The sequence below is a fragment of the Anabrus simplex genome, chromosome 1 (genome assembly GCF_040414725.1).
Source record: "Anabrus simplex isolate iqAnaSimp1 chromosome 1, ASM4041472v1, whole genome shotgun sequence".
Lineage (NCBI taxonomy): Eukaryota > Metazoa > Arthropoda > Insecta > Orthoptera > Tettigoniidae > Anabrus > Anabrus simplex.
Genome location: NC_090265.1, coordinates 788,442,443 through 788,514,531, shown reverse-complemented (window position 1 = coordinate 788,514,531; position 72,089 = coordinate 788,442,443). Strand labels below are relative to the sequence as shown.

Sequence of the window (72,089 nt, the reverse complement as noted above, 5' to 3'; positions counted from 1 at the left end):
GAATTATTATTTGTAACTTACAAATTTTGGCAATTTTTTGCCACTTTTTACTCTAATAAAATACTTAATATCTGACCTACAACAATAATAATTCTTTCAGCATGTGCACAACAACATTAGAAAGTAACCCTGAAAGTTTGAATCCTCTGTATCTCATACAACCTGAGAAAATGTTCCTTATGTGTTAAAAAACAATTACTTTCAGGAAATGGACTTTAAAGTCACAGCTTTAGCGCAAGCCTACTCCAAAGCTTGGATTATCTTTATCCTCTTCCATTTCATCTTCTAGGCTTCTCTTCTGACTTGTCTGGCCTTCTGGTGCAAGTTTTTAACAGCCACTTCACCATACCTCAGTCTTTCCAAGTCGAGTTGCAGCATGACGTCACGGGTATGAGTGCCAATGCCCAACCCCAGTCTTTGCAGCACTTCACATTTTGTGATTATTTCCCTGGTTAAATGATGCCACATCATCATATACACCAAAATGAAGTATCCTTATTAACACAAACACAGCTTTTTGCAAACGGCTCCATATAATGCTATTTACACATTCATTAGTATATTATGTGCGACCATGGAAGCATTTTTTCAAAAGGTTAATGTATGACAGATCCCTGAAAATAGATTGTATTTCGTCCATAATATCATATGGTAGACTGTGAGGATGACTAAGTTTCTCCTGTATCTATTCCTCTGTTGAACTTACATCAGCTGTCTTCTCCCCGTGGACAGAGTCCATGCTGGAGCTTGTCATCAGTTGATGACATATCACAGAACATTACTAGGAGAAGGACTGGTTATTAAACGGTCATCAACAAAGTTCTCTCCAACTCTGGCCTTCTTCTTTAAATGAACATGCTTTTGGAACACTCTAGTATTAACACGAGGCATACTGGATCATCAAAATACAGTAAGAACACCGAAGTAAACAGAAACACATGTCATGTAATCACATCAACCATAAACAAAGCAAACAAATGACAGTCAAAACCAAATCCATGACAATGCTGCCAACAGTGAAATTCCACAGCAACATATTTTCCTCGCCTACTTAAATATACCACTCTGTTGGCATATATATCAAAAATACTGCTTTCATCAGTCTAAATGTCAAATTACCTGCCTTGCGGGAGCCTGGAGCCTATGCATCATATTATAAAATAATTAATTAAAAATACTTCCAGCAGGAGGATTATCAAAATTTATACACCATTGGAAAGGGGAATGGTCACAGATACAAAATTCAAAATAATAAAATAAAAAGTTATTTTTCATTTTTTTCGTTCCGTGTCCCCTTAACCTCCTAGGACTTGACATAGTACTAGGGAGACGGCGTAAGGCGTTAAGGGGTACAAGATGGCGACTATACACAGGCTCTTATGAAGAAAGCTAGCTTACAGGCTACTGCACAAGATTGTGGCTGCTCTTATGAGACGGCTTAAGACCGCTTGCGCAAGATGGCGGTTATACACAGGCTTATATGGAGAAAGCTAGCTTAGAGGCTACTGCGCAAGATGGTGGCTATACATAGGAATTAAGTTGACAGCCTAAGGCTGATTGCGCAAGATGGCGGCCGCGTACCACTTCTAGTGCTAGGGACCCCGAAGCAAGATCGTCGCTGTACATTGGTTATATGATACTAACATTAAGGAGATGGACTAGGAGCTAATGGCGATACATTGTTTTTATAGGCCTAACTGTACAGTGCTGCCTCAGGGGCTCGCAACTTGTAACTTATGACCCATTAATTTGATCATCTTAACATTCGAGAAATGAGACAAGGGCTACTATGCAAGATGACTGCTATACTGTATTCGTATAGGCCTTAACTAGAGGGCTCCCTCAGGGGCTCACAACTTGTATCTTATGACCTATTAGTTTTACCAGCCTAACTTTCGAGGGACTAAGGTAAGGGTTACTATGCAAGATAACTGCTATACTCTATTCGTAGAGACGTTAACTAGAGGGTCACCTCAGGGGCTCACAACTTTTAACTTATAACCTATTAGTTTGATCAGCCTGAAATTCGATAAATGAGGCAAGAGTTATTATGCAAGATAACTGCTATACTCTATTCGTATAGACCAAATGGCGACTGCCCTTATGGAGAAAGCTGGCTGAGAAGCCCTACTGCACAAGATGGCGGCTATACATAGGCTGTTATGGCTTCCTCTTCCTTCTATGTGAAACCATAGCTTTATGTATCTATTTAATAAGTTTAAACATGCATTAAGCTGCGCAAGATGGCGGTTATACACAGGCTCTTATGAAGAAACCTAGCTTAGAGGCTACAGCACAAGATGGCGGCTATACATAAGCTGTTATGCCTTGATAAAGGAGGAAGAGAGGTCATATCTTTATATCTATCGAACAAGTTTACACATGCATTGCGAAGGCTACAGTGAGCACATGCTATTAACCTGCAGCGATGACGTTATCATAGTTATACACGTTTAGCCTCGTTCGTTTTCTCGAACCTTAATAGATAGAATGAGTAGGTGTAAGGAGGCAAAGAATGCAGTAAGTACAACATTTTGAATGCAATAAAATATTTATTTACAATGTACTACAACAGTTTTCGTTTTGCTGCTGACAAGGTTGCTATACTTCTTAACAGCTTTCTGCGAAGAGGTAGCATGCTTCCGAAATTGTAATACTCCTGAAACATTGATTTATCATGACAAGTTCCAGTTAGCACACACTAGAATTGATTGTAGAACAAGACGAAACATGTTGGCTATCAGTGTGTCCTGAACAGAAAAACTAAAAAACGTGGAACATTATAAGATTAACCTCTCTGTTGATACAGTCGCACTCTTATGCAATTAGCGCGCACACATATAATTGCAAATGTTGTATATCTCCATCCGACATACTTCTTCTTAATCACTGCAGATAAAATGATTTTACTACTTTGCATTTGTCTTAAGGATATAAATTTTGCGGGATTCGAATACATGCAACAGAAAAAATCTAATTTCTAACTGATTTAGTTACAATAGAAAAAACATAGATTCAAACCCTGTTCTCTTATCGCAAACACGGAAGGTGAAATTAAACAGAACGCTGGTGCTATAAGAAATACACTGCTGGCGTTTAAGCCCCCCTAGCAGTTGAACAAGTTATTGTATAAACATGTAACATGAAATATCGGTTCGGAAACACATTGTTTCAATCTGTTGGCATGGGTTACAAGTATTTAGCTTATGCGGAAAGTAAAATTAAACAGAACGCCTAGTGCTATAAGAAATACGTTGGTTATATTTAAGCCCCCAGCAGTCGAACAAATTATCAGATAAACATGTAACTTGAAATTTCAGTTCGGAAACATATTATTTCAATCTGTTGGCATGGGTTACAAGCATGTAGCTTGTGCAGGAGAGGGCTACTATGCAAGATGATTGTAAAATTCTGAACCGAAAAAAATCATGCTACACACGTGATAGGGAATGGAACCCGGAGGTCATGTCTTATCAGAAGGGCAAAAGGATGAAAGGACAAGATGATTGTAAAATTCTGAACCGAAAAGAGTCATGCTACACACGTGATATGGAATGGAACCCGGGGGTCACGTCTTATTTTTTTTTTTTTTTTTGCTAGGGGCTTTACGTCGCACCGACACAGATAGGTCTTATGGCGACGATGGGATAGGAAAGGCCTAGGAGTTGGAAGGAAGCGGCCGTGGCCTTAATTAAGGTACAGCCCCAGCATTTGCCTGGTGTGAAAATGGGAAACCACGGAAAACCATTTTCAGGGCTGCCGATAGTGGGATTCGAACCTACTATCTCCCGGATGCAAGCTCACAGCCGCGCGCCTCTACACGCACGGCCAACTCGCCCGGTCACGTCTTATTAGAAGGGCAAAAGGATGAAAGGACTCTTCCTCCTAGGGCTAATGAGCTCCTTCTCCTCTACCTTATCTTCAGGTAACTCCTTCCGGGAGGAAGAAGTCGCGGTAAGGTAGAGGAGAAGGAGCCTTTTAGCACTTTAGCCGTAGGAGGACGAGTCCTTTCATCCTTTTGCCCTTCTGATAAGACGTGACCCCTGGGTTCCATTCCCTATCACGTGTGTAGCATGATTTTTTTTCGGTTCAGAATTTTACAATCATCATGCATAGTAGCCCTCTTCTGCACAGCTCACTGACCTCTATACCTGGATGGCTGGTAGCTTGAGTAGCAGTAAGCCGAATAGAAGATGACTGGCGTAGTAAGATAACAGCGAGCGCATGGTGCAATAGACCACGAGGAGCGCGCTTGCTTTGTTTATGCTTAGTTCAGTGACGCCAGGCCTCTTGATTGTAGTTCCACGAGTGTTCTGTGCTGTATTATTGCAAAGTAAATTGTAGTGTATTTTACGAATTTAGGTTCGTTGCCTTGTAGTATACTTGTGGATTACAAGATTCAATTTAAATATGTATGTGTTTATCTGAAATATGAATGAAGAAACATTCTACGGGTTATTAATATACCGCAGTGTTCAGCTTATGGATGTACAAACAGAACCGATCAGCAGAAGGAGAAATAATTTCATCGGGGAGTTTTATACTATACATAAGAATCTTCCTAGGGCAGTGTTTTGACTTTTAGTTTATTGCATCTTTTTTCGCATATTCCGGGAGCAAAATGGCAATTAATTTTTGTAGGTTTCCTTTCTCGAGACCCGAACTTCTAAGATCATGGATTAGGAGTATCAGGCGGGAGAATTGGGAGCCTTCTAAAACAGCTGTTCTCTGCTCGGATCACTTAGAGGAAGACTGTTTTGATAGAAATGGACAACTGTACACCTTAGAAGTGATGTACAGCCAACTGTTTTCAATTTTACTGAACATTAACTGCAAGTAAAGATTTACTTATATTTTTTTTTATTTCTCATAATTAAACTGACGGTTTCGATGAAATAATTGACGTGACCGTATAAAAATCTTAGAAAATGAAGTCTGGAGGAATTTTAGACCTTATTTACATCAGTAATAATTATGGGTTTCAGACACTGGAGTGGTGGGAGAAGGGAAAGTGTGGTGGGTGTTTGGGGCTATCCCATTATACTATTCGTGGTATTTGGGACTCTTAACTGGTGTTACATATTTCTGATGATGGCTGTCAATATCGCTTTGCTAGCTGAATTTAATTAAAGAGGTCTGTAATAGTAAATTAAGCTGCAGGTAATGTGGTATATTGACAAGTTTTGAATATTTGCTGGTTTTATAAATGTGTACATTCGCTTCAATGATATTTTAATTTAATAATGTGCGCGTTATTTCATGGAAACAGGAATTCATTATCAAGCACCGATTACGATATGTCGAATCTAGGCCTGTATAGTGAGCTGCGTTTATAGGTACATCATTTTAAGAATGCATAATTTCGTGGCATACATGTATACAATTTACAGCAATGTTTCCAGAAACTGGTTTTCACTCGTATTGTGTTACCGATCGCTAATTGCATGTATTCAGCACCTAAGTTAATATTTGTCGGCCGTTATTATACACTCATGTTTATTGCTATCCCGGAGATTTACTGACCTCGGAATGACGTGTCAGTGATCCTAATGTCCTTATGCTTTGAGTGAACAGGTCTCTATATTTTTAATTATTCCAGTGCGCCATTAATTGCGACTTAAAATTGACCATATTATCATTGCTTCCCCATAAGGAGAGCTCTAGGTTGGGTACGCCAACATGGCGAACCGCGCGCTCAACTTAGCGTACTTTCTCCTGCAGCGGAGACCTGCCACCAGCGATCCATGTATAGAGATCAGTGGCACAGCTACATGCTTGTAACTCATGCCAACAGATTGAAATAATATGTCTCCGAACTGAAATTTCAAGTTACATGTTTATCTGATAATTTGTTCGACTGCTGGGGGCTTAAATATAACCAATGTATTTCTTATAGCACTAGGCGTTCTGTTTAATTTTACTTTCCGCATAAGCTACATGCTTGTAACCCATGCCAACAGATTGAAACAATGTGTTTCCGAACCGATATTTAATGTTACATGTTTATGCGATAACTTGTTCAACTGCTAGGGGGGCTTAAATGTCAGCAGTGTACTTCTTATAGCACTAGCGTTCTGTGCAATTTCACTTTCCGTGTTTGCGATAAGAGAACAAGGTTTGAATCTATGTTTTTTCTATTGTATCCAAATCAGAGTTCGAAATCTATACAGATTTTTTCTCTTTTATGTGTTCGAATCCCGCAGAATTTATCTCCTGAAGACAAATGTATCCCCCCCCTGCAAAGTAGTAAAATCATTTTATCTGCAGTGATTGTGTGCGCGCTAATTGCATAAGAGTGCGATTGTATCAACAGAGAGATTAATCTTATGTTTTGCGTTTTAAGTTTTTCTGTTCTGAACACTGATAGCCAACATGTTTCGTCTTGTTCTACAATCAATTCTAGTGTGTGCTAACTGGAACTTGTCATGATAAATCAATGTTTCAGGAGGTATTACAATTTCGGAAGCATGCTACCTCTTCGCAGAAAGCTGTTAAGAAGCATAGCAACCTTGTCAGCAGCAAAACGAAAACTGTTGTAGTACATTGTAAATAAATATTTTATTGCATTCAAAATGTTGTACTTACTGCATTCTTTGTCTCCTTACACCTACTCATTCTATCTATTAAGGCTCGAGAAAACGAACGAGGCTAAACGTGTATAACTATGATAACGTCATCGCTGCAAGTTAATAGCACGTGCTCACTGTAGCCTTCGCAATGCATGTGTAAACTTGTTCGATAGATATAAAGATATGACCTCTCTTCCTCCTTTATCAAGGCATAACAGCTTATGTATAGCCGCCATCTTGTGCTGTAGCCTCTAAGCTAGGTTTCTTCATAAGAGCCTGTGTATAACCGCCATCTTGCGCAGTTTAATACATGTTTAAACTTGTTTAATAGATACATAAAGCTTCGGTTTGACATAGAAGGAAGAGGAAGTCATAACAGCCTATGTATAGCCGCCTTCTTGTGCAGTAGGGCTCATCAGCCAGCTTTCTCCATAAGGGCAGTCGCCATTTGGTCTATACGAATAAGTATAGCAGTTATCTTGCATAATTACTCTTGCCTCGTTTATCGAATTTCAGGCTGATCAAACTAATAGGTTATAAGTTAAAAGTTGTGAGCCCCTGAGGCGACCCTCTTGTTAACTTCTATACGAATAGAGTACAGCAGTTATCTTGCATAGTAACCCTTACCTTAGTCCCTCGAAAGTTAGGCTGGTAAAACTAATAGGTCATAAGATACAAGTGAGCCCCTGAGGCAGCACTCTAGTTAAGGCCTATATGAATACAGTATAGCAGTCATATTGCATAGTAGCCATTGTTCCATTTCTCAAATGTTAAGCTGATCAAACTAATAGGTCATAAGTTACAAGTTATGAGCCCCTGAGGCAGCTCTGTAGCGTTAGACCTATAAAAACAATGCATTGCCATTAGTTCCTAGTCCATCTCCTTATAGTCTCATAACCATTGTATAGCGACGATCTTGATTCGGGGTCCTTAGCACTAGGAAGTTGTACGCGGACGCCCTCTTGCGCAATCAGCCTTAGGCTGTCACCTTAATTCCTATGTCACCCCATGCCAGGTTTATCTACAAGAGCCTATGTATAGCCGCGATCTTGCTCTGACCTACGTTCTAGGCGTTAGCCTCATAAGAGCCTGTGTATAGCCGCCATCTTGCGCAGTAGCCTCTAAGCTAGTTTCTCCATATAAGGCTGTGTATAGCCGCCATCTTGCGCAAGCGCCCTTAAGCCGTCTCATAAGAGCACCCCGTAATCTTGTGCAGTAGCCTCTAAGCTAGCTTTCTTCATAAGAGCCTGTGTATAGCCGCCATCTTGTACCCCTTAACGCCTTACACCATCTTCCTAGTACCATGTCAAGTTCTAGGAGGTTAATGCGGGGTCAGCGCAACGTTAGGTCTGCAGGGGTATCGAACGTGAAGTGTAGGTAGGGATTTTATTCTATATTCGGGGAATTCTGATAATACGCGAAATCCTGCTGAGCAAGTCCTGGGAGGTTAATGCGTGGTCAGCGCAACGTTAGGCCTGCAGGGGTATCGAACGTAAAGAGCTAAATTTCAGCACCACATTAGGTATTCAATATGAATATAAGTTCCTGCATATATGCACCCAAGTCGCAAACTTGTACGAAACTTTGTATTCCTTGTGTCAGCAAATACTTCCAACTGGCCTGTACAGTCTTCGCATGCTAGGTAAAAATACAATAAGCTCGCTATTTCATGTCTCCACACTTTTCCTGTTACAACTTGCTAAAAAGTGCCCCTAACGAGACCCGATCTAATCTCTGTGTACGTCCTAAATTTAGCCCCACAGTAGTTCAGTCTCAATCTCTCAGCACCGAAGTCCCTGGATCATGTCTAGTTAGGTTAAGCCTCAAACTTGAACGCCCTTTAGCGACAAATGCGTTGGTTAACCTAGCACTCTTAACTATAATCACGTTAGTAGTTAGCTTTCTAATGTTTGCAGCCATCTTGCGCGAGCGCCTATAGCCGTCATCATTCTCTATAAGAAGCCGAGTATAGCCGCCATCTTGCGCAAGCGTCCCTAGGGTGTCTCATAAGAGCCTATATAAAGCAGCCCTCTTGCGGGCACCATCTTGCGCAAGCGCCCTTAAGGCGTCTCATAAGGAGCTGCGTATAGCCGCCATCTTGTGCAATTAGCGTCGGGGAGGTTAAGCTCGCTCTCTTACGCGTCAAAAGTTAGGTTGAGCCCATCCAAGATGGCGGATGTGATGTTAAGCATGCTCTCTTAGCCAGCGCAGTCAATGAGGTGGAAGCCTCTCCCGAGAGCCAGTGGAGGTGGAGGCCGCAGATCCATCCACTTATACTATCTCGAGAGCGTGTTCCCTGCATTGTGTGGCGAGCAGGGTGTCGCAGGCCTACGGGTAGCCGGAGCTGAATGTTGTTTTCGCCGAGTATGCGAATAGCAAACCACGCTCCTTCTCCATTTCGTTAATACGTGTTAACAAGCGAATGGAGCGTTCATTTCTACCCAGGTCTATTTTGCCGCAGTATAACATAATTATAAAGGATACCCATTTTGGCTTTGTATGGAATGGTGAGTACACGATTGAATAGGGTAAGTACAGAAACTGACGGCTACAGTACGTACACGTACCTGGATACTAGAGGCGTGCATTATTCGAATTCGAGACAAGCTGCGCCCTGCTGCATATGCAACCACCATTACGCATGAATGGAATGTATAATCTAAAACGCTTCAGTTTGCTCCAATTCTTTCGACAGGTTGGTGTACATCGTTATCAGACCCCACATTCAATAACATATGACCACTGCTTGTGTTTGCCGATATTTTGGTGACGAAGGAAATAATTCCTTACAATGTTATGGGGTATTTGCGGCTTAACTATGTCCGAAACGTAAGTCGTGGAAGTCTGTTATTTTGAAGAGATGTCACATAGCACAGCCCGCTGTGTTGCTTATTCAAAAGAAGTAAAATACGTCGACAGAAATACTTCTGGGATGATCCGACACTTAAAAACACATAATATAAATGAAGAGGAACAGTCACGGAACACTTCCGGCCCGGTCTGAATCACAAGAAGCTACCCTGCCAACGACGATTGTGAGGCATCCAGGTAGGTTTACATCCTAATAAGTTATTAACAAATTATACGGGTTATTCAGCTAAGAAGGCCACCTGACATAACTCGTTAACAGTTTAAGATACTGGCATTCTGTCTTCACTTTCGTTAATGGTATTAAGGAGCTCATAGTACAATATGCAGTGCTTTCCTAGACTTTTGACAAAACTTATCGTCACTGACGTTTTCATATGAGAACTGATGAAATGTCGTATGGCTTTTAGTGCCGGGATATCCCAAGACGGGTTCGGCTCGCCAGGTGCAGGTCTTTCTATTTGACTCCCGTAGGCGACCTGCGCGTCGTGATGAGGATGAAGACAACACATACACCCAGCCCCCGTGCCATTGGAATTAACCAATTAAGATTAAAATCCCCGACCCGGTTGAGAATCGAACCCGGGACCCTCTGAACCGAAGGCCAGTACGCTGACCGTTCAGCCAACGAGTCGGACATGAGAACTGATGATGATGACTATCAAGGTTACACACGTCGCACAGCTCGCAGCACACGAGAATCGGTCTCGAGAGCGTTGCCCATCACCCCTGCTGGAAGAATTTGAGCAAAGTCTGGTATTTTAGATTACACGTTCCACTCATGTGTAATGGGGGTTGCATATGTAGCAAAGCACGTCTTCCCCGTCTCAGGCTCGCATAATGCACGCCTCTAGTATCCAAGTAGGTGTACATCCTAACTACAGTTATTCACAAATTATGCATGGCTATTCAGCTAAGATGTCCATCACAAATGAGTCGTGAACAGTTTAAGATACTGACATTGTCTTCACTTTCATTAATGGTATTAAGGGGTTCATAGTTGAACATGCAGTTCTTTTACAAACTTTTGACAAAATGTATTGGCTCACATTTTCATATGAGAACGTTATTTCACGCAATAACTGCCAATGATATACTATCAAGTTTACAGTCGTAGTTACTGGTACATCGCACAGCCTGCTCTACAGGAGGATCGGTCTCGAAATTCTCACGAGAGCGTTGCCCATCACTAATCCCACCATCTCCTTCCCAACCCCAACCTTCTACGTCCGCGGCATGTGACATGCCCCCTCGTGTTCCATTGCCCCAGTCGGAGCATCCCGTCCAGCACCACAAAGACTTTTTACAAAGCCAAATCGAACAAACATTGATGCTTCTTTTACAAATATTGGGGGATCAACCACATGACCGTATATCGCATATCATTCATTTATATGATCAGCATCACACAATGGAACGCTAGGAGTGTCCTTCATAAAAAGTATGAATTGCAATTGATTATCAAAGAGACCTCCCCGCACTTTCTCGCAATACAAGAAACCTGGCTTTCGCCCCACATCAATTTTCATATCTCAGGATATCACAATGAACGATAGGATGGTCAAGGTTGTGGACGTGTAGCGATCTTCATCCATCATACCCTTCCTCATCGAATACTGCCAATCTCTCTTATCCTTTCCAATACTTTCGCTCTGGGAATAGGGCACAAGAACTTGCACCTTGTTAATATATATTGTCCCCCAGACATTTTTATTTCTGAATCACAATGGTCTCATTTTTATACCCAATTCGATCGCATATCGCATGTTATTTTCCGCGATGACCTCAACGGCCATCATACGATGTGGGGAAGTATTATAGATACTCCTATGGGCACTCATCTCCGAACAGCTTCTCAACAAGATGATTTTAAATGATGGTTTCCCCACACAACTATCTCCTCCTGGATCCCCTCCCACCGCAGTTGATCTCACGCTATGTTGTAGCTTTCAGGTTCCCATTATCACATGGAACACTTCATCCGATACCTTTACTAGCGACCATTTTCCCATTTTCATCACATGGTATAGGCAACCCTCTTTCTCACACTTCTGCACCAGCACGCGTGAGCAATATCCGAACACTCCATAACTTTGATCCCCAGATATACAACACCTATCTTTTTACCCACCTCAGACAATTAAATGATTATCAATTAACATATTCAATATTAATTACAATTCTGAAAGATTACATTCAAACTTCTCATCCCTACAAATCGGTTACACTATTATCTGACTTGCCCCTCTCAATGTATTCATTGGTGGGAGAGTGTGTGTCATCAGCTGATACAGACGCGTCGCATGCTATTTTGAACATATCGCAACGATTTAACACCTTCCAATTATTTCAAACTAAAATGCCATACTGCGTATTCAAAACAAATTTTCAACTCTAAACGCAGGAAAAAAGCTTGGAGAGAGGGGACGGCGGCGGTAGATTTTTTTCCCCCGAGATCTTACTAACTTACATGTCATTGAAAAAGCAATGAGCAACATACAATTCCACCAGATGTAACAATTTAAAGACTGGCATATGAAGAGTGTATGATTCTTAGCTGCTAAAGTAACAGGTGAACTGCAATATACATCTGAGTGGAGGTTGAAGGATCATTTCTTTTGTTGAGTACCTACTGTACTTGCTCCCTTAGCAGCTTGTAGTTCCTGTTTGGTAAACGTATACTGGTGACATATTTTTTCTTTTGATATCATGTGCATCCTCTGCACTAACAGAGCACTTAACAGTTCGGAGTTCATATTAGCAAGGAATTCAGTCTTGTTCTTCCTCATCACGCGCATCTGAAAAAATTGCTGCTACACACACTACAAAACACGCGAATGATATTTTGAGGAACGCAGTAAACAGGGATATTCATTCGGGTATTCCTTCCTAAATTTTTGAATTACTTTTGGTTTGTTACTAGCGTCACTAGTCACGGTACCGTAATTACATGTATTTTCCTGCATATGAAATCGCTTCATTATTTCAAACCTTTCGCATTTCGTAACACACGATTAGCAAATATCCTAGAAGAGCAATATATGTAAATTTGGCAAGCAAAATCGCAATAAATACTTCTTCAACAGTAACGCACACAATATTCACAATGAAACGGAGTTTATCACCACTTTGCCACCAAAACAAAGACAAAAGAACTCGCATACTTGCATGGAAGCAAATACAGATGGAAGTCTGATCATGTGACGAACAAAGATGACACCTCCGCAAGATATACCACTTGTCTACTTCACAGGTGCCTATTTTTTCGGTACTGGAAGCACACACTGCGTTCGGCGCGTGAAAACTCTAAATATTTTTAGAGAAGGGACACGAAAGGGGCTTAAATAATGACTGAGAAATCCGAAAAGAATATTCTGAGAATTCAAGCTGTAATGGCATTCCATGCATATCCTTTTGAACACTTCATACACTTACATGTTAAAATCAACAAAAAATCGTAATTTGCGGTGTGTGATTGGTAAAGGCGTAATTATGATGGGTGATTCGTAATTATTACGATTGAATCGTAATAGTTGGCATCTCTGAATTGATGTTTAATTCTGTACATTCGTTGTCTCCATTTTTTTATTAACGCATACCCTATTTGGCATCTCCGAAAATCGTTAAAAGTGGGGACATAAAATCAATATTACCATTTGTTAGGTACATTGGCAAGTAAAACAACTGTTATGATTGAACTGTTTTTATATTGTTTTAAATACCTATATTGGCCTGAGTTACGAGATATTAAATGATCACTTTGTTAATGATCTCGTCTGCTATATTAATAGCAACAACCGTGAATATTTCTCAACTAAAGTAAACTGGTTTCCTCATCCCGAGGGGGTGCAGTTCTTTTTAGACGCCCCTAGCGGAGGGGAGTTAAACACTACCGGTCAAAAGTTTTTGATCACCTATCACAACTACGGATTTGTGGTTAAAACAGAGATGTAGTTTTAAATAATCTATCATAGCCCTGTTCTGATAATAAAACAAGCATAAACATGTAAAGACGGAACGACTCTGTTGTGTATTTGAGCGGTTCTCCGCATGGAGGGTCGCTGATGAGCAACCACAACAACACTGATGTGACTTTACCCAAGACGTGTCCACTCGAATAGGCCTCATTCCTTCAGCTGTCTGTGTAGCAAGCAGTTCACATTAGTTTTCAGTACACTGTGTGCAGCTAGCAGTGTGTTTGTGTATCTGATCAGGTGCATACCATATTACCTCCAAATGGGACGGAAGCAGGAGATTGGAACTGAAAAACGTGCTGTAATTGTAGCTCTGCATCACAAAGGGTATTCTAGTAGGACAATAGCAACAAAAGTTGCGTAGCCCAATCTACAGGGGTGTATACATTGCAGCGGTTCAAGCAAACTGGTGCCATTGCAAGTGTTTCGCGATCTGGAAGACCTCGTGTAACATCATACAGGGAAGGTCAGTTCATATGTGTACAGAGTAAACGCCAGAGGACTCATACGGCACCTGAAATTCGCGAGGAAGTCAATAATATGCGAGCTGCTGCAATCTATGTCTCAACAGTGCAACACCGTCTTCGTGAACGAGGTTTAAAGGGGTGCATAGCGGCCAAAAAAGCCTTTATTACGGACACAAAATAAGGTGAAAAGAATGCAATGGGCACAGAAACATAAAAACTGGAGCGTGCAGCAATGGTCCAAGGTGTTATTCATGGATGAATTGAAGTTTGAAGTATTTGGGAACCATCGTCGAATGTTTGTTTGTCGACTTTGTGGAGAACGTATGAAGAGTCAGTGTGTGACACCTACTGTGAAGCATGGTGGAGGGTCGGTTATGGTGTGGGGATATTTTGCAGTTGATAAAGTCGGTGATCTAGTGCGAATTAATGGAACGTTAAAGAAGGAAGGACATCACAGGATAGTGATCAACAATGCAGTTCCCTCTGGCAAGAGGCTTATTGGTCGTGGGTTTGTTCTGCAGCAGGACAATGACCCCAAACATTCTTCTAAATTGTGTAGAGGGTATGTCAATAGAAAAGAGAAATGTGGGGAACTGAAAAATATGATTTGGCTAAGTCAGTCACCAGATTTAAATCCCATTGAACTGTTATGGGATGAACTTGACGGGGAGGTCCGAAAACTGAGGTCAACTAATGTTGAAGAGCTATGGAATAATTTACAGAGCTGTTGGACTGCAATATCTACACAAACACTACAAAATCTTATTTCCAGAATGCCAAGAGTTTGTGCAGCTGTTTGGAGGGCAAAGGGCTAAAATATAAACCATATTGTATTCTACTTAATGATAGAGAGAGAAAATATATATTTTGTTGGTCTATTTAGTTTTTACGATGTGTTTGTACATTGAAATAAAGTATCTAGTTTTGTGCATAGGTGATTGAAAACTTTTGACCGGTAGTGTATGTACAATTTTTACCGCATATCAACCTTCCTGCCATTCGGTAATCTCTGGCAGTACGGTACTGGGAATCGAACTCAAGACTCCCGAGAACGGCAGCGAATTGTGCTAACCATTACGCTGGCAGACATTCTTGACTACAAAACACAGACTTATAGCATGACTGATGCATACTTGCAATGCGCGGGTCGGAAACAAAACTACTGCCTATTTGTGCGACGTCATCAGAGCTGCAGTAGGGCTACGCTACGGAGGTGGACATTTCTTAACTACGAAACACAGATGTACTGCATGACTTCAACACGTTTTCATTGTGTGGGTCGTACAGATGAAACTATTCACAATCTGTGTGATTGTACCTGCTTTCAAGCGGAATTGTTGTTGTTCTCTGACAAATTATGTTGGGGTCCTTGTATGCGAGATTTATTTTTTAAAATTTTCTTTGTCTCAAAAAGCCAGAGCAGGAGTCTAATATACGAGTAAATACTGTAATTTAACAGAATGTGGTACTGGAAAGAATATTTACATCTGGACACAGATTCATCATTACAATCATGTTTACTCTCACCTATGAATTAATCCAAACAAAAATAAGTTCTGAATATTAACTAATTGCCCAAACTTAAAAAAAATTCAAAAACAGTTTATCTTTTGTATTCTGGTCTAATGATGAACAACTACACCAGCTGAGGTTAGAACTGACAGATCAGTTCCTTGTTTGTGAGGAGGAATGTGATGTTTCATTGAATAACTTTGATGTTCCTCATCACAGTTTCTTTTAGCAACCACTTTTTTCCATGACTCTTTCCATTGCTAGCTATACCGTTTACCTCCATTTTGAATGAAGAGAGTAACTAAATGTATTGTTATGCCTGAAATTCTAGTTTTCATATACATCATATTTTAATAAGCTTACATATTTATTTTGTGTAATTATGTTTAAAATTGTATTTTAATATACAACTTGTACGTCATTAATGTATTTGTGCAGTTTAAACATAAACATTACAGTTCCATATGGTTGTGGGATAATTCCCTCTGGTACAAAAACTTCCAGTGAGGAAGAATGCAATAGTTTCTGTAAATGAATGTAGATGACACAGTTTACAGACATCTTGCCAAGATTTCTACAATAATGCCTAGTTTACACAATGCCAGTTGATAAGACAATTGTTTGCGACAGTTGTCCTCTAATTATTGCGGGAAAATTGCTGGCCAGTCCAGTTGAACAAGAACCTGTTCAAACAAGGAAGCTACTCCCTCATCAGTAGATGATGAGGAATGGCTGAGTTGCAGCATCTGTAGTGTCCCACGAGGAATTAGTGCTGCTTGATGAGCATTTTTGTCTTCGTGCTGGTCCCACAAGCATCATTGTTCCCTACACAGCTCAACGAATTTTATGATAGTATTCATCACTCTACTTTGAAACCATAACTACGCGAACAGCTTAGAAATAATTTGAAGTATTTAAATTATCAAGATCACGCAGGCAGCTGCACCTCTCGGTTGACACAAGCGAACTGGCACAAAATATACAGCTAGCCTGTCACTGCCAACTTTCCTGACAATACCGAGCTCCGGGTGGTTGGGGTCGCAGCTGGACCCAGTTCGTTGTCGTCAGTCTACTCTTGGAGCGGGCAATTGCCTAAACAACTGGACTGAAATGTTGACACGCAGCCAATAATTAAGCCAGCCAACTGTCTTCTGAGAATGTCTTAACCAGCATCGTGTGAACTAGGCATAAGAGAGATGGCAGCCATGGCAGCAGCTGTCTAAAAACCACACAACCTTGTTTTTTCAATATGTGTGGAATAGCTCATTCGGGCACTGAATCTCTCAAATGTTGATGCATTATGCGACACCAAAGACGAAACATGCACATATGTCATGGGAACACTCCCTTGTTCCCACTTCACAAAAAATCTGAACAGCTCCATCCGCGAATAAAGTTATGGCGACAGGCTTTTGGGACCACAAGGTTATGTTTTTGGTTGATTTCCTCATCAGGGGAGTGAGCGTGAATGCTGCCAGTCACTGTGAGACATATTGGAGCATTTGCAGGTAGCAATTTGCACAAATCGATCTGGACATTTCTCAACAGGCATCGTGAAGACTGCACAATGCCTGCCAGACGCAACCAACAGCACGCATGATTTGCTGTTACAATGTTTTTGGTGGGAGGTAAGTGGACCATCCCCCTTTACAGTTGCAACCTAGCACCTAGTGATTTCCATCTCTTCAAGACCATTGAAGAAACAGCTGGGTGGTAAGTGATTCAACGATGATACAATCATTCAGCATGCTGTCACAACAGGGCTCCAGGGAACGAATGCACATTTCTTCCATGCTTGCATCAATGGCTCAGTGTACTGCTGGAACAAGTGTTTGGACAACACTGGTATGTTGAACAATACCTTACAACTTTGTATCCTTATATCTTTATATCTGCTTGTAAAATAAAGTTGCTCAGTACAAGCTCTTGTCAATTTATGTTTTGATGCTACCATGTATTTGTAGTGTAACTAGTGTTAAGTTCAGCAATCTATTTTGTTCTGACAGTATAAGCGTTTCATGACTGTGGTCAACTATATTTCATATGATAATGTATTATTAAATACAGGAAAAACTTAAATCAGTGAATAATTGTACAAACCTGCTCCAAACTGTCTAGGGACAAATGTATTTTAACACTACAATACGTATTTCACATTTTGGCAAAATTTTCTTCATATTGTGGCTGTTTTTAATCATAACCCATGTAAGAATCGCGTTTAATACTCTGGGCAGTAAAAGCATACATCACAACATTATTTGTTAATTTCTATGCTGTCACTCGTCTGTTTCCAGCAGAAATGATATTAGAATTTAAGAGCTGTTCTAATTACATACAGTGCTGAACAATCCTGTTAATACCACAAGCCTAACATTTCTTAGCAAAACAATGCATTTATTCAGTACATTTCTAAGGACAAAATGTTTCATTTACACGCATATTCTCTCATAGTCAATCTCATAACTCAACATGCACCATCACATACTCTAACAAGAGATCACACTCCCACACAACATTTAAGATATTAAGAGCAGATACCACATTAATTTCAAAACTGGCAAATGTGTATGTCCTATAATCACAACAGAATTGGCACAGAAAAAGATAACTCATGATGTATAAAGAATTGAGAGTTAAGTTATTGCTGAAATTATTATGACATAGCCAGCTCTAAAATGCATCTAGGCACAAAAGAATACAAGAATGTTTACACAGAAATATTTTAATTCTGATGGTTTTATTTTCACCTCCCTTTAAACTGCGTAGCTGAAGAATATTAACAAGTAATCATAAAATGCTTTTGTAATTATCGCAACAGCAAATAGGTGTTATAAACAACAGTCTACTCACAATCTGCACATGTGTAAGACACCTCAGATTTTACAGTGGTGACAGTCTTCTCAGGATCAGAAGTCGATGGAAGAATCTCACATGTGAAAAAACAATTAAAAAGTATGCAGGCAGTGACTGCCTTACAACTCCTTTAATTTCTAGCATGTTGTAGAACAGCTCAAAATAGTATTTCAAGTATCAATACTTTATGAAAGATGCATGTTAATACCGGTATCTCAAAATGAATCTCATGCACTTCATTCTTCATAAAAATATAACAAAACTCAACCATCTACATATTCCTTTAAACAAGAAAATAAATTAATATGAGTTCAGCAGACTGCATGGTAAATCCCAGTCTTTGGTGTCCATTCGTGGTAATATAATAAAGGCCAGTGAATTAAGTTTGGTTTCCCAGTTCAAGATGTCTGCTCCTGTCCATTGCTTTCTTGGGATTTCATTACATCTGGTAGGTCTGGAGGAGAGGAGAACGGGGTCAACTCTAGGATTTCAAAATCCCCATTTTCTTGCCTGAAAACAACACAATAAGTCATCAGTATTACACGACACTAGACTGAATCACAGAAACCACATTAGGTACTATTATTACTACTGTTAAGCACATGGTACATAATCACAATTAAAAGAACCAAATACAGCACAGAAAGAAGAACTAAATCAGAAATTTAATCAACTACTACAAAAGTCTGGAAGTGTCCTCTACAGGCTGTAGCAGTACATTCCTGCACAATGCGCTACACTGTTTGCCGGCACCACGATCACATTATCTTGTTCCATCTGACCAAAGAGTCTGCAGAGTTAGTCTTGCCCATATCCCATGGGAAAGATCAAAACCAGGAACCATGAAATGCTGGAGCAATGAACGGTCTCCATATGATCCAGTCCGTTATTAATGATGTGGAAAACCATATCCAAGTATACACAGAAACAGGTGAAGTTGTCTTTTGCACTAAGAATTACGTATTTATTTGTTAACTGGTTTCAGCTGTCAGAGCAAAGGAGTGTAAATAACTGTTGTCCTAGTTATAGATTTCAATTGTATGACAGATGAAACTTAAACTGTTCATTTGAAATTATAGTAAAGATCAATTAAACATTAAAAATAACCACAGGTCAGCTTTAAAGAAATAAATTCATCAGTACAGAACATTCTGAAATATTTTCATTTAAACACTTATCTTTCTTATTGTTAATTAAACCTGCTGTCTGATGTATCAAAACTATAGCTGTGACCAGTTTCAATTAGATGATTTGAAAATGACAACCTACCTTTTCTATCTTGCCAGTCTTTCTTAAGCTCTTTTATTCTGATGCAGAATATTCTTCCTGTTTGGCAATATATTCTGATCCACAATTACATTTCATTTTATAAAGCCCACTTTTCTTTCAGGCTGAATTTTATCCTTAACAGATCAAAAAACTGTACTTAGACTATTCTTTGTTTTGAATGTAACCTTGAAATCCTTTTTCCTCAAAATTCTTCCAATCTTTTCTGACAGTTTCCCCATAAGTGAACGTTGCCCGTTGCTTATTACCATTACTAGATTTTCTTTAGTTAGATTGGATATCTACTTTTTTTTCACATTAACTGGATGTGTGCGAGAATGGCCAAAGTAATATAATTTATTTTCTCATCTTGTGAGTGTTAAATTTTATTGGGGTAACGTTAACTTGACACGGTGTTAAAACTTGTTCGCTAGCTGAGCACAGTGTCTTGTGTTTTATGTGTGTTACTCGTCTCGGTGAGGGGAGCCAAAGCACGTGACCTAGAATGGGAACTTTCAAGGCCAATTCAGTGCACTCATCTCGGAACATTCTGAACGCAGGGTCTTGAACCAATTAACTTTTACGACTAATTTACAGCAACCAATAGGACATATCTTTTGTGTTTCACTTCTAACCAAGTAAAGTGCATATAAGCTGACTATGACAGGTCTCGTTCTCCACATTCCCTTGAAGATTAGCAATGCAGCAAGTTAACCATAGCTCCACAGAGAAATGATACATGGTTGTGGACATATTGTAATTTTCTCTGTTAGTTTTCAGCTTGCAGGAGACTCACCAAACCTTCCAAGGAGCCGAGTGAAACTCTACTGTGTTTGTGAAACTACTCTATGCATCTATTCAAGAGGACCACTTCAATGAAGAGGATTCCAACCTCTGAAACCATCTCCAATATGGTCTTCTAGAGTGAGTTTCTCTCATTGGTTAGCCGGCAGGTGTGCCTAGCTTATCTGTCTCCCATTGACTCACCGCTTCACATTTCAAAGCGCAGCGACAGCGCGGAATGCCCGCACTTAAGTGTTGATCTGTCGCTCCAACTGTTCTTGAGTTGTGAAGTGTTACTTCGGAGTATAATTCTCATAATACTTCCACATGTATAAACGGTATAGGAGAAGGTATTTATGTACGATAACTATGTGAAAACGGGGTCTTGCGGGGAAATCGTCAGGCAATTTCCAGATGTATGCCCTCCACAGAGACTGCATAAACTCTTAAACAAATTGAGAGGAACTGGTTTTTTACTCGATAAAAAGTGAAGTGTTAAAAAACGTGTACTTAATGAGGAAAAGGTTGATGAAATCGCAGAAAGATTAGAACATACACCTACAGTACAAAATCCCTAAGATGACTTGGAAAAGAAGCCAGGGTTTCTCAACATGATGGGGTACAAAAATGTGTGGATGCAGAGGAGAACATTACCAGCATTTGCTGTCATAAGGTACAAGCTTATTTTCTTAATTCTCAATTACTAATTTTCTTAATTTTAATTGTTATCTCATGTCATGCATCGATATATTGAGCGAAGTGCTGTCTTCGTTGCTATGCTGCAGAGCGGAGTGTGTTGAGTCAATGGGAGGCAGATAAGCTGGGCGCGTCTGCCGGCCAATCAATGAGAGAAACTTAATCTAGAATGGAAGCGCGGCCCTGACTCTAGGAATGGGACACCCGGAAATGTAAAAACAACACAACGTAATCGAACCCAATCAGCAGCAAAAAATGAGTACAATTTTGTAATGTAATTTCTTTCAAATCTTTATTAGAATATAATATGATCTTCCCTGTTGTAGAGTAAAATCCTATTAGTTAGAATTCTTTAGTCACATTCTTTCTGTTTCAACACTGTTGGTTATGGTAGATTTTGAAGATAAGTGTGAAAGCAATCTTGTAGCAGATTGTGTGAGAGTTGTCGTCTTCAAACCTCAATGATTTGATGATGCTTAGTGTTTTAAGGGGCCTAACATCGAAGGTCATCAGCCCCCTCAATGATTTAAAGGATGCCGTTGTACCCTAAAGATCGGAATATAATAGTAATCATAGTCCTATGCATTAACTTGTGCACTTAAAGCAGATTTATTTGATGTGATTATCATAATGTTAAAGGAAGCTAGATAGACTTTTCTAGAATGACTATTCTGTTGTTGTTTGGGTCATCAGTCCATAGACGGTTCATATGTATTTTCTTCTTAACTCTTACAGTCTTCAAAGAAAGGAGCTTTGGTATGTTTTACCTGGTGAAATGTTACTTTTAGAAATAAAAGGAACCTATGCAAAATGCTTATATGGAGTTTTTTTCAACACTTAACTATTTGCCAGAGAACCGCACATTATTTTTATATTTTACACGGTCAAGGATCATTTTGAGCTTGTGGCCAAGGGTGCTCATGCTCCCAATGCATGGACCATTGTTGTAAAAAGCTTCAAATTATTCCGAAAATGAACTTCTCAGTAAGCTATTAATAACATATAGTCGTTGCACCTAAAAAAACCACTGTGCGATATACAGTGAAACCTCCTTAGTGCGTTCCTCATTAACAAGTTTTCCCACTTAGCACGTCATAAATTTGAAGTCCCGATTCTCACCATATTAAATCTATATAAAAATACCTCGCTTATTGTGTCACAAATTTTCGCTATTACCGCTTAGTACGATCACATTTTTCCTAGCCCTGAAAATGTTATTTGCCTTCCCTTGTGAAACAAACTTTATTTCCAACTCGGGCAAGATTAATCGCCACAATTGCGTGATTATGGAAAAGGTCTTAAATTTTGGAAATTCACAGGATAATTTGCACACTCGGGGAGCCTCAGGAATATTCAGTATTGCTTGCCTGTTGGCAGCAAGATTGCTGAATAACACAGTGAGTCCATTTGTCTTGTATTTAGCATTCCATTCAGAAGTTACCCCTGAAAATGTAACCTGTCATTCCTTGTGAAAGAAGCGTGATTTACAACTCGGGTAAGAGCCGTCACCACAGTTGCATGATTACAGAAAAAGTGAGCCTATATGTGCTTGTATTTTCCATTCCAATCAGAAGTTAGAAATTTATTTTGTGTTGAGTGGTACAGTGAAGTTTTGTCGCATGATACGGTAGCCTTTATCTGGATTAGAAAGATATAATCATTATCATTTCCCCTTACCCAGCTCCTGCCAGGTTGGGGTATTTATGGCACATCTCCATCTTTCTTTTTCCTTCCACCATCTTGTCCCAGTCTAAATTTAGTCTTCTTATGCTGCTCTTCACTGATTCAATTCACCTTGTTCTCGGCCTTTCTCTTGCTCTCTTGCACCTCACACTTCCTCCAGCATCTGTCTTGGAATTGAATTCTATTCACCTCCATCCTCTTTACATGTCCAAACCACCTTTGTTTTTTCTTTTCAACTCTCTCACTTAGCTTTCCTATCGCTATTTCCTAACATCTTCATTTCTCACTCTGTCCTTCCTTTTCCTATCATACTTCTTAGGAATTGCATCTCACTGGCTTGAATTCTACACTCTTGCCTACTTGTCAAAGTCCAAGTCTCAGCTGCATAAGTCAGTATGGGTACATAGTACATTTTGTACATTATCTCTTTACTTTTCCTCGGTACTTCTTTGCTTCAAACAAGTTTCTTACACTTTGGTAGAATCAATTACTCTGATGTACCCTCCTGCTAATATCCATGTCCACCCTAGCATTTTGCATTAAATCACTTTCCAGGTATTTAAAGCTGTCCACAATTTCCAGACTCTGGCTTCCAATTTTCACAGTGCCCTTTCCTTGCCTTTCCCCTCTTGACATCACCATAGTCTTGCTTTTCTCTGTACTAATTTTCATGCCTACTTCTCAGTTTTTTCATTCAGTACATCTAGTTGTTGTTGTTGCACTTCTTTGCTGTCATTTCTTCAGAATCGCGTGAAATTGACTAGCATGGTGCATATTAGTCTTGAGATAGCCTAGTTATGGATATGGAAAAAGTCGTGAAATTCTTTACTAATGAAGACAAAATTAAAATCTTTCAGAAAGTGGACTGGCCTCCAAATCTTTAAGAGCGCAGAGGTCGCGAATGCTGAACTCGCACCTTTGAGTTTGGACTCTATCATTCCACTATAGGTTGAAGTTTTCAAAATGGCGGTTGAAGTCAATCCTCCTGATTCCTCCCGGTCACACATGGACAAGTGTAACCTCCAATTCATTGTGTAAGAGTGCGACCAGAAAATAATGTTTAATAATCCACTACTCCGAAATAAAAGGCTTCTTCTAACATTTGTTTTAGAAAGAGTGTGATCTGCAATAATACTTGAATATTTTTATTGGCCCCAGTGCATATGTTTTCATATGTGTTGTCTGGTGTTTTTCAAATCTTTCAGTGCACTTATTTTATAAGCCCCAGCAGAAAAGGTTTTCATATATGTTCTCTCGTGTTTATCACACATTTTAATACTTTCTTCTAATTTTTAGAAATGTTATTATATAGTTATCACTGTACTCGTGGATACATGTCGTAAAATGCCCTCATGTTGGAAAAAAAATCGTACTTAGAGTTTCCATATCCCTGCTTGATAGTTTTTATTCATATATTCAGCAGTACTTTTTCTCACTGGACATGTATATTTTTCTTGTACCCTGAAGAAACGTCTTAATGAAGTTTTACTGTATTTCAGCTTAGAACTCTGACCTGAAAGGTTTTGTCATCTAAAGTCCAGTACTGTATGAACTATATCAACGAATTTTCATTCTAAGTGATACATGTGCTGTGGGTCAGTATTTATCCGATACCATTGTCACATAACGGTATTTCAAGGCACAACGATATGCTTCTATATGTAATTTTCATCAGTAGCATCACTTTAGGAAGTGTTCAAGAAATTACTCACGCTTCTTCTGTGAGAGATTCAGCTTGCTTGTGTGCGGTTAAGAAGGCAAGACAAGACAGAAGATTCACCCCGCCTACTTGCACGGTGACGGGGGTAAAGAGTGAGGAAAGGTAGCCTACTTACGCAAGGTCCTGACTCCTCAAATTTCTTTGAGTTAGTCTGAGGACTTTCTTGCATCTTATTTTCACCAGCCATGCTCAAACTGACAAGCTTCACATAGTGTTCGCATTGAACACCAAAATCTTGCCTTTTTTTTCCCTCTCTCATAGGAAAGCAGGCATGAGCTGTTGTCGGTTGAAATTCATATCAAATTGGAAGGAATTCTATGTGTAATTGGAAAAGTGAAAGATGTAAAAATAGAATCAAGTGTTTATTGAGGATAGAGACTGAATTTCAAAAGTAAAAAGCAATGATGGCTGGGAGGAGAGTAGTAGTAGCTGGCTTTATTCTGATTAGTTCCTAACTAATTTGCCTGCCCCGCAGTGTAGGGGTAGCGTGCCTGCCTCTTATCCGGAGGTCCCAGGTCGATTCCCAGTCAGGTCAGGGATTTTTACCTGGATCTGAGGGCTGGTTCGAGGTCCACTCAGCCTACGCGATTACAATTGAGGAGCTATCTGACAGTGAGATGGCGGCCCCGGTTAAGAAAGCCAAGAATAGCGGTCTAGAGGATTCGCCGTGCTGACCACATGACACCTCATAATCTGCAGGCTTCCGGGCTGAGCGGTGGACGCTTGACAAGGCCCTTCGGGGCTGTTGCGCTATGGGGTTTGGTTTTTGTTCCCAACTAATTTATAATAATAATAATAATAATAATAATAATAATAATAATAATAATAATAATAATAATAATAATAATAATAATAATAGGACACGGCCCTTCGGGACTGTTGCGCCACAGGGTTTGATTTTGTTCCTAACTACTTTTCTTGTGATGTAGTATAGTGGCACTGAAACCTTACAAAACCTTGTCGTATGGTGTGATGTGATGCTCCTGTGTGAGTAGAGTCCTCAGACACAAACGAATGATATAAAAGTTGTCCATACCTTCTGGCTGATTTCTCTAACAACTAAGGCCACAGCAGTGGTTACACATTGTAAGTTGTTTGAAGTATACACAGAAATAATGCAAAATGTCTTTTCCACTGAGATTTATTTATTTGCTAACCAGCTAGCAGGCCATCTTCCGAGCAAAGGAGTGTAAATAACTGTTGCCTTAGTTACAGATTTCGATTATATAAAAAATGAAATTGGTGGTGGTAGTGATTTATCATTAAGAGGAAGTACAACTGGCCAACCATCCTCTATTAACAGTAATCAGAGCAAAAAAAAAAATGAAGGTACTGGCCAAAGAAAGACAGGGGCCACGAAGGGCGTGAAAATGAAAGACATCTAAGATTCACATACTAATACATTCAGGGTTGGAAAAGAACAAGAGATGACCAAGAGAGGTCAGGGAGGATACATGAAAGTGAGGAGCCTGGAACAAGTCAGCAGAAGCAAACCAACAAGATTCGCACAGTGTTCACATCGAGCACTGAAGCCCTGCCTTTTTCTCATGGGAAAGCAGTCATGAGCTGCTGTTGGCTGAAATTCATATCAAACTGGAAGGAATTCTACGTATAATTGGAGTGAAAGATGTAAAAATAAAATTAAGTGTTTAATGAGGATAGAGACTGAATTTCAAAAGTAAAAAGCAATGACAGGAGGAGCAGGAGGAGTAACTTGCTCTATTCTGATTAGTTTCTAACGAACTTTCTTGTGATGTGGTATAGTGGTAATGAAACCTTACAAAACCTTGTCCTACAGTGTTATGAGGTGCTCTTGTGTGAGTAGAGAGTCCTCAGACTGCTGTGGTCATCAACCCACGCTCCCAAGTTAAAAGACCCTGGGACTAACAAATGAAAAACTAACCATTAATTTGAGATTATAGTAAAGTTCTGTCAAACATAAAAATTAGCAGGTCTCAGCTTTATAGAAATAAATCCATCAGTATACAACATTCTGGAATAATTTCATTTAACCCTAAAACAGGTAACACTACTCGGAATGTTCTTATCAACGGGGCAACGACTCGTACATGTCGCTGGTTTTTAAGGCATGTTTCATTTAAGAGGGTTTAAATAATTGTTAAAGTACATATGTTTTTTTAATTAACATATTCATTAACTGCACGCTCCATTACAATTTAAGTAATACTACATGCATTAATGTTCCTTTTGTAGTCGATTACATTTTCCTTTTATTTATGTTACCTATACCAACGTGTTTGATTTCAGTGTGTTTGGTCTAGATACATCATGTTACAGTTCTTTGGGGATACAGAATGCCCTATGCTTCCAATGATAAACTTGGCTGTTTATATTTTACTTTTTCTCTGAAACCACTGAAGGTAGACACTTCAAATTTTTACAGCTTATAGTTGAATATAACTTTTATAAGGACTTACTTAAGGTAGATATTACTTTTTAATTTGAAACTAGATATTTCTGGTGATTTTAGAATATATTTTTGCTAATAAAATTTGTAATATATAGACAAATTAAAAACTGTTGTTTCAGCAGTTGAAAGAGGTATTTACACGTTAAGTCCTACAAATTTCAAGTTCATACATTCAAAATTGGCTGAGAAAATGCACTTTAAGTATTTAAAAAGTAATCTAACGGGAAATGGGCTTCAAAGTTAACACATCAATGCATGCCAGGTCCATACATTGGATTGCTTGGATCTTCTTCAAATTCCTCTTGTAGTCTCTTCTTGCCACCTCTCCTGTCCTTTCTGGCTTGAAGGGCTACTTTTAATGGCATTTTCAGCAGATCTTAGTCTTACCAGGTTACTACACGACATTGCATCAATAGTACGGCACCCAATATTCATTACATACAATTTACAAAATATACATTTAATGTTAACCTAGTCAATACTTACAATACCACATTTTGTGGTTAAATAATTATAAGAGATGGTTAACATTAAATGTATATTTTGTAAATTGTATGTAATCACTATCGTCAAGACGGACCAAAAATGAGATTAATGACCCATTATTCAACCGTAACACTTGCAGAACTTTGCACTTTGTGACATTTCCCTGGTTAAAACTTGAAACAGCATCATATACACCAAAATGAAGTGTGCTGATACTCACAAACACTGTTTTGGGTAGGCAGTTTCAGATGATTTTTGACAGAAAAGATCCCTGAAAATTGGTTTGATTTCATCCATAAAGGCTAGTGGCAAACTATGAGGATGGTTATATTTCTCTCCTGTTACTTTACTTCTGGTATATTTGCACCAGCTGTCTATCCCTGAAGGACACAAGCCTTGTACAGGATTTTCATTACTGGAGTAAATGTGGAAATATGATGCCCAGACAGCTTGTCTCATTGCTTCCACATTATCAGTATTTTGCCTGATGGCCAGGCCATAGTAATTGTGGAGAGTATCAATGACTGAATCAGTCAATCTGTTCTTACCCTCTAATGTTCTACCATCATTAAGTTTCTTTCCCTTCATGCTTGATTTTAGTCGTCTCAATCTTGTGCCCATATGTTTCTGAATGTGACCAACACACTCCAATTTGGTTATATTTACATCATTTCCATAGGGGTTAGAATCATGAACCACTTTGAAAGCCTTAGAGTCACCATCCCCTAATATAAATACCTGGCACTATAGAACATTCAAAAATTTTCTTCACACCTACAACCTCCATCCCTCCACTATATGATTTTTCACGAGAGTTTAATCCTGATGTAAACAAATAGGCGGAGCACCTTGGCTTTGCATGTGGACGTATACGTAGTTGATTGGAGAAGCAACCGTCGCACTCACTCGACTGTATGCGAGCTCGAAGAAAATTAGTACGTCGCATTAATTTAATTTTATCTTGCTTTATTACATTTAGAGAGTCTGAAAGAGTACGTAATCAAATTAAAATAGGGTTGTCATATATACCGGTATAATTCTGTTTTCTTAAATAAAACAGTGATTAAATAACGAGATATGAAGGCAGAAGGCGTGGTGTAATGCAAGAAGTCTTCTCATAGTGAGGGAAAGTCCCAAGCTGTACAGCGTGGAGATAAGGTGTTGCATCTTGCAGCAGCTGTCAGTGTCAGTATTCATAGTGAGAGAAATGGAGCAAGACTTAGGACCATCGCGTGTAGTGAAGCACAAAAGAGGAAAACCGCTCAGAAATGACCATAGGCAGTGCGTTGTGAATGTTTTTAATAAAATAAGTGAACAGAATCCAGGTTTAGCCGTAAAAGAGGTAGAGAAACTAAATGCAGAGTAGTGTCAGCTAGTTCGGTTCATAACATGCGGACACAGTTTAGAAGGACAGGTAAATTAACAACGCTGGGAAAGGAATGTAAACGACCTCAAAGAGTCGAGAAGTACGACCATATCGTCAAAAGTGGTATTAGAAGGAAAACTCATGAATTCTTTTTTCGGAATGAACCACCTACTTTACGCAAAGTATTAGACAGTGTGAATAAAGATAAAACTTTACCCACCCTCAGTTTAACTGCATTGTACAGACTTTTAAAGGACATAGGTTCCAGTTTGTTAGAAGTGAACGTAAACCTGTGTTAATGGATAGGGAGGATATTGTATTGTGGAGACGGAAGTATTTGCGTGAAATTAGAAGATATCATGCACAGGGTCGCAAAATTTATTACTTCGATGAAACGTGGCTTAATGAAGGACACGTAACTTCGAAAGTATGGGTTGATTCCACTGTTAAATCCAAGAAACAGGCCTTTGTTTCTGGACTTTCAACTGGCCTGAAGCAGCCGACTGGGAAAGGCAAAAGGCTTATCATTGTTCATGTAGGTAGTGACTCTGGTTTTGTAGAACGTGGAGCTCTCGTGTTTGAATCTAAAACTACACGACAGTATCATGAAGAAATGACAGGTGATGTTTTTTATCGTGGTTTTCGTCTATCCTACTGAAACTCGAACCCAGGAGCGTGATTGTAATGGACAATGCATCTTACCATTCTGTTATATTGGAACGAATCCCTACATTGGCAATGTGGAAAGAACAGATCATTGCTTGGCTCGACAGTCACCAAATAGAATACAAGGCTGATATGGTCAAAGCAGAACTCATTGAACGGGTGAGGTCAGTGCGAGACCAGTATGACAAATATATTTGCGACGAAAGAGCACAAAGTGGGCCACTGCGTGCTACGACTTCCACCCTACCATTGCACTCTGAATCCCATTGAACAGATATGGAGTCAAGTGAAGGGTTACGTTGCGAGAAACAACACGACCTTCAAGCTACAAGACGTACGAGCTCTACTTTGCACAGCCCTTGAAAATGTGACAGCAGATAACTGGAAGGACTGCATTAGAAACGCAACAAAAGAAGAAGATCAGATGTGGGAGCTAGATGGCCTAACAGATGAAATTGTCGAGAGATTTATCATCACTGATAGCGGCCAGAGTAGCAGTGACTCATCAGACAGTGACAGTAATGAGAATGGAGGATATACATCGTGCGATATGGAAGGAATTGAGCCCCTGCAGGACGACTAAGAAAGGTAAGCATATACAGTATGCAAGGACTTCTTACTTTGTTAAGACCGCAACTGCCTGTGTTTCTTGTCTTTTTGAGTTGTTTCTTTTCGATAGATGTTGTCAGAGAATTATCAACAGTTCCGTCTGACATGTCCAATCATGCTATATGCTCTATCAGGATAGGAACTCTACAAGATAAGAGATATACATTTCAACTCAAAAGTTGGTATTCTATTAGGTTACAGTCTACCGGGCGGACATTTCAAACAGCTGTCCTAAGATAAAACCTTCCTACGTGTGTAATTTTGTGCTCTATCCTACGATAGTTTTCTTTACTATTCAGAAATGAATAAATAAATAAAATAAATAACGTGGGCCCTAATCTTCAGCAGTAGATCACCCCTCAAACCCCTCCGTTTAGTATCACACAGCTCAAAAATGTTCCTCGTCTATTTTAGGTCATATACGCAGCACTGTATGTCCGAACACGAGACGTTGACGGGGCGGAGGTCGATACTACACGCTCAGCAAATCACAACTCTTTCTTTGGCTGAGGCGTGGACAGGCCTTGTTTACATCAGGATTAAGCTCTCGTGAAAAATCATATAGCCTGATAATTGGCAATGCAGCCTTCCTCATGACAGTTCTTCATTTTGCCAACACATATGCAACGGGAAACTACCTCACTCCTCTTATCTCTGGTATGCCTCTTCAGTGACGCCTAGGTTATCTATGACAGGTGTTGGCGGAACTGTGGAGGATCAAACCAGCCTTCGGGCTGAATACCCAACATACACATATATGCAATACTTAAGACATTACAGCCACATCTATCACCTTCCCAGTCTCAACACATGTGGCTGTGACAACATCATTTTGAGATGTATGACCCCTTTTACGCCAAGCTCCATCAAGGGCTACTGTTAGGTCACAAATGTTATTATTTAAAGAAATAGCCTCTTGAACAGCTTCTTGCATGCATTTGTGTGCCACATCTTCAGCAGTTGAGCCCAGTACAAAATGATAATCATCAAACTTTGATGGTGGTTTAGGACAGTTCATTATTCCACGTAACATGTCACATGTTCCCTTGCCGACTGCACGAAGGCCATATACACTAACCTAATATTTACACTAGACGATTCAGTATATTTTGCTTTAGTACTTACAGTGACCGATGATGAATTGTGAAGAACTTGACACTGTGTACACAATATTCACAAAACAATTCAAACTCTGCAGCAATATTCTCAGAGACATGCCTTCTTTTGCACACTTTTTACAAATGGAATTATTTTAATTACTTCTGATAATAAAGACATTTCTACAATTTCAAAACTCTCATTCCCTTTTGGTAGCTCTTCACATTATCCCTTAAAACCACTGAGTTTCTTATGTGAGGAACTTTCCAGCTTGCAGTTAATAACTTAGTATGTGCACCTGTTGATTGCATGTTGAGGTTAATAACAGGAACATGCGGTTGTGCTAATGCTGGTGATGACTGTGTATTTTCCGACAAGTTCGTTCAAACAGAATTTTAAAAAAATATTTATTGGTCCAGGGATCATGCTATATCATTTTTGTGGTACTTACGATATTTCTCTGTAATGTGCAGCACCAAGTTGTTGAATGCGTCCTTAGTTGTTTTTCCGTAGAATTCCAGCCACATCACTATAACATGGTCATTTGCCTCATTGAAGAACGAAATAACATTGTGAATGCTGTTAACCTCCATTTTGCTGTTTCAACTGGCCGCTCTACTCATATGGACAAAGATAATGAGAATCCACAGACATAGCACTCCCATTCCTCGGTGCTAGCCCTGGACCTCAAGAAATTAACAAAAGACGGCACCAGCAGCGGAATAAGACATAAAGGAGGCCTGTCTATAGGCCTTATGTATGTATTCATATTTCTCTAATAACTTTAGTATTTCTTAATTTGCCGCATATTTTTCACTTCATTTAAGTAAAAGCAATTATTATGTTCCATTTGTGACAAATTTTACAGTGACATTTCATAGATAGGAATGCGCGATGTAACCCATATTAAAAAATAACAAAAATATAAAAATGACAAATTTTTGGCAAAATACTCATTCTGTATCCCCTTGTGATAGTGTTCTTTCTTGACATAACTATGCCCTACAGCAGATTATAAAAACTGATGCACTTCACAAATAGTTTAAAGAACTTTAAGTATTTATAAGATCATTCTTGCTTGTAGGCCAGTGGCCTCCTGAGGCGATTACATTTGTCTTCAGGTTTATCCTTTCGTGTTTTAATAATTCACACTCATATAGGATGTGGTCCACACTTTGCATTTCTTCGCCACATCGACATGTCGTATGCTTTTGTATTTTAAAGCTATGCAGACAGGACCCTATTTTTTTGTGCCCTGTCATCATAACTGTAATAGTGTGGCTTAAGAGAATTTTTGAGTCAAGTCTTGCTTTTAACACTCAGAAAATAAGCTTTCGTTATTGATCCATTGGAAATTTCTCTCTACTCTTCTTCCCACAATTGTAAATTTCTCTCATGCAATACCTTTTTTACTGCACCATCAGGAATTTGATCGAAAGTCACTTCTAGGTCTGTCCTGCTGGCTGCTTGTTTCGCCAGCTGATCTGCAGTTTCGTTGCCTTTTGTGCCAACATGAGCCTTAACCCATGAGAAGTGTATTTCCCAGTTTTATAGTTGCAGGACTCTCATCTTCCTTCTGATCTCTTCTATGAGATTGTTGCTTTTTCCACTGTTTTTGAGTAGGTCCAGGGTTATTTTACTATCAGTGTAAATAATTGCTGTTCGTGCTTTTCTATTTACGTGGTTGATGTCTTGTAATTTCTCCAGTGCCTTCAATATTGAGTATTGTTCTGCTTGATTACTGGAACAGGTATTGTGTAATTTGAATTGATATTGTTGAGGAGGTTCATGGTTACTGTACAGAATTATTCCAAATCCAACTCCAGCCTCACTTTTGCTTCCATCTGTATAGATTTGAAATGGATAGTGCTTGTGATAGATTTTGTCCTGTATTTTAACAGTTTGAGCCAGGTGTGACCATTGTTTCTACTGTAACACTTCCTGGAATCAGGTTTCGGTGTCTCTTTTCCCACTAGAATTTCTCCAGTCCATTTTGTTATGTCATAGTGCCTGGCAATCTCTCCAAGTTCTATCACAATGGGAGTTAATCTGGTTATGACACATAGTGCCTCATGTGATGTTGTATGGTAGGCCTTAGCTATTTTAATAATCATTAGTCGTTGCACTCTTAATTTCATTGCATTATATGACTTGGTTGTGGATTGTATCCATAATGGTATTCCATAAGACAGGATAGGTAGAATAACTCCTTTATATATAATCTTCATAACGTCAAGGCGAAGACCCCAATTTATTTTAGCACACTTTGAGAGAGCATGAACAAGTTTCGAGCACTTATCAGTTACGTATTCTATGTGCTGGTCAAACTTAAATCTGTTCTCTATAATGACTCCAAGATATTTTATGCTGTTTACTTCTTTCAGTGTCTTGTTATTTAAATATAATTGCAAATTCTGCCTTACGCCAGATCTCTTGCGTGTTATCATCACTGTTTGAGATTTCTGCTCATTAAACACAACTTTGTTTTGTGTAGCTTAAGTCGATATTTTACTCAGTTCTATATTTGCATTATTTTCTATCTCCAGTTTGCTCTTTCCTTTAACTAGGATAAGCACATCATCTGCAAATGCAATCACCTTCGTGCACTCCTCATAGTTTAGATTTAACAGTGAGTCGTACTGGATGTTCCAATATCCCGGACCACAGCATGAACCCTGTGGACATCATTTACTTATGCTTCTCTCCATGACACTCGAATCGGCTTTCAGAGTGCATCTCCTCTCACTGAGATAACTTTGCGTGAGTTTGTAAAGTTTTCTAGTCAGTTGAATCCTTTCAGTGCGTTCAAGATCCCAGGCCACCAGACCGCATCAAAGACTCCTTTCAAGCCCAAACTGATCATTGAGATGTTCTTTTCATTTTTGAGTCCATCTTCAACAAACTGCTTGACTGACTGCCATCAATACATCGAATGTTCCAGTTTGTGGCGTGAAACCATACTGGTTTCTGTTTAGTAGGTCTCTGGAGTTAATGTGGTGCATTATTCGATTTATGAGAAGCTTTTCTAGCACTTTGGCGACTACATTCAATAGACTTATTGGTCGATATTTAGAAACATCATCACTGTTTTCTTTTCCATACTCTTGGGAAGCATCCAGTTTTAAGACATCCATTGAAGAGTACTGTTATGTAAAATGGTAACTGCTTGTAGATATATTTTAGGATATATCTACGAGCAATTTTAGGATGTCACCTATTATTCCGTCTTCTCCGGGAGCTTTATTGTGATTTAGGTCCTGTATGTATGCTGTCTTCAGCTACATCATCGCAGGGGGTGAAATGAGCCATCATGTAGCTCATTGTGTTGACTAATTTAGTCTTTTATGTACCGTCGGGCTTTCTTAAGGTTGAGATTGTACAGTTGTTCCTAATTTTCCCTGAAACTAATTTGTACACTGCGTCCCACGGGTTTGCTGTTGTGGTTTTATTACAGTATATCTTCCACGATTTCATTTTCTCTTTTCTTATTGCTGTTTGATACACTCTTTTAACTGCTTCGTATATTAGTTTCCTTTCTTGTTGCAAGCGTTCATTTTCTATAGTCCTCTGATACCTTATACTTAAAGGGCCGATTGCAGAAACGGTATTTAGACGATGTCTATGGTTAACCCTTTCGCACTCGGCGCGCGAGATTATAGCGAGAAAGCACACAGCGCTGATACATTGGCTCTGTCCTATATAGGGATTTTGGTCATTTGCGTGGCTGTTAAATCGTAACAGTTGATCGTGACGGTACCTTAAAGCGTTGAATTTGCGTTTTACTCTACAGATATATCCACCAGCCCTGCAAAATATTTTTATTTTCAAAAAATGAAATCTGTTCACCGTGAATGTTTATGTTGTAGTTATTTGAAGTTGTTATTGCATGGATCTGTTTTGGTTAGCTTATGAATACAACAATTTGATCTTGCTATGAGTTTAGTTTAGAGTTTATTTCGTTTCTTTGGTATATCGTGTGTTCGCTGTACTTCGCAAACTATAATTTTACTCCTTTTCATAACTCCGTTGTTGCACGTACTTGCGTCATCTTTTTATCGTAATGGCTAGGCCATATTCAAGGCTGAATGAGGCCGATATCCTTGAATTTTCAGATGTTTGAGACAGTAATAATGACCTCCTTTTGCCGACAGTGATTCCCATTATATGGTAAACGACACAGTCACAGCTGCTCACCGTGCATCGGACCGCGAGGACCTGAGATCGATGATCATTACATGTACAGTGAATAACTTTGTGCCATGCTTCATGAGTTAATTTCAGCACACACATCATATTGATATCAAATTATTCTGAATTAAATGTTCTTTCTTTCACGTCTAAGAGTAAAGAAGGAAGAAACAATAATGTCTGATTTTTCTGTCATTGAAAACCATAATTTTTAAAAAAAAAATTATTTTCAAAATTTAATAATTTTTTTGGCTTTACCAATAACAATACGTCATAGGCATATTCATTTCTGAAATGCTCAGAGTTTCGTGTATTAGTGTGATTTATTTTATTTTAATGTGTGTTAAACTGTTTACGTGTTGATTTTTTGTAATTTGATTTGGAAAATCACAGAAATTAGTTTGAGTGTCTTCGAGCAAACCTCTGAATATAGGCTGAGTGCCAAAGGGTTAAACAATGCCTAAGTATGGCTGCCGCATTGCAGAGACGTTATTTATCACTTAGACACTGTCTAAAACCGATGTTCAACCGGTCATGTTTAAACACTGCCGAGAGCACTGTTTAACCTCAAATGAGAGGAGTGAATAACAATCAGAGGTTATGTACCATGAAATATGTAATTCGTATTATGTTGAGACGATTCCCGGAAAAAAGGTTAGCCCGACGGACAGTGCGTAATTTCAGGAATCTAGGCGGCCAAAAATCGTATCTCGGAAACTAATGGACCGATTTACATAAAACTTGGTATGTAACTGCTATTATTGGAGATAATTAAGTGTGTGGTCAATCGAGTACAAAGAACAAATTACTACGCCAGGAATAGAATAAGTAATTTTTGTAATTTTAATCATTTTTCGTTATAGCTTTAAGAAATTAAATAGATGTTAATAGTGGGACATGCTGTTTAGAATGTTTAAAAACAGATATAGGAATGCATGTACTTAGTCATTAGATGCAGTTACACCAGAATCGCTAACTTCACTGTAATTATCTCCTTCGGCAGAACCACATACAGGAGACTCGGACAGTAAGTTGAGCACTTCTCGTGAAAGCGGAATCAATTTTCTCCTCCCTGATTTCCTTAATCTGGTAATGCAAGGGTTCGATGATATAAGCAACCTATGGAAAAGGTCAGTATTTGTGTCCTTTCTGGAAGGTTTCCTGTTATCTTTATTCCTGGTCTCCTGGGCTTCCATGGAGAGTTGTCCAATAGGTATAACACAGTGCCTAATTACCTCCTCTCCATGAACCAAGAGTGTGCAAAGTTACAGGCATGTATACGATTTGTATTTTTGTAAGTACCATTGTATAGTTTCCTTTGCGTACATTCCACATGTCACTTTATCAGTGGCATACCCACACGAAAGAGTTTCTAAGATGACATGTAGATGGTTTATAAAATTTAGATCTACTCCAGTAATATCCGCAGAATTGAAAGCCTCTCTGAAGGATCTTCTAGCGGTTTCCATCATTGGTATTGCCAGCACTTTGCTTCGGATATCAACCAATAGACCCGTTTCCTCCCTGAACCGAACCTGTATATTCTTCTTTCTTCAACCAGTTTCTTCTCCTCGGCATCTCTTATTTGCCACTTTCTTACGTCAAGTCTGTACGCTATATGTAAAAGGCATTCGAAACATCGAATCCATGCATTATGTGGTCATAACCCAAACTTAAGCGTTGTTGGGTTAATTACTCTTACAGTCACTTCAGGAATATTATTCATCCCTTTGGGGGACGCGCGACATATATAGCACCTTTGGGAAGACTGATAGGAAGACAATGCACTGCAGACTTTTCCACCCACCACAGTGAAGTGTAGCTCATGTTCAACCGCTCTGTGAACCGCTGGCACCTCACTTCTGTAGTGAAGTCATCTACAGTATTTATTACGTGTGTATTTTAGGCTTTAAATCAGTGCGTAATTGTATTGTGTTGAGTGAGAGTTATGCGATAAGCCTACGTGTATGATTTCTTTCTTTAACATTAATACTGTGATCTTTTATAGTCATCTGCAGTATTTGTTTATTGCGTCTTTTTTCTAGCTTTTATTGTCTGGATACATTTATTAAATACATCCCCCGTTCCCATAAAATTATTTGTCTATTTTCTCCCTCAATTTGCCTTATATTTCAGTGCTGAGGTTTCTTATGTGCCGTAGTTTTCCTCTGATTCTGTACAAACCAAAAGTGGCCCCTGTAAACCCCGCGTCCCCTTTAGTTCATAAAAATAATTTGTAGCTTAGTTTTGTTCAGCCTTTTGTCTTGAACTTACATACTGAATTTCACAAATTTATGTTCCACCGTTTTCCCGTGATGGCGTTGAGAAAAGCCGTTCTATAAGGCAACCCTGTTGTCATAAGAGCAATACTGTTTTCTTAACATGGAATGAGCTATAGTACTGGCAGGCTCATCCTGACATTGCTGTGATGCATGTCCTTCTGCAAGGCTGATTCTCAGGTCGAACCAACTTTTATTGTACTTCAGCAATTTGTCTCCTTTTTCTACTATAGTTTGTCCAGCGTGATCAAATTTTAGCACACAAAATACTGACAGACTTCCTTACTAACTTGGATATATCCTCAGAACAATCCTCAAAGCCTATATGTTCAATTACAATATTCGCAATATCATCGTTCCGCTTATATTCCCTGCTGTTCCTCAACAGCTCGAAAACCGACCTCAGGGTTACAGAGTACATGGCTTCTGAAAAAATTAATTACTCTCATGGTTGCGCCTGGTCGCAGCAAAAGGTTACAGTTTTCTATTCATTAAAGTATAGATAACTTCTCCAATTACTTTCATTGCGGAAATCAAAGGCAATCCATTTTGAAAGTCAGCTCAAATTTGTATAATTAGATATCTCTTGGACACCCCTGTACCTGAATTTTAAGTGCATATTCCAGACAAAAATATAGTAATTTTCAGAAAATGCTACACACTATATAAAATACATACCTTCATCTAATGTAATCACATTTCAAGCTAAAGAAATATTTAGTTCTGACGTCCTTACTGAGCCCTCACACAATAAAAACTGCGCGCTCGCCTCGCCAGAATATGATGCCCTAACGGAGGAGAGCCACTTTAGGCCTTCGGTGAGATTAGATAATCAGACAGCGCGACTTTTCAATACTTAATTACTGTACCCAAGAGTCTTATAAACACGTCTCACAGAAAATGCGCACCAAAGACAAGGGTTGAAAATCTTATTTTTGGCTGGCTGGATGCTAGAAATTACCCACTGTGCGACGGCCTCTCTGTGGGTCGCCCACTGCTAAATCGCAGCAATTCGTTTGACATGCACGGGGAGATGGATCCTAACATAAGGTTTCGGTTTTCGAGATTTGTTTCTTGAGACTGACAAAGTGACAGTCCGGTAACTGTCGACTTGAATACAATTCTTGGCAACCGATATATTTTATTACATACGTGGGGTAATTTCCATGGAATTAGAGGTCACTTCGACTACATACACATCAGAATTACGTGTCCCGATCGTCAGAGGACTGTCACATACGCCTACATCAACCGGGAGGGATTCACTTATATTTACAGCCAAGTAAACACACATAATAGTGAAAACTAAAAAGTAGGTTTTATATATATATATTTATATATTGTATATATAAATAATATATATATATATATAAAATCATATAAGTTTTCGGCAACTATCAGATAGGAAAAGGCAAGCAAGTCATCGTTTTTGCAATCGGCTCAAAGAGTTTAATTTTTTCCTCGTTATGGTGAGCTGAGGTACCCACCAAGGAACCATCCTGTGCTGAGTTATTTTCGTTGTACCTCGACGAGTTTTGAATGCTTTAGAACAGACTGCAATTACTATGTTTTGAAATTTTAGCACTGCAGTTTCAAAGTCCGTTTCATCTATTATAACTTTACGTAGTTGTTCATCCATTTCTTTTATGTACTTTATTTTGCTGCCATACTGTTCCCTTGCTGCTGCAAAGAGGTTGAGCACAAGTTTTTCTAAGTCATTTTCTTTTATTATGTATTTCATTCTGTGGAACTGCAATTCTTCTTTGTTGGCGCTCAATATACCAAGATTGAATTTAATTATCCTGTGATCCGAGCAACTTTTCTCGTTACTACACTCCCAGCCTGTTATAACCGGGGCCAGCTCTTTGCTGCTCACCGTCAGATCTATGTAGCTGAATCCTCTACTTCGACCTTCGATGTTAGGCTCCATTAAACAACAAGCATCATCATTTTCGAAGGATGGTAGCCCTCCCTCATTCATAATTAAGAGCTGATTTCCTATGAGGAATTATTATAGAATTCTTCCTCGTTTGTCATAAGATCATGCCATATTTTAAATCTAGAGTTACTGTCAATGGAAAACATCATTTTCTTTCCTCCTGCAAAATCCAGAATATTCTTCACGTTAAACAAGTCCAAATCTATGTATCTTTCTATATCGAACCAAAAAGCATGTAGGACCACGAGTTATTTCAAGCACCACTATGTCTTCGTCTGACAGTTGATTTATCATGATAGCGTTTATTGTTTTATTAAAGACCACAATCGCCACTCTCCTTTTCCCTCCTCCAGATGAATATGTTTTGCAGTAAGCGGGCATTCCCACCAGCCTATTTTGAATTACATAAGGTTCTTGCAAAAATACTATATATGTACGCTCTTCCGTTACGAAGTGAATAAGATTTAGTGTTGCTGCTCTTTAATGTTGCATGTTTAATTCTAGACGTTTTATAGGTGTTTGTATCATTGTTGATTTTACTCTTCCCGATGCACTGTTTCCTAATTGGGCCATTTAGTAGTCTGTGTTTTGTTTGTATTTTCAAACACAACTAAACTAGGGCAGCCCTTGTCTAATGAAGAGTGATTTTCACAGATTTTCTCATTTTTGTTATACCTATTGTAAGTTACACAATTTATGCATTTAAATTCTTCTTTGGATGCTTTGCATTCCTTCAGTCTATGCTTCCCTGCGCAGAGAGGACAAGTATCTTTTTCTGTTCGACATTCTTCATATCAGTGATTATATTTGGAACACTTGAAACGGCAAACTGCAACAATGTAGTCTTATCTTACATACTGACCAGCCCATTTTGAGTTTGGTTTGAAGTACAGTTGTTTTCAGACTTCCAAATTTACTTCCACTACCATATTCTTTGCGCTGTTCTTGTTGCGGTAGACAAATTTAGGTTTTATGTAACCTTCCTTTAATCCCAATTCTGAGTTTTGTTCTAATATTATTTCTTCAGCATTTGTAATGTCAATATGTGAGGGTACATTGTAAATGACTAGATTCGAGTTTCGTAACTTGGGAATTTTAACATCTAGCACCTCACCGCAGTTTGTGTTAATGCGTGTACATAATGTTTCAGTTTCCCCTTTGCTACCAGTTTCTATAATAGTTTGCCCGTCCTTAAGGGTCTTGAATGTCTTAATTCCTACTTTCAGCACTGTAGGGTTGATATTGGATTTTAAGAGTTCCTTCACTGCTTCAGGAGTTTGCCTTAAGTTATCATAAGTTTGTATAGTTTTTCTTCGGAGCCTTCAGCTGATTTAACTACACTAGAATACTGCTTTCTTTAGTTACCGATAAGTGGACTAGCATTCCACAGTCGATCCGCCAATGGTACCAGAGTTCCGGCGATAGATGACGGCACTTGAGTAATTGGATTTTCAGGTGCCACATGGAGCTTCATTTCCGTTTCTTTCAGCTGTTTTGTATCTCTTGATAAGTTGTTTCAATTTTAGCTTTCAGTTCTACATAAACTTTTCTTAGTTTACTCACTGATTGCAGAATAATTTCTTTCAGGTCCTTTCTCAGTTGCCTTGTATTTTGGTTACACTCATCAAGTTTTGTAGACAATTTTCAAACATGTCACTCGCATCGCCCGACATCTTGGCTGGACATAAAATGGCGGATTGATTTACTTCATTTCACGCTGCATATTAGCGCAAGGAATGCTCGACTACCTCCTAAGTGTTACCACTGCTGCTTACAATCTTTGACAAAATGGCTGCTCACAACAAAATGATTTCAGCACAAATATTTCACCGTTTCACTGCATTCCAGATATAGGCACACACAATTACAATTACACTCAAATGGAGCTAAAATAGAACAAACTAGTTTCAGAATGTCTCTTTACATTAAAACCCACTTTCTTCCACTATCTTGCAGCTATGAAATTCACACACACTTTACAGAACCACTGCCATCACTATAATCCATATTGTCATGGTAATACCAATGGCATGTGTGGGTTTTTTCCATATGATTAAATTATAAGTAAAACTTATGCATGTCACTGAGTTAGATATACGAGTAGGAGCGGAGAAGCAACATAAAATGAATACGGAACATTTTATAAAATATGATATTATGCACTATAAAATTAATACGAAACATTTTATGAGAGGTAATACATTTAAGTACACTATTCAGTTTTAGGATATATGAAAGAAGGTTCTAAACAAAACATCAGTTCAACTTAAGAGCATAGGCATATCCAGGGTATGGGAAGATGAGATTAAGATCTCAGAGCTACCTTCCTAATGTCAGTGAGGCGTGCAGTGCTGGGGCTTTGCAGTCGCAATATTCTAAGAATACCTCTGTAACACAAATCTCAAAAGAAATTTCTGTAATTAGATACTACATTCGTGAACAATACGATTCCTTCATCTTTACAGACTATAAATCTTATGTTAGATCTTTATCGACGGTTGAACTTCTTACAAATTATGCAGATTGTGTTAATTATCCTCTTAGTCAATACTTAATATTACATCCAATTAAGATGAAATTTCAAATAGACATGTTTTGAACCCACTTCATATTGTGTGTTTAATGTTTTTTAGTTTTATCTTTCACCATTCACCACTGATCTGTATTTAGGGCTGTCACCGAGGTAGCAGATTCCCTACCAGTTCTTTACCTGGTCTGTTCTTAAATGATTTCAAGTTTATTAAATACTTCTTTCTATAATCTCTTATTCTAGAACTAACACTGAACATCTGATACTGAAAGATTATCACAAGAGTGCTTTAAGAAACTTCCAAAATGTTAAAAAGCAAAAGTGGCAGGGTGAGCTGACAGCACAACTGAAGGAGACCATAGTGGATGTCCTCAGGATGATCTGCTCAATTCCATACAGAAGACTCAAAATTAGGTTGTTCAGTAATCAGTGTTTATCATGATATGGGCAGCATATCAATAATAGAGAGAATAAGGAAGCAATTACTCTTGTGAAACATCAGACGTATTAAATATATCTCTTCTTATTCTCGATAAACAGCAATAATGCCAGCAAGTACCTCCTGCCTAGACATCAAAGCCAATATTTAAATAAATTTACATTACACAAAGTACTGAATTTAACACATCTTACCTAAGAGCTAATCCTACTGGGGCTGGAGACTGCGCCTTCGCTGTGCTTGAAGTAAGTCCGTAGTCTTGTAACGTTTTATCATCTTCCATTATTTGATTATCTTTGTTAAATAATTGCTGGTTATTTGGAGGTACTTTAAGAATGCCTGAAAAATTAGAGGAAAATCATGTTTCAAAAAAGGAATACGAAGTCAATATTGTACAAAGCGACGGCAAAAATATACAATATATCAGGGCTGGAAAAATCCCAAGGGCAACACAATATTTTAGGAATATTCTTCCACTGCAACATAAAAAAATATAGTTCGGCGGTGTTCTAAAAATCTCGACAGTAAAATTTGTTTCTAAACTTTTCAGTTTCTTTTGGTTACTGCACTCTCTCTAGCGTATCTCAAGATGAATATTAAAAGGATTACAAGTGGTTATAAACATCACCTAGAGCCGAACAGTGGCTAGAATCAATTAGAGTGGTCAATATATAGATCATGATCACTCATAATTATTTAATCGAGAAGCTAAGCGATTGGCTCTGAACAGTTTAGGAGCCAGGTTTTCTCATTTCTCAATTATGTTCTTTTTAAATACCGCACTACAATGTAGTAAGTATTGTTTTGGATTTAGTACGTTGGCATGTGCCAAGACCAGATTAGTGTCATTAGGTGAACTGCCTATTGTAGTAAATGGAATTTAAGAATGATTAAGGTGAAACGTAGCAATTAGACTTTTTTTTTTTTAACCTGTTAAAGACACAAATCATATAAAATTTAGGTTGCCGATCACTCTCCCATCAATCAAAGCAGCATTGCTTGCACTTTGAAAGGAATTAGGAATCATACGTATAATTACATTATCTTTCCCCTTGTCCAGTTCATTCCAGATTGAGGCTAATATACCTTCTGCCCACTTTTCTCCGTCATTTCACCACTCCTTAATTCACTATTGTGGTCCAGTCCACGTTGTGTTTTCTAAGGCTGTTCTTCGCTAAATCCATCCATCTTATTCTCTCCCCCTCCAGCACATCATCTTCATTTCCTGTTTTCAGCTTCCCGGGTCGGGTTATGAATCAAGGACCTCCATTGCTGCCTGTCTCTCCACCACTCCTCCTTGTTTAAGTACATCATCTTGGTTTTCCTCCTCTCTTCTCCATGCACTCCCACACTGAATCTGTCCAGCTCTTTTAGAGTCTTTCTCGTGGTCTCTTTCCTGTTAACTTCTCTGGAAAAACTTTTTTTGGCATTATCACTTCTCCCATTCTCATCATATACCCATACTACTGTAGCTTTGTTGTTTCTATCCTGTCTTGAAGTTTCAAGTTTCTCTTCATTTCTAATTCTATTCTTTCTGGTCTTACCCTCGAAACCTCTTAGGAATTTCATCTCCGCTGCCTGTAATCTACTCTCCTCTTGTTTTGTTGTAGTCCACGATCCAGCTGCATAAAGTTAGAATGGGTTCACAATAGGTTGAATATAATACTTTCTTACATTTCTTCAGGACATCTTGGTTCCACAAAATACCATTTACACTTTGGTAGAAGCTGTCTGCTTGTTGTATTCTTTTCCCAATTTCCTCGGTTATCTTTCCATCTTCTGTGATCACACTTCCCAAGTAGGTACTTGAAACTTTTAACCACTTCCAGAATTTTCCTCTTACTTCCTTCCCCTTGTCATCACTATTGTTTTACTTTTCTGTGCTTACTTTCATCCCAAATTTTTCCATCTCTTGATTCCATAATTTACTTGTTTTTGCACTTTCGTTTCAGTCATCTGCAAACAACTTGGCTTTTGTTGCCTGTCTTCCCAATCGATGTTTAATGTTCTTATGAATTTCGCCCATGACTATGATGAATAGTATGGGGGATAGTACACTTCCCTGTCGGAGACCAGTTTCAACTTAAAACCATTTTGTTTTTCCTATACTAGTCTTCACACTACTAACACAATTTTTGTACATAGCTTTTATCATTTGCATTTCAACTCTGGTAACTTGTTTTTTCCTTAATGTGTCCCATACCATCTATCTGGATGCACTGTCATAAGCTTTGCTTTCTCAATATCAATAAATATCACTACATCTTTTCCTAACTTCCCCTCCAGCTACAGTTCCAAATTCTATTGTCATCCTTTCACTACTCATCTGTTTGGTGTATCCAAGCCATCTCAATCTGTTCATCTCCATCTTATCATTCAACTTCTCTGCATTATTGCTTTTGATATGTCCTCATTTTTAACTCTGCCTTCTTATCTTCTGAACCATGCTCCTCAGAAGCTTCATTTCAGTTGCTAGGATATGGCTTTTATTTCTTTCTGTCATAGGCCAAGTCTCTGTCCCATTTCCTGTAATAGGGATGATTAGCTTTCATTGGATAATCTTTATTCCACAGCAGGTTTCACAAACTGAGGTAGAAAATACTTCACATTTGTATTGTCTGGCTGATTTCCACACCCAGCCTACTATTTGCCATTAGTTCACTTTCACCACCACATGTTTTTGGGTCTGCTGCATTCTCAAGGTGGTGCAGCTCACGGTTCATAATTCCAGAAATTTTTCACTTTGAAGGTAGATTGTACTCTTAATGGGGTCTTGTGTGCAAACACTGATTTAGTGAAGTGAAAGTGGCCTATGAATGTGTTAGGGCAGCGTATCTCATAGAAATATAGCATTTGTTTCTTTTAAATCCATAGGAAATTTCAAAGTTAGGCCATGTATGGCCGGAAACGTGGCACGATCTTCAGCTGTCCGGGCAGTGTGCAGCTATGACTCCCACATCATGCTTGTTAAGTTTCTAGACAGCGTTCACAAACATGGTCCTTCTGCTGATCACAAGCGCTCTCTTGGAGACCGCCACTACGCAGGATGCAGCACCCTCTTTTCCAGCTGGCTTGACCAGTGCCTCACGATCGTCAGCTGTTAGTGAGCAACTCTCGCTATTACCATCAACTACAACTAACCTAACCCCATGCCACTACAGCTCTGAAGGGCCTTGGCCTACCAAACGACTACTGCTCAGCCCGAAGGCCTGCAGAGTACAAGGAGTCGTTTGATCAGCACGACGAATCCTTTCGGCGGTTATTCATGGCTCTCTGGACGGGGGCCGCTATCTCACTGTCAGATAGCTCCTCAATTCTAATCACGTAGGTTGAGTGGACTTCGAACCAACCCTCAGATCCAGGTAAAAATCCCTGACCTGGCCGGGAATCGAACCCGGGGCCTCTGGGTAAGAGGCAGGCACAATACCCCTACACCACGGGACTGGCACCAACTAGCAAACTTATTACAAAATAAGATCTTCCTCCAATCCTTGGTAATGGTTCTTGCACAGAAAGTCTGCAAAGAACTAAAAGAAACAATAGATTTCAACTCTATAAAGTTATCAGTGACTTATGAAATTAGTTAAAAGCTCATGAAAATGAAATTCTGGACCTGGAGTCTTTATTAAATTATAAAGTGGACGAAGCTGAGCAATACCAAAGGCAAAAAACTATTAGAATTTTTGGGTTGCCTGAAGAATCTGGTGAGGATACGGATCACTTAGTCCTCAATGTGCCCAAAAATGAAAGGTCCTGTTAAGTGCAGAAGATACTGACCTCTCGTATATTGTTGGAGCCCCTGGGTCCGGGAAGTCTAGGGTTATTATAATGTTATGTAAATTTGTCTCCTACACCAAGAGATCAGTTTTATGTGCAAAGAGGTTGTTGTGTGGAACCAAGGTGAAGATTTGTGAGGATCTTACCTCCACCATATACCATCTTTTGATGATGATGATGATGATGATGATGATGTATGATATTTAAAGGGGCGTAACAGCTAGGTCATCGGCCCCTAATGGTACGAGATGAAACAAAACACCATGATAATTAAAATTTTAAAATGTAAAATAAATGGTGATGAAAAATGATTATGAGATTAAAACAAGCAGTGGATCTAATTCGCAGTGCCTTATTTTCTAATAGAATTATAGAAAATATAGGTGACAAGAGAATAAGGCATTGCCTGGAAGTACAGGTATATATAATTCAAGTTAGAAGTTAAAATAACACATTAAAATACGCAAACACACATTAAAATAGAGTCAATGGGAGAAAAGCGCAGTTAACAGAATTACACTAATACAAAGGATATTATTACGCACAATAAAAAAGACCACTATCCCTCATAAAATGGATGATGAGGTCTGCTGACTGCTCGTCATCTCATAGGATGAGGGAAATGGCACTCGGGAGTTGTAAACTATGGCGTAGATCGACAAAATCTACGCACTCTGTAAGGACGTGTACCACGGTTAGATGACCGCCGCAAGTACACACCAGGGAGCGTTCACCCTTCAGTAGGTAGAAGTGCGTTACTATGCCATGGTCAATCCGAAAATGACATGATGCTACTGCTTCCCTCCGAGAAGCCCGAAGGGAAGCAAAGTCTTCCATACCTTCGTAGTTCCTTTTATAGCTTTCAGTTTATTTAGGAGAGGGGTGGACTGCCATGCCATTTCCCAATAGGACATAACCAGATGTCTCTGCTGAGAGCGAATGATACTGGCTGGAACCCTGTAAGGCAACAAGCCTCCTTGGAAGCCTTATCAGCTAACTCGTTTCCCTCTACACCCATGTGGCTTGGGAGCCATATAAACGTAATTCTGGTGCCAGCATATGAACACCCGGCCAGAAGGTCCTGGATCCGCTGTACCAGAGGGTGCTGAGGGAAACCTGTATCTATAGATTGTAGTGCGCTCAACGAGTCTGTACACGGCAGAAATTGCCGACGCTCATCAGACAGTGTGTACTGCAGAGCTTCAGAGATGGCATAGAGCTCTGCTGTGAATACACTACAGATTTTTGGTAAAGGAAAAAGAAACCTGCTGTTGTCAACAACAAACTCACAGCCTACTCACGCTTCTGCCCTCGAACCATCCGTGACCGAGCTCAATAGCTGCAGTCGCCTAAGTGCAGCCAGTATCCAGTAATCAGGAGACAGTGGGTTCGAGCCCCACTGCAGGCAGCCCTGAAGACGGTTTTCCGTGGTTTTCCATTTTCATACCAGGCAAATGCGAGGCTATACGTTAATCAAGGCCACAGCTGCTTCCTTCCCATTCCTAGGCCTTTTCTATCCCATCGTCGCCATGAGACCTATCTGTGTCGGTGCGATATAAAGCAAATAGCAAAAAAAGAACCATCCATGAAAATGACCGAATCAGGGTACCGGCCAACAACGGACACGAAGATTTTGTGATAAATGGAGGGGGTCCATGTTTTCCTTCGGGCCAGTGTGCATATCTAGAATAATTTCAGGTCTCTGTATTATCAAGGAGGTACCCTACTTGGTCATCTGACAAGACAAGGAACCGAAGGTACATCAAATAATCTGAGATTGCTATCCAAGCGTATTCCAACAGGCCGCCTTGCTTGAGGTAAACAGCATACAGCCGACGGTTTCTATTGTGGAATACACAAGGATAGCTTGGGTGAAGCGGCATCTGTCGCAAATTTGTAGCATACGACAGAAGCATTCGCTGGTGCCGCAGGTGTCAAGGCGGCACACCAGATTCAGCAAGCAGGCTAGCAATGGGGCTTGTAGCAAAAGCTCCTATTGCCAACCTAACTCTGCTGTGGTGAATGCTATTCAGTTTCGCAAAGACGCTTTGCCTTGCTGATCCATATGCTGCACTGCCGCAGTCTAACCTGGATAAAATATGTGCCCTATAAAATCGTAGGAACATCGTGCAGTCTGCCTACCAAGTAGTGCCGCTAAGAAACTTCAAGATATTAAGCCTCTTAGCGCATTTTGCTTTTAACTGTCGCACGTGTGGCTCCCACGATAATTTGCTATAAAAAAGGAGCCCAAGAAATCGGTGTCAACTACGGGAAGAGCGACATTCTCTAAATAAAGCTCAGAATGAGAGTGAAGAGTGTGCTTCCAGCAAAAGTGCACAACAGAGGTCTTTGCAGTTGAAAACTAAAAGCCATGTTGTAAGGTCCACTGTTCCACTCTAATTGCTTGCCGTAATTGTCGCTCAGCGACGGCCATATTTTGTGAGTGTAATGCAGAGCAAAATCGTCTACATATAGTGAGGGTGTTACTGCTAAACCAGTAGCAACGACAATACCGTTTATGGCTATCACGAACAGAGCGACACTAAGAACTGATCCCTGTGGGACTCAATTTTCCTGAACGTGGTATTGCACATATGCCCTTCCTACTTGAACACGGAATAGACGGAGGGACAAAAAATTTGCAATAAAGACCGGCAAGTTACTTTGGAAATTCCACTGATGCAGGACTGAAAGGGTGCTGTATCGCCATGTGGTGTCATAGGCCTTTTTTTTAAGTAAAAGAAAACAGCCACCAAATGCTGTTTGTGGAGAAAAGCATCCTGGATAGAGCTCACCAGGCGTACCAAGTGACCAGTTGTCAAGCGAGCAGCTCGAAAACCACATTGGTACTCGGACAAAAGTTCTTGTTTCTCCAGACACCACACAGGTAGGTGATTTACCATCCTCTCAAATAGCTTACATAAAGAGTTAGTAAAACAAATAGGTCTTTAACTTCCTGCATACTTAGGATTTTTGTCAGGCTTGAGAACAGGAATGACTATGCCCTCTCGTCACTGAGATGGAAACTCACCCTCACTGTTGTAAGCCAAAGTATATTTTCCTTGAACTTGTATTATCTGTGGGTAAAGTATTGTTTGTATGCATCTACAGTCCTCCCAAAATTAGTTTCATGGAATCGTTTGTAAGAGGCGATGGGGCTTGTACCAGGCCACTGTATCATCCAAGGAGGTACCCTACTAGGTCGCCCGGCAAGGCAAGGAGCCAAAGGTACAACAAATAACCTGTGACTGCTATTCAAACGTAGTCCAACTGGCCGTGTTGCTTGAGGTAAACAGCGTACAGTCTACAATTTCCATTGTGGAATACGCAAGGATAGCGTAAGACAGAAGCATTTGCTGGCGCCACAGGTGTAAAGGCGGCACACCAAATTCTGTTGTGCACTGTTCCTAATGAACTGTTTTTCATTATAAATATGTTATACTTGCAGGCGATATAAAAGGGCATTTTGGAGCAGGGTCCTCGGGAACTGTAATCATTTATGATGCACTTGATTCATGCAATCCGACAAGAATACAATTTGATGACACAGTATCACACTGCATATTGTCATTCTAATCTCGATACCATAGCTTCAAATTGTAATGATACCGTACTAAAATTTGGACAGACCCTAGCAAGCGGATCCTCTGGATATGATATGCTATTTGCTGTCTTCTCAATATCAACATCCAAATATGAAAGGAAATTTAGAGATTTCCACAGTTTTAATTCTGAAGCTGTTTGGAGAGACGTAATTTCAGTTCCCTGGTATGAAATAATCTCTCAGTGTAACATCAATGATAAAGTCACCAAATTTAGCTATTTATTTTTTGCATTGTTCGATAAGCAAGTCCCAATAAAAATAATTCGAGCCAAACACCCATCAAACACGGGGTAACGTCTGCAATTAAGAAATGAATCTCTTCATGGGACAAGGCAAAGAGAAGGCATATCAAAAGCAGGAAACCTGAAGACTTTGAAGCCTATCACATCTTGCATAATAAAACCAAACTTGAGATACGAGATGCCAAAGTTAAACATGTGCACGCTTTGTTCAGTAACAGATCAGTTCAGTCTGCTTTATGGGGAACAATAAAATCCCTAGGTATTGCCAAGAAAAGTTCACAACTTACATCCTCATTCACATCTGCAGAATTACAAAATGAATATTTCTCAAAAATTTCACCAGTGAAAAATTCTTACAGAATATCCAAAAATATTCATAGTTACATAAACACAAATAAACCTCAACATGATATCTTTCACCTTTCATATATTTATTCTGAAGATATAATCAAAGTAAAGGGCATAAATACCAAGGCTATTGGACCAGAGATGGCATCACATATTCCCTCCTAATGAACTGTTTGAAAATAATCACGCTGGTCATAGCTCATCTGTATAATTTTTATTTACAGTCACGGGTCTTTCCAGCTGACTGGAAAATGACCAATATCTGACCTGTTCATGAAGTTCCTTCCCAAAAAGTTGACAATTTCAGACCAACCAGTATTTTGTCTATCTTAGGAAAAGGATTAGAAAAGACAGTTTACCAACTACTCACTTCATATTTAAATAATTCTATTCTTCACACATTTCAGTCTGGTTTTTGAACAGTCCACAGCACTTCTCAAAGTCATCGAAGATATAAAGTTTACAATGAATAGAAAGGAACTACAACTCCTGGTACTATTCAATTTAAGCAAGGAATTTACTTTACAAAGGAAATTTAATATGTCCTCCTATTCAATACATACATATCTCCATCATTAGATGGAGTAATAATAGTTATACATGTTTCAACTCATTGGAGCCATCTTCAGCAACAAAAAAAAGTTAGTTTTTTTTTTACATAATTGATGCTAAAAAATGTGTTAAAACATAATGAAGAAAAGGATAAAAACAAATGATACATGACAGAACTAAAACAATAAGTGATTATGGCGAGGTTGTGGACTTCTTAGTCTAAAACGTGCAGTGTCTTACAATTAAAAAACAAGGACGAATTCACTGTGCTAAAATTTAAAATGACAGTCTGTCTTCGTTGAGTCACCATCACAAGTAGTTAAGAGGGCAGCGAAAACTTGAGAAACTAGGTTTGAGAAGAAAACAAGTGCCAGATAAAATGTATGTGACACATAGTGGAAACCGCCAATGAAGATAAAATTTATTAAATAGTTGCCTTCTCGAACGGCCTAACCTTCTCAAATTTAACGGTCCCGTTCTCACTGATTGTGTCTAATGTTGGCTCAGCTGTGTTTGCCACATTTTTAAATAGTCAAGAGGGCAGCGAAAATATCTTGTAATTAAGCAAGGTATTTGATAAAGAGTCCACCGCGGCCTTCTTCTGACTAAATTACACACAGTGGGCATATCTCTATCAGCTCTTTCTTGGTTTGAAGCATTCTTGAAAGGGAGGTCTCAGTGTGTGGTATTTGACAAACAAAATTTCTCTAAACGACCTGCTTGTTGTTTAAAAGGGCCTAACATCTAGGTCTCAGGCCGCTCTAAATGTTCTAGTATATATTCAGGTGTCCCTTTTGTTTTCACTATAGGCCTATATAAATGATCTGCCTGGAGTTTTACGCCACATGAGACATATGTATGCAATGATTTACAGATCTATTACCATTTTCCTGTGAATCGTGTTAACAAATGAATTAGTAAAATAAATCTAGATACAGAAAGACTACATTAATACACTCTATGTCTTAATTTGCTATTAAATGAAAACGAAATCTGGGTTATCAAAGAAATTTATCAAATCTTTCCAACAGGGACTTTCCTCCTGCAACAGCTGTAAATGGTATCAGTATCAGGAATGTGATAAGAATTTAGTTATTCTTACTGATAATACTCTCTCCTGGTCCTTCCATGCCAGACATCTGGTCAAGAAAGTGTCTGGTATATTGCACAAGTTTTGCCGTATCTTACTTTTTTGGTGACAAAGATGTTGATCCAAACTATGATACCATATTTCCTATTTTAAATTCCGGCGCTGTAATTTACAGCGATATCTCAGAGAAATATAATTCTAAACTCCAGCGAGTTCAGAATGCCTATGTGCGTTTCGTCTTCAGTATTCGTAAAAACTGTCATATAACACCTTACTACATGGCCGCAGAGTGGTTGAAACTCGGGGATAGACAACCATACTCAGCTGCTTGCTTATTGCTGAGAATTTTAATATCTATTGCTGTGCATGATAAATAAATTTACAGCTAATACGCTTCAGGTTCCACAGCATTGTAGGGTAAATTGCAGCAAGTCATTTATTATCATTGCCTCTCAATTATACAACAACTTTAAAGTACCATGAAATGAAAAAAAAACCTCAGATGTCTTAATTACAGCTACCCTTCTACTTATTAAGCCATGTAAGTGAATTTTCACCATTTAATTGAATACTAGGAAATAACAATCTCCTTGATATATTTTAGATGTTTAGTTTTTATCTTAATACAGCCTCGGCATTAAAGTATATCTTAGCTTTCTCTTATATCTTCTCTTCCTTTTTAGTACACTCTTATGTTTCTGAAATGTTAAAAGTAATATTATAATCTCCTAGATGTTTAGTTTTTAATCATTATTTATCCTCATTTTCACAGTGGCTGGGAATCGATCATCCTGATCAATTACGATTTTTCCACGAATCACAGTTGTCTCAGGTTACCAGAATCCTGGAGACGATAATAGAAAGAAAGCTTATAGGAATAACAGAGTCCAGAATTCAAGAGGAACAGTTGATTTACACACAGAAGATAAAAAATGGAATCGGTCTTTATCATGAGGTAGATTATGAAAAAGAACTGGGAATATGGGGATTCCGTTGTAATGACTTTCATTACTGCCACATGCCTTTTCAACATAATGGGAAGAGTAACGGGTTTCACCTACATCATGATAATCGGCGTGACGAATTCAGTCAAAACATGTTCCCTGCTACGAATGTTCGTAGACGCCAGAATAATGTTAATTTCTTGAAAAACGCAACAGGTCAATTCCAGATGAGTCTCAATTTCGAAAGAATTATTTTGATGATTGTTGCTTAAAGGGACCTTAGATATAGGTCATCCGCCCAGAATTCTTTTTTGGCTTTACGTCGCACCGACAGAGAGGTCTTATCATTAAAAATTAAATAATTGAAGTTCAACCAATTCAATACATAAAAGAAAGAAATGTAGTAATTACATTCTTATTTAAATGGGACCGGTTTCGACCCTAGTCCAGGTCATTGTCAGCCGTAAAAACAAGTAGGCGAAATCACACAATGTTTATGAATATTGGCGACGATGGGAAGGGAAAGGCCTAGGAACGGGAAGGAAGCAGCCGTGGCCTTAATTAAGGTACAGCCCCAGCATTTGCCTGGTGTGAAAATGGGAAACCACGGAAAACCATCTTCAGGGCTGCGGACAGTGGGATTCGAACCCACTATCTCCCGGATGCAAGCTCAGAGCTGTGCGCTCCTGACCGCATGGCCAACTCGCCTGGTGAGAATTATTTTGATGAGTGCTGCCAGGATGTACTAGAATCTATTCAAAGTGATAATCAGAACTTCCATATCGATGCCCAAATGACCTTAGATGAACTAGTGAAGAGGTGCATCAGGCATAGGCTACCTCCTCAACCCTTGGAATCAAGCTATAGAAAGCAAATGGATATAACAACAGGAGTGAGTAGGTAGATGTTCAAGGAACTCGGAATGTCTCCCAGTATGTAGTATGAATGTTCAACCCTGTTGTCATAACCTTCATGTCCAGGATACCAAATGACATGGGGACAGTTTTTGGTTATCAGTGTTGCTGTCCAGCTACAGGACAGGTGATCCTCTTGTAAATAATGGTGTGAAACCAAGACTTGACGCCTTGACCATCGTGGCCTCCAGCCGGACTTACACGACAATGAATTCCTGCCAATAGGCCTACATCCATGAGAAGCTCACCCTTGTTTGCTTGTCACCACCGATATTATCACCACCTAGGAGAGTGGAGCCAAGATTCCAGAATGTATTCTTGTATGGCAGCCAGTGCATGGTGCAGTAGTACTGGTAATGATTGCTTTAAAGGGAAATGCCATGTGTAAGTAAGGTAGCATTCTGCTTCTCAGAATTTACTGAGCTCTGAACATCTTTAGCAATCCTTGGGCCTATGGCAGAAAGCAGGTCCTACTTTCATTTGACAGGTAAGGGACTGCTTGGAAAACAACTTGGCGAATGATGAGGAGCTACCTGTATTAATGGGGCTTTTAGGAAGATAGAAAGCAGAATTGGCTGAGTTAGCAAAGAGGATGCATTTGGATGGCTGGGGAGGTAATGATATTCGGGCATGAGGAGATAACAAGAGATAGGAAAATATAAAGTGTTCTTGATGGGTGTTAAAAAGGGAAGGGCAGAGTGTGGGGTAGTACTGTTCACCAGAAACACTACTGCAAGCAATATAGTTTCCGTTAGGCACATATATGAGCAAATGACATGGGCAGATTTGGCAGTTGGGGGAATTAGGAAGAGAACTGTCTCAGCATTTTTTTTTTGCTATTTGCTTTACGTCGCACCGACACAGATAGGTCTTATGGCGACGATGGGATAGGAAAGGCCTAGGAGTGGGAAGGAAGCAGCCGTGGCCTTCAGTAAGGTAGGCTACAGCCCCAGCATTCGCCTGGTATGAAAATGGGAAACCACAGAAAACCATCTTCAGGTCTGCCGACAGTGGGGTTCGAACCCACTATCTGCCAGATCCAAGCTCACAGCCGTGCACCCCTAACTGCACGGCCAACTCGCCCAGTGTGTATCAATCTATTCACCATGTGAGAGTGCAGATGACGAGGAAGTTGACAGTTTTTATGAAGCACTGAATGCACTGTACTAGGGGTCACGAGCAAGGATACGAGTGCTAATAGGCGATTTCGATGTGAGAACTGGAAATAGAACTGAAGGCTATGAAAAGGTGATGGGTAAATGTAGGGAAGATATGGAAGCTAACAGTAATTTGAAGCATTTACTGGAGTTCTGTGTTAGTATGGTAGTAGCAGTTACAAATTCATTCTTCAAGCATAAGGCTACTCAGCGCTACACATGGCAGGGTGTATGTATGTTCAGTCCGTCAGCGATGCCGCTGGTGGGATCCTCAACAGCTCTGCCATAAGCTGTCATAGATGGCCTAGGCATCACTGAAGAGGGGTACTAGGGAAATGAAGAGTGAGGTAGTTTCCCGTTGCTTTCCTCACACCGAGCCAGAGTTGCTATTACATATCAGTCTGCCAAGCCCACTGAAATGCATACACCAACCGACCCTATGAGCAACATTTTCACACCATTCATAGCAGGGACTGTCTGCATAAGGATTGGCATTACTAGCATCGCTCATACCTCAGTCACTTTCATATTGTCAAAGCCAAGGATAAGACAGAGACAGATCTATGAAAGTAACAAAATTGCTCTAGCCTATACCAGAAGACATAGTGCACTGTAAACACTAGGTCCTGCCAGCAAACGCGTACATGGCAGGGTACGGGCACCAAATGCATAATAGACTACATCATAACAGACTTTGAATTCAGGAAATCCATTACGAATGTGTGGATATTCTGTGTATGTTTTGATGATGCAGACAACTATTTGAGCTGTAGTGAACTAATCTTTTACAATTTTGCTTTACGTCGCACTGACACAGATAGGTCTTATGACGACAATGGAGTAGGAAAGGGGTAGGGGTAGGAAGTGGCCATGGGCTTAATGAGGATACAGCCCGAGCACTTGTCTGGTGAGAAAATGGGAAACCACGGAGAACCACCTTCAGGGCTACCGAAAGAGGAATTCGAACCCACTATCTCCCAAATACAAGCTCACGGCTGCGCACACCTAACCACACAGCCAAACTGCTTGGTAGTGAACTAAGTATCTCTAGGCCTGGGATTGAGAAAGTGAAATGTCTGCAGGTGAATAAGAGTAGAAAATCTCCAGAACAAGGAAATTAGACAGAAATCACTGGCGTAGCCAAGGGGGGGGCCCACTGGGGCCGGGCCCCCCCCAAAATGTTTCCTGAAACTAGAGCGAGGATCAGCCGTTGTTTTACGTACGATACGAACAACTTAAAACTTACGCCGAAATGACGAATTAACGTAGCGACAAAGAATATACTACCAGGGCTCAATACGGCCATTCATAATTCTCCATATTTGTACTGCTTGAATGAAAGGAAGTCACTTAGGATTGTGATGCGCGGGGATATTTCACTGTATAGGCCTCAGTACTGGGAATGTGTTGACAAATGCCAAAAGATGAGGAAAGGGGCAATTAGCCAGGGATTACTCAGTAGGGGGCCGGAACGTGACCACCGAGATAACGGGGTCCACAGCCAGAAACAGTTGAACAACATCGTGTCAGCTTTTGCAGATCAGTTCCAGGAAACTGGGGTTGTACCGTGGTTGAAAGATGTGCTGTGTTTAAGTTGCAGCGTTCGGAAGACTGTGACAGGATTGTGATCTGCACGTTAGTTTCTCATTTTGTGCCATATAATAACTTTATTTGTCACTAAGGGCAAAATAATGTGCATCCTCGGTAAGTTATGATTTTTTTAAAAAATTCTAATAGCAAGACAGATCGCAGATGCGTACCTTAGTTCTATAGGTAGGTCCATATATTTTGTCAAATGCCCGGGGACTGATTGGAACTTCAAATGGCACCATCAAACGTGCATGTAACTATCTTGTAATTAGCGGACGTGATAACTCAGTTCCAATGGTTCTATCTTCTCATCAAGACGGCCGAGGCTTGAGTCGCAGTCGATGCATGAAACATTTTTAAAATGGGAAGTCACGTTCTATTGATACAGATTCTGCTTAAAACACTAGGTCGCGTGCCTTACCTTTCTTTAGTACTTTTGAGTAATAACCGCATCATTTATGATGGTGTATTTTGAGTATCAACCATTCTTCGGGCTTACCTTGTACCTTAAATGGTGAGTGGATGCAGTGGTGTACCCACGAAATAATATCAGTGGTCAAGTCTAGGCCAGTAGCGTGGATACAACCTTTCCGTGGAAGGGGTTGTGAAAAGATGTTTTATTTTGTATTTATAATTTGCTTTACGTCGCACCGTAGGTCTTATGGCAACGATGGGAAAGTAAAGGGTTAGGAGTGGGAAGGAAGCGGCCGTAGCCTTAATTGTATGTTGTATGTTCAGTCTTCAGCCCTAAGGCTGGTTGGATCCTCAACAGCTCCGCCATCAGCTGTCATTAAGGTGTGCAAATGGGAGACCACCGAAAACCATCTTTAGGGCTGCCGACAGTGGGGTTCGAAGCGGATGCAAGCACACAGCTGTGCGCCCTTAACCGCACGGCCAACTCGCCCGGTGGATATGAAAAGAGAGCCGGTCCTACCGAGTGCGGTGACGGATCTTCTGTAGATATTGATGGTTTTGATTGTTACCATGTAATTATATCCAACAATCGAAATCATAGCTTCTGTGCTCTAAACCGGCTGCATATTTGAAACTGTTCGTAAAATTGATAATATCGTTCTTCGTTTGTGAGGAAGTAGAATCTTCATTTAATTTTTTTGCTAAAAAAAAGAAAAGAACCACTTTGGTACTACGCCCCGTGAAGGTGACTACCTGCCAGGTCGTAGATATTTCGATCACGGGAGACTCATGGCCAACTCTATTGCACCCACAAACAAGGCTGTATCTTCCCGATCCCATGCCTTTCTTAACTCTGTCAGTGGCGGGCATCGAATGCAGGATGCCTTGAGTCTAATTCTAAAATAAGGTGACCTAAAAGTAACAAGCCGACCCCGCGGTGTAGAGGTAGTTTGCCTGCCTCTTACCGGAAGCCCCGGGTTCGATTCCCGGCCAGGTCAGTGTTTTTACCTGGATCTGAGGACTGGTTCGAGGTACACTCAGCCCACGAGCTTATACTGTAATTGAGGAGCTATCTGACGGTGAGATAACGGCCCCGGTCAGAAAGCCTAGAATAACGGCGGAGAGGATTCGTCGTGCTGACCACAGGACACCTCGTAATTTGCAGGACTTCGGGCTGAACAGCGGTCTCTTGTTAGGCGATGGCCCTTCGGGGCTGTTTCGCCATGGAGTTTGGTTTGGAAAAGTGTACAGAGAAGGAAGCGACACCCCTGCAAGGCTCTTTAGCTTCCAGCTAGTTCTTCCGTCCGGTCTCGTGCATTTAGGACAGTTGGAAAACGTACGCCTTAATAAATGCTCTTCATAAAACCTGTGTAAACAAACTAACTGAATCTATTTATAACAATAATCACAAACGCCTCCTTTTCATGTGGTTCAGTTGGTTGAGTCGCTGTCCTTCTGAGTCCGAGTTCGCAGGTTCAAATCCCGACTTTGGTCGGGGGCCCTGAAAACTGTGTTGAAATGGCAACAGCTCCATGTCGTTGGTTTCTGGCACGTTAATAAAAATTATACATACGAATATTAGCGTCATAAAACTGTAACTTAATGCTACTATATTCTGCACCCCAGGCTTGCGAGGGAAACGAATTAACAATTTGCTTTATGTCGCAACGACACTGATAGGCCTTATGGTGACGGTGGGATAGGAAAGACGTAGGAGTGGGAATGAAGCGGTCGTGGCCTTAATTAACGTACAGCCCCAGCATTTGCCTGGTGTGAAAATGGGAAACCACGGGAAACCATTTTCAGGGCTGCCAACAGAAGGGTTCGAATCCACTGACTCCCGGATGCAAGCTCACAACTGCGCTGCCCTAACCGCTAGGGAAACTAATAGGACAAGATAAACACTCCCTAGCATATGTTGTGACATATATTTTTCTTTACCAACTAACAAAATATCTATACCCATACCTCTTAAATTCTATATTTATTTATTTATTAGTGCCCTTTTTACAGTGGCGAAGTTAGGGCTCGAGGCCCTCTCGTATACTTAACCACATACTAATCAAAATCTTAAATAAAATACTGAGATACGTAAAACAGTTAAAACTACATAAATTAATAGTTTTAAAAATAAATTTAAATACATTACTAACTAAATTAATATTGAAAAGTGCGGCTGCATGGCTAAATGGTTAGCGAGTTGGCCTTTAGTTACAGGGGTCCTGGATTCGATTCCAGCAGGGTCGGGAATTTTAACCATCATTGGTTAATTTCGCTGGCATGGGGGCTGGGTGTATGTGTCGTCTTCATCATCATTACATTCTCATCCCGACGCGCAGGTCGCCTACAGGTGTCAAATAAAAATACCTGCACCTGGCGAGCCTAACATGTCCTTGGACACTCTTGACACTAAAAGCCATACGCCATTTCATTTCAATATTAAAAACCTCTTAAAAATGACATCCTCAGGCACGCACACATTCACATGTCAACCATTCAGTCAGCTGTCCTCAGCAGGTAGTCTCGGCAGGTTTAATTTAATTTCGTGTGGCTATTTCTAGCCGAGTGCAGCCCTTGTAAGGCAGACCCTCCGATGAGGGTGGGCGGCAACTGCCATGTGTAGGTAACTGTGTGTTATTGTCGTGAAGGATAGTGTTATGTGGTGTGTGTGAGTTGCAGGGATGTTGGGGACAGCACAAATACCCAGCCCCCGGGCCACTGGAATTAACCAATGTAGGTTAAAATCCGCTACCCGGCCGGGAATCGAACCCGGGACCCTCTGAACCGAAGGCCAGTACGCTGACCATTCAGCCAACGAGTCGGACGTCTCGGCAGGTGACCTTAAATCTTAATAAAGAGCTAGTTTCTCTGACCTGAGCTGACAGGGAATTCCATAATGTGACGCCGATCACCACAAATAATCTATTAATTGTATTTGTGCAGTGCAGTGGAATAGAATGATAGGATCTAGAACGTGTATTTAAGTTGTGAAATGATGATAAAAAGATGAATTTAGAAGAAATATACAGTGGCTGACTTTCAGCTAACACTCCTAAACACCATCGTTAAAGTGTGTAGCTGCCGACGTTTATCAGGCTTCAGCCATGAGACAGCCTGATAGTATGGGGTGGTATGAACATCGTACCCGATGTTGTAAATAAATCTCAGGCAGGAATTCAGTGCTCGTTGAAGTTTAAGTGTTTCTTCTCTCGTCATATCAACTAATACAACGTAACAGTAATCAAGAATAGGGAGAATGAGTGTCTTTATTAGTTTTGCCTTTAGCTCAAATGGAAATATATCCCTCTGCCGTTTAAGAGGGTGAAGCACTCCAAAAGTCTTTTTTACGTATTTCTTTCATTTGACCAGAACAATCAAGTGTTTCATTCATAATTAAGCCAAGATTTTTAACCGGTTTACTGTGGGGAATAATGTTCCCATTAAGTAGGATAGGCGGGATTGCGACATTGTTAGATCAGCTCAGTAATTTTCGTGGTCCAATTATGATTGCCTAAAATTTTGTGGAGTTTAGTGTAAGAGAATTTCGTTGTGCATATATTCTGAGTCATCAGAGGTCATTGTTAATATCTTGTCTTGCAGTGTCGATATGTTATTTCCTGTCTCGGATGGTATGTCATTGATATAAATACAGAAAAGTAAGGGCCCTAGAATCCTGCCCTGCGGGGCACCACTAAGTTTCATTTTCCATTTAGAGGCCTTGTCGTTTACTGTTACACGCTGTTGATGGTTACTCAAATAATAACTAAGAAACTTAAGCGCAGCCAGGTCGAAATTTAGCAGTTCCATTTACTTTATCATAGTCGGAATTTCTATAGTGTCAAAGGTGCTACTGAAGTCAAGAATGATAAGTTTAGTGAGCAGTCGTTTGTCTATAGCGTTTCTTCTTACCTTCAAAAGTGCTGTCGCGGTACTGTGACCCTTCTTAAATCCAGATTGCAAAGGGTCCAAAGGAGCATTTTTATTTAGGTATTCCAGAACTTGCTCATATACTAAACGTTCAAGGGCTTTAGAAAGCGCAGGGAGTATGAACACATGACGAATGTCAGGGAGATTGTGGGCCTAACTCTTAGGTACCAGTATAATATTCAATATTGTCTGTTTTCCAGACAGTAGGGAAAATTCCGTTTAGTAAACAGTAGCTCAGTATGTGCGTCAGTATAGGCTGGACAGCACCAATAATTTTATGTATAAAAGTAATAGGATTATCATCTACACGTGTGGCCTTTGATTTAATCGAGTACAAAGTCTTTTTAACCTGATTTTCTGTGATACTGTGAAATGTGAATGGTGGATTGGCTGGAGGGGAGGGCGGTGATTCGGTGCAGTTAATTGGGGGTAGATTGAATATTTATTCTACTAGAGTAATCGTTCAATTCGTCAAGTAGAATGTCAGGAGTTGTCTGGCTCTGTTCATGTTTTCCTATTCCCAGAGCTCTAAATTGGTCCCATGCGCGACTGGAATTAAAGTTGTTAGCTAAATTCCGGAAATATGCACATTTTTTATTTCTGATTAACTGCTTTGTGCGATTTCTTAAGATGCGGTAAGATTCGAAGTGTGTGTCATTTAAGGGTTCTTTATAATGTCGAAATAACGAGTCACGGTGGGCCGTCATTCTCTTGGTTTCAACATCTAGCCATGGAGAAGGGCGAGAAGCCTTTATTCGACGTGTATGTGTGTGTTTCTTTGCCGCATTAATCGTATAAAATGTCACTTCTTTATAGCTTATCACATGACCATTATTATAATAAAATTACCATATTTATATTCTGGCTTGGGGACTTGGAGTTTGTCCCAACATTTTCCTCTTCATATTCAGACAACATACTACACTACCAAGCACCAAAGGAACACACAGCAGTGATTACATCGCTCCATATAGGGTTGACGTCGGGAAGAGCATCCGGCCGTAAAACAGGGCCAAATTTACATGTGCGACACAGTTCGCACCCGTGACCCCACAGATGTAGGAAAAACGGAAGAAAAGAAGAAGAAGAAGAAGATGATGATGATGATGATGATGATTACTATTAGCTTCCGGAATCCGCACGAATCCACCACTATTACTTGGATCCAAGGACACTCATTTCCTTTTTAGGTATTCTATACCACCTAAACTCTGGAAGTTTGGTCACCTATCAAAATAAATGGGCCCCCCCCAAACTGAAATCCTGGCTACGCTACTGACAGAAATAAATGAATATGATAAGTGAAAAGTTCCAAACAATACACAGTAAGCAGATTCAGGACATAGGAAGATAATGGGTGGTTCACAGGAATGTTGTAGTAAAGACAGCAAGGGAATGCCTAGGAACAACTGTGTGTAAAGAGGGAAAAGCTTACTACCCCTTCTTCTTTACATGTTACAAATTTCATATTTGGTCCGTATTGAAATGTACATCAATTTAAGATATTACCAAAATTTATTAGGATCAACCAATTCAATACAATAGAATTTACAAAGTTAGGACTTACATCCTATTCAACTAAAATTTGAAGGGTTATGTTTCGCCCTTTAAAAAGGGCATCGTCAGCCTTTTTACACTCATACTCAAAGATAAAAATCAGGATCCTGATTGTCATGGTAAAAAATATAAAATGAGAATATAAGATTAGAGTGAAATTATACAATGTGAGAAATTGTTATGAGTTCTTAAATAATTTACAATTAAAACTTCATTTAAAATGTTTGCGAAGAAAAAGTTGAAGTTGGTATGATATTACACTAGTAATTTTAAAATGATTTTATAAATTAGACAAACTAGACCTTAACCACATAATAACAAGAAGGTCTATGGCTAAAGTTGCCGTATCAAAGTTCGAGTGAAATTCGGCTGAAAGCAACTTGATTTACATGTTGAAGAGAAGGTTAATGGAACTTAGTAGCCACTTGAAATGACATTGAAACTTTCTTGTTGAAAGGTCGTAATATTTAACTGTAGTATGGTGCTATGTAGATTATAAAGTTGTATCCAACTAATCCATTAATCTCGTTATTTTAGTTTTAGCTGAATAGGATGTAAGTTCTAACTTTGTAAATTCTATTGTATTGAATAGGATGATCCTAATAAATTTTGGTAATACCCCTTCTTCTATCACTCTTCCCACACCTATGGGGTTGTGGATGTGAACTGTGCAGCACGTGTGGATTTGGCAATGTTTTACGGCTGGATGCCCTTCCTGACGCCAACCTTATATGGAAGGATGTAATCACTATTGCGTGTTTCTGTGGTGGTTCTTGGTGTAGTGTGTTGTCTGAATACGAAGAGGAAAGTGTTGGAACAATCACAAACACCCATTCCCTGAGCCAGAGGAATTAATCAAACACGATTAAAATACCCCAGCCGGCCGGGAATCGAACCCGGGACCCTCTAATAGGGAAAAAGCGAACATCTTGGTGGAATGATAAAGTGACAGCAGCTTGTAAATGTTAAAAAGATGTATCAGACATGGCTCCAAACAAGGACTGCTACACACTGGGAATTTTACACAGATGAAAGAATAATAATGTTTTTACAACCCAGTAACAACTTATACGGTTTTCGGAAACGCTGAGGTTTTCGGAATTTTGTCATGCAGGTGTTCTTTTGTGTGCCAGTAAATCTACTGACAATGGGCTGACGTATTTGAGCACCTTCAAATACCACAGGACTAAGCCAGGTTTGAACCTGTCAACTGGGACTCAGAAAGCTACCACATTAACTGTCTGAGCCACTCAGCCTGGTGTAGATGAAAGAAACAGAACAAAACAAATAACTGTTGAATCCAATCACTGGACAGGTGGACGAAATATTTTGAAAATTTTCTCAAAGTATAAGGAAATCTTTCTGGTGACGTGAACAGCCACGCTCATGGGAAGGAGGACAACGATGTTGGTGAAATTAAGCTTGAGGAAGCAGAAAGGTTGGTAAATAAACTTCATTGTCATAAAGTAGCATGAATAAATGAAATTAGAGCCGAAATTGTGAAATTTAGTGGGAAGGCAGAGACAAAAAGGCTTCACAGAGTAATAAAATTAGCATGGAATATTAGTAAGGTACCTTCTGATTGGACAAAAGCAGTAATTAGGCTACACCTATCTATAAACAAGGGAACAGGAAGGATTGCAACAACTATCGAGGTACTTCATTGATCAGTATACCAGGCAAGGAGTTCACAGGCATTTCTGAAGTGAGGGTGTGATCAGCAGTTGAGAGGAAGTTGAACGAAAACCAGTGATGTCTCAGATCAGAGAGGGGCTGTCAGGATCAGATTTTCAGCATGTGCGACGTAACTGGAAAATGCTACGAGAAGAATAGAGTTATCTTTATGTTTCGTAGATCTAGAGAAGGCATAAGACAGAGTACCAAGGGAAAAGATGGTAGCCATACTGATGGATTATGGGATTAAATGTAGATTATTAAGAGGAATCAAAGGCATTTATGTTGACAGCATAATTCCAGTCCAGTACACACAACGTTAGTATCAGGGGTCAACACTTGTATCGCCAACATAAAGCCGCAGTATGACTGTCTTAAGTTTATTCGTCACGGACGTGATCACGCAGTGCACAAGGATGCCAACCTGACTACTTTGAAACTAAGAGGGGCTCTTTTCTATGGCTGCAACACATACTGTCCATACTGCAAAATAGAAAAGAAGAAGTAATTTAGTAGTTCTAAGCTACTTTTCATGTTTAACACAGGCCAATATCTGTAACGAAACAGTGGCCACTGTTCACATGGCAAGGGAAAAAATATCCTTAAGTATATCCAACCTATCTTTCATATTAGTCACAGCCCAACATATAATTTTCTGACACTGGTAAGCCCATTCCGTGCACTGTGAGGTGGCCGAAGCTGCTGCCATGTTGAATCTGTAATGTAATTTCACAAACCAGCAACCAAAGTCCAGAAAAAGAGGCTAAAACAAGCAAATCAGTAGGCCTTACACATCGCCAAGGCCAGTGTTCATGAATGGACATACAACAGGAAAGATGCTCATTTTAGTTGAGGCTCTTTGATGTCCAAGTACACCTCACTTGCTGTGAACTTCTGAAGAACAAGTACTCTTACTGATCAGTGATCTGTCTACACTTCTGGCAAATAGCAGACTTGCCCACATAGTGAGAAATTTTGAATATTCATAAATAAAATATTTAATATTATGTCAATCACTGGACTTACCCTCTATCATCTTCTTTAATTCCAGAACTGACGTTGTGTCCTTTGCATCGGTAAATATAGTCAATTTTTTCCTTCGTATCATCAGAAAAACATCCTAAACAGAAAGATAAATTATGTCACTCTCGACCTGTTGAAACAGACAGAGAGGTCATTAAGGTAACGGTAAACCTCATGGGGCGAGTGTCAATGAGGCAACATGTAGTGCTGGATTATCACTCACCAGAGACTACTCGTCTCGACCAATGGTAAAATTAAGAAACCCATATACCTCTAAATGAAGTCTAACTACTTACAGCTCACTTGCTTGGCATTTTTATTATCTTTATTCAAATACTGTAAGCAGACGGATAGGCCTAATCTATTATGTCCAAGAACCTAACCATAACAAGGCTATGGATATATATTAATGTACTTGTGCACCGAAATAAAGTCTATCTTTCTATGGCCACTGCAACAATTCCATACAAACTGACTACCATAGTTTTAAGTGCATTACTCAGCAATCATCACAACAAACCATTCTTCAAGCAGACCATACCTCAACTTAAATACCACTCTACTCAGGTGGGGTTCCGAAGTATTTACACTTCGTGAGGAGAACTTTGAAGGGGCACACACTGTCCAAGACTCTTAACACAGCACCAAACAAAGAACAGAAACGATGTCACAGAAAATAACTTTTGCTCTTTCTGCTATGCTACTACTTACAGAATGTCACTGCATAACTTGAATCAAGTGATCTATAAATACAACTGCTAGCAATTTCTGTAAAACCTGCCGTACATTCAAATACCGAAAAAGCATCCAGAAAAATAACACAACTGAATCGCGAGAGATTCAAACCAATCTCCGATCTGACAATATTGAGCGATATTCGACACACGTAAGAAAAGCGCATCCACTTAAGAAATGAAATACATGCATACATTTCTTCAAAAGACTGAAACACATTGCTTATTACAACAATAAATTTACAGTGATCTAGCAATAAAATCTCATCTGGTCTAACGCGTTACAACACACAACAATATACAACTAAAATCCTACCAGAAAAACTAGTCAGTAAATAGAAAACTGACCACCACATTCATTTTACTAATACAATCTTAGCACACTGACGGCAAAATAGGATTAGTCTTATAACCTTACATTTAACTTAACCTACATCCGTTTACGAAAAAAATTGACATTTTCACAATACTATTATAAATACAAATTGTAAACATATACCATTTTAAAAAGTGTTCTGTTCGAGTCGCCTTGTCAATTAGCTGACCCTAAATAAACCGATAAAAAGTGGTTGCAAAATCGTGGAAAATGATTTCAATGTTTACGGATGGAACGGATCACCCAATGCCGATCAGTTTTCGGGAGTTTCCTACCTCATATCGAAGATATACATTCATTGGACTAAACTTTAAAAGGGGGTGTGTTATTGGACAAAAGCTGAACGTCATATCACTGCCTTTTAAATTATTGCTGATGGTAAGAAAGAGTTATGATTGTTTTGATTTGTTCGCTTTACAAGGCAGTCTTGCATTGTCAATAAAAGAGAATTTCTCCTGCTAGGAGAAATGTGACTTAAACCCCACATGTCTTTCCAAATTAAGAACTTTGCAATCTGGCGCAAGGATAGACCCAACAGAGATGGCTGTGCTGATTCAGTCGAAACATAATCATCTCCCTCTCGGCGTTAATGGGTCTCTCGGTATCAAGATTAGATTTGGAAATTACCATTATGGAATTTTCCCGGCCTATTTACCACCCAAAGGTTCCGCGTAGATATTTTATTAACCCGAGAATGGTAATGTAGGGTGCTGCCAGAATCGCGGTGAAATATGTGAAATATGCTAATTCAGTATTTTGTCTTCTACGGCCTAGAAAGAGTATACCTTCACTCTGATGTTCCCGTAACATCTCCGGTGTTCTCTGCCTCTTACAAAAAGGAAACGGCCAGCTAATGTGACTGCGGTGCCGGTAGACCGCCACGTTACCATTTGTGGAACTTTTCATGTACTTAATTTCAGGTCATTCTGTTATAAGTGCTTATGATGTATATGGATGAAAAACATGAAAAATGATTGTGAGACTTCCATTGATGCTGGAGAACATACAACTTCTGAATCTGAATGTGACTTACACATAAATAGAATTGCAAAAAAGCTCAAACGGAACTATTGTCTTGTCAGTGATTAGCACCTGTTCATTGAGGTGACAGTGACGTACCTTAAACGTATTGTTAAAATCTATATTACTGCCTAATTAATAACATTTGATATTGCATTCATATCAGTATCGCAGAAGACGAGACAATGATGGGGGTCCGAGGACAACCAGTGTTACAATTGGCGTTTCTCCTCTCGGGTTAATCCACGGCACATTTGTTTTATCATTGGAGGAGACTTAAATTCCAAGCATACACAATGGAACTCTAGGATCAAAAATCCTAAGGGGAGAATATTACAGCGACATATGAGGAATAATGACCTCGGTGTATATGCCCCAACGGAACATACTTATCAAATACAGTAGAGACAATGCGCGACACTTGCGGATTTAGCCTTCATAAAATGGGAGACAATTCGACGGTGGCGCTCCTAGCGACTTGACCTGAAAAGTCGCGCTAAATTCAAATATCAATGGAAATGCATATAAGAAAATGGATAAATAAATTACGTCTAGAAAGAAAGTATTATTGAGATATTAACTTCGAAGTTGCTAAAGCAATTCTGGATAAATGAATGAAGAATTATTTAAAAGGTTATTATTTTAAGACTGAAATTAGACATATAAACAAGATGTGAAATGGACTGCAGTGAAATGTGTTGATCTTTAATTAATGCATTACTTTTTTTGCTTTAGCATTCCTGCCTGAACTTTTACGGTTAGATTTGTCTTTTTTTTATTTAAGAAACATTGTATCATCACATTAAGACGCTTGTCAATAAAAATATCGGCACATTCCTTACACACATGATGCAATGAATTAACATTTAAAAGCTGGACAATTTTCCTCTTAACATGAAGCCTACTAACAGAAAGAAGATCTTAAAATACACGATTTAATCTGAGAAGAGGGATTAAAGAAAGAAAAGTATGAAAATGTTGTCTATAGTGATGCTTTGAGGAATATTTACGTACAATTAGAGTATAAATGTAACATACCCTTGGGTGTATAGTCAAGGATTTTTAAAGTCGCTGGCCTGGAAATGATCTGAACAGATCTTATAATTCTTATATAAGTGTAACGTACACCTTATCCAAATCCAAATCACTTCTGTGACATTTCAAAACCCACAGATCACACCTACAACAACACATCGGTATTGAAGGTTAACTGCTGCACTATACAATAAAATATGCGTATTATATTTTAAGCCAGTTAAAATATGAGTCGAGAAGGTCAGAAGATTATGAAGTACTATAAACATCTCTTTTTCACTGGAAGAATAAACACAATATTACTTACATTTTCTTCTCACGAGGCTGGGTTGGGATATAGTACCATATCTGAAGTACTTATTTGATTATTGTTTGGTCGGAGGAACTATACCAGATGAATGGAGAGTTGCTATTGTAGCCCCGGTGTACAAAGGAAAGGGTGATAGACATAAAGCTGAAAATTACAGGCCAGTAAGTTTGACATGCATTGTATGTAAGCTTTGGGAAAGCATTCTTTCTGATTATTTTAGACATGTTTGTGAAATTAAAAACTGGTTCGATAGAAGGCAATTCGGTTTTAGGAAGGGTTATTCCACTGAAGCTCAACTTGTAGGATTCCAGCAAGATATAGCAGATATCTTGGATTCTGGAGGTCAAATGGACTGTATCGCGATTGACCTGTCTAAAGCATTTGATAGGGTGGATCATGGGAGACTACTGGCAAAAATGAGTGCAATTGGACTAGACAAAAGAGTGACTGAATGGATTGCTATATTTCTAGAAAATAGATCTCAGAGAATTAGAGTAGGCAAAGCTTTATCTGACCCTGTAATAATTAAGAGGGGAATTCCTCAAGGCAGTATTATTGGACCTTTATGTTTTCTTATATATATAAATGATATGAGTAAAGGAGTGGAATCGGAGGAAAGGCTTTTTGCGGATTATGTTATTCTCTATAGAGTGATAAATAAGTTACAAGATTGTGAGCAACTGCAACGTGACCTCGAAAATGTTGTGAGATGGACAGCAGGCAATGGTATGTTGATAAACGGGGTTAAAAGTCAGGTTGTGAGTTTCACAAATAGGAAAAGTCCTCTCAGTTTTAATTACTGCGTTGATGGGGTGAAATTTCCTTTTGGGGATCATTGTAAGTATCTAGGTATTAATCTAAGGAAAGATCTTCATTGGGGTAATCACATAAATGAGATTGTAAATAAAGGGTACAGATCTCTGCACATGGTTATGAGGGTGTTTAGGGGTTGTAGTAAGGATGTAAAGGAGAGTGCATATAAGTCTCTGGTAAGACCCCAACTAGAGTATGGTTCCAGTGTATGGGACCCTCACCAGGATTACCTGATTCAAGAAGTGGAAAAAATCCAAAGAAAAGCAGCTCGATTTGTTCTGGGTGATTTCCTACAAAAGAGTAGCGTTACAAATATGTTGCAATGTTTGGGTTGGGAAGAATTGAGAGAAAGAAGAAGAGCTGCTCGACTAAGTGGTATGTTCCGAACTGTCAGCGGAGAGATGGCGTGGAATGACATTAGTAGACGAATAAGTTTGAATGGCGTTTATAAAAGTAGGAAAGATCACAATATGAAGATAAAGTTGGAATTCAAGAGGACAAACTGGGGCAAATATTCATTTATAGGAAGGGGAGTTAGGGATTGGAATAACTTACCAAGGGAGATGTTCAATAAATTTCCAATTTCTTTGAAATCATTTAGGAAAAGGCTAGGAAAGCAACAGATAGGGAATCTGCCACCTGGGCGACTGCCCTAAATGCAGATCAGTATTGATTGATTGAAAGAAAGACAGCGCATTCTTCTCTACTTCATAGTTACTGCAGCCAAACACTGCACATACCTTTCCCCTCATGCTGAGAGGAGATATGAAGGAATGACACACGCTACTATTTAATTATGTCACCTCACTGAAAACGTATAAATAACACCAAAAACTTCACACACAAATACACGTGCTCTTATGACAGAATCAGTAGTTTTCAGGACTACTCGCTAGAGAGAGCTCCAATAGCTGTCCCTCGATATCTCGCTCAGTGTCGCGTATAGTCTCTACTGTATTTGTTATTATCCTGTTAGGCCGTCCTACCCGACGTCTTAGACGTTGCGGTTACAAAATGTTATAATAGGGCAATTGATTTTCTAGTCCATAATGCACATAATTCTGGGAATGGTGTGTAAGAAACCATTACGAAACGAGGTGAAAATAAATCCCACCAAAACTCAAGCAATTATTTTCACCAAGCATCGGCCTAGATTTGGTCAACTTACTATTAATAATGTCCCTTTGTCTTGGACAAACTATAGACAGAAATATGTTCTGGAGGTACAATATACAGTAGAAAAACACTTACAGCGTGCCACGGTACGGACGAAAGCTTTGAGACCTCTGCTAGGAAATAAATATATCTCCACAAGTATTAAGAGAAATATTTACCTGGCATGAATCAGGCCCATCCTGCTGTATGGCTAGTCCCTAATGCACTTAATTCTGGGAGTGGTGTGAACGAAACCATTACGAAAAAGGTGAAAATAAATCCACAAAACTCAAGCAATTATTTTCAGCAAGCATCGACCTAGATTTGGCAAATTTACTCCTAACGCTCTACTGTATGAATTTTTTTCGTTTTCGTTTGGTGAAGAACATTTCAAGCTTTAATTTTCAACATTATTTCAGTGTTTTAAATATACCAGCAATTCTTAACGGAACTTGCCCACACATCACATGCGTTTAACAATTATGTGGCGCGGAATTATGAAAAAGGAAACGATACTATCTTTACTGCTGTTATCTTAACGGAACTTAGCCATGTGCAGGCGTGGAAATTTGAGTGAACCATAACCTTACTGCTGTTATCTTGACAGGACTTAGCTACGTACAGGCGCGGAATTTTGAATGTGGCATGTGCTTTTGTCAGCCATCAGGTCCTAACTACGTGGGCATGGATTTTAAACAACTAAAGTTGGCTAACCTCAGTGCTGCCATCTTAACAGGTTCTAGCCACACTATTAGAATCTTAACCACGTGGAGGGCGCGGAATTCAAAATCCAAGTGCTTTTTGACAACTGACAGGTCCTAACCACGTGCACTTATTTTGAACTGCTACCATCTTGACAGGACCTATCCTCACTGCAGAGCGCGGAATTTAAATGATCATGACGGGACTTAGCCAAGCCGCGGAATTTCTTGAACGATCATAAAGCCAGGAAGCCTAACTACAGGCAAACTGCCCTTCTCGACATGTTCCTTCCCGAACTGCTCTTCTCGACAAGACCCTTTCCGATATAGCTTTAAAGTAAGCTGCGCTTCTCATCACGGCCCTTCCCGATTTGCACTTCTCGACATTATTATGGAGGGGGCCTAAGGACTAAAGTTTAAAGCAAGCTGCCCTTCTCGACAAGACCCTTCCCCGTTATAGTTTTTATGCAATCTGCCCTTTTCGCCATGACCATCCCCGAGCTGCCCTTCTTGACATACCACCATCTTAGAGGTCATAGTTTTAACGCAAGCTGCACTTCTCGACAAGACTCTTCCCGACATAGTTTTGATGCAAGCTGCCCCTTCTCGATAAGCTACGTTCCTCCTCCTCACAGTTTTATGGACAGATGAACTTCCCCCTCACAAAAGATTTACGTCACCATCCGACAAGAGAGAACATGTATAGATTC

The 72,089-nt window shown here is 39.5% G+C and overlaps 1 protein-coding gene across 2 annotated transcripts; it reads right to left on the bottom strand.

Moving 5' to 3' along the window:
- Positions 1 to 17,763: 17,763 nt before the first annotated feature.
- EloB (elongin B) lies at positions 17,764 to 66,624 on the bottom strand. 2 transcript variants are annotated; one of them, XM_067136250.2, is made up of 4 exons: positions 66,469 to 66,624; positions 65,239 to 65,332; positions 42,617 to 42,761; positions 17,764 to 18,753 (listed from the first exon to the last, which is right to left on the bottom strand). In XM_067136250.2, the coding sequence occupies exons 1-4, from the start codon at positions 66,469 to 66,471 to the stop codon at positions 18,642 to 18,644; spliced, it is 354 nt and encodes a 117-aa protein (XP_066992351.1). In that variant the 5' UTR covers positions 66,472 to 66,624; the 3' UTR covers positions 17,764 to 18,641. The 2 variants fall into 2 exon arrangements, with proteins under 2 accessions (XP_066992351.1, XP_066992352.1); XM_067136251.2 differs by lacking the exon at positions 66,469 to 66,624 and adding an exon at positions 66,286 to 66,306.
- Between the last annotated feature and the right edge of the window lie 5,465 nt (positions 66,625 to 72,089).

Bases quoted from the DNA above. Each gene is read 5' to 3' on its own strand.
- EloB (XM_067136250.2), bottom strand. The intron at 42,762-65,238 runs GTAAGTCCAGTG...CTAATTTTTCAG, and splicing joins ATTAAAGAAGATGATAGAGG to GCATTCTTAAAGTACCTCCA. The intron at 18,754-42,616 runs GTAAGATGTGTT...TGTTGTTTTCAG, and splicing joins CCAGTAGGATTAGCTCTTAG to GCAAGAAAATGGGGATTTTG.